Here is a 64,927-nt window from a genome sequence, read left to right on the forward strand (position 1 = left end):
ATGACCCTTAGGTTGGTGTCTTCCTGGTGCGTCCCGCTGAGCAAGGGGATGAGGAGGGCTGCAGGCTTGGCTCCTGGCTGAAAACCTCTGGGATGCCGGGAGTCTCGGCTCTTTTTCTGATGGAGGGGAAACCAGAAAGCAGCCGTGGCACCTCCGAGCTGGTGCTGACTTTTGCACGAGAGCCTGCTGCCTGGCCCGACGGCAAATTTCAGCTCCCTAGGAACTGGGAACAAGGAGCTCCCAGTCCCTGTTTCCGCTTAGGAAAAGTGTCCCGCTCGAAGGGCGAAGAGTGCGGACGCGATGCTGCTCTGGCTGAGCAATCCAGCTCGCAGGAGATGAGCAGGCTGGAAACAATTCAGGGAGAAAGAAACGGGGGATTAAGCAAATTCTGGAGGGTTTTCTGCCTTTAGTTTTGCTGATCGTAGATAGTAGCAGCCAGAGCATACTTGTTCCCATCCTCTGATCAGCTCCATTTTTGCAAGGGCAGCTGTAGGATTTGGCTGTAGATAAACCTACTCCTGGCAAATAGGCTCTAAGTCCAGATTAATTTCCAGCTCTGGATTCTCCCCAAGCAGGAATATTGAAAGAGGAGGGAGATTTTGTACCCAAGGCTGGACTATACACGTTTAAACACTCAAACCTTGAAAATTTATGGATGGGGTAGAAACTCTGCCATGTAAGTGGTTGGGAAGATCCTAAATTTCTATTTTGCATCTGTCTGTGACGCGGGACTCATGCTGTGCTGCCAAGCGAGCACTCGGCCACGGCCTCAGAGCTGGCCAAGAGCGATGGAGAGATGTAAATGAAAAACTAGTGGGTCTTCCTGAGAAAACTTTGAACTGGCATCCAAAAAATGAATGTGTTTTCTTCTAATTAGGAGTGTTCGTTATATCTTGTGGTGATCTACAAAACAAGCCACATGCCAGTTATTGTTGGTACAAGCACAACAATTCTGACTGTGGGAAAAAAATATTTCCAGGCATGTAGGACACAAAACGTACTAAAGGCATTTTAATGACACTTTAATTAATCTCTAGGCATAGGTTAAACAGAGAATATCTAAAAAGGTGTGTATGTGTGTGGGGGGTAATAATGAAAGTTAGGACTCAAATCAAAAGATGCTTTAGTACCTGCAAAAGCTATTAAATATAATTATATTCATTTAAAATATCCCCACGCACAAAAAATGGTAAACTGGAATGAAGGTTGCAAGCAAATCTCAGTAAATCAAGGCTTAAAAAAAAATGTATCAAAAGAATGTTGTGATTATCATACGAATAAAAACAAACCCGAATAAATTTAGAGTTAAGGTGAGACTTGACTTAAAAAAAGAAATCCAAAGAAGCTAGGTGTGGAAAATTACAGTGGAGGCAGCTAAACCACTTCAACTCGGAGATGCCGTGCAATAACCTAAAGAAAAAGCAAGTGTGGATTTAGAAACGCATTATCCTGACCTGGGACCACAGAAATGGAAATGCCTTTCTCAGATATCTGTTGGCTGATAGTTTATCGCAGCCAGTTGGGAGACTCTCATTTCCAGTTAGCTCACCAGACCACAGTCCTGTCTACATGTACGTCTGTGACAGAATGACTGGGGTCTCTGCAGAAATGCGTCTTTTGGTTCAAGAAGAAATGAACCTGATTTTACCCAAAATCACCACTTCCTGCCCAATTCTTGCAAGTGCTTTGCTGAGCTCGCCTTGTGTTGTATCCCGGTTGTGGTTGGGTGCGTCAAGGAGCCTCGGGGGGAGCCCATGTACAGGCATCTCCCCGTGCCTTTGGCTTGGAAGGACCTTGTTGAGGGATCCAGACTTCTGCATGTCTATTATATGGAGATCTTGGCAGCTGAGATCCACTTTTGGGATAAAAACTCAACGTAAGCTGGTGCCCCCGGTGACAGGTTCATGTAAGGGTGTCTGGAAAAGTACCTGGAGGATACCCAACGATGAAAGAGGCTCAAAGGTGTATTTTGCAAGCGGTGTCACTATTAAAGCAAGGATGAGCTGGTAGAGGGGTCCTCAAGATTAGAAAGCAGAAGAAAGTTTCTCTTCTTGTATTATCAGGTGACTTCTCCACAGATACTGACCCTCTTGGCCTCAGACAGCTCCGGCACCAGCCCAGTCTGCTTGGTGTCAAGGGGAACTGGGAGTTCAGAGGTGCCCGTTCCCATCTCAGCTTTGCCTCTGACGTGCTCTGTGACGTGGCACAAATCACTTCACCACCCCGCTTCGGTTTTGCTGTTTGTAGTGCCAGCAGAAAACAAATCAGTCCTTGTTCGCAGAAAGAGAGTGACGCTAGCCCGGCCCCATGATTTCTCCAAGAACATCTGATGGGAACTACCGCAGCTCTCGAGTCTTTAAGCCATTAAACTAATACCCACGCTGAGTAGTTACGTGTTTTTATTACCTTTTCCCAGCGACTGCTGGGGACATCCACCCGCCTTGCCCAAACGTGTGCAAGTGTAGGAATGGCGTGGCGGGACGCGTCGCACCGTGTTGGCAATATTTGACTAGATGTCTCAGGAGGTCCCCTTATGTCTTAAATTCCTATAAAGAGTCATCAGTTGCGTTCCCCAGCTGTGGAGTGTGTTGCCAGCACGGAAAGGGCAGGTTGCTATCTGCTAAGTCTTATCTCCAGCAGCATCCGTGCCCCTGGACACCAGAGGTGTGGAAGGTGTATCTCCAGAAGATGACAACAGGCAGAATGTCCTGCACAGAGGGGAAATGGGCAATGTCAGACAAGTAAAAGTGAGGGACCCATTTCGAGCAGCAGGACACTTCTGATTGAGATAAGGATAACTCAAAATGGAGATGAACAGCTAAACTGCTAAGTTGTTGCAGAAAACTGCAGCACCTTGGGGGAGGCAATGCCAAGAGCGGACTCAGCTCTGAAACTATTTTGCAATGTGTGCATCCAAGGCTGGATTCATACCAGAAATCCGAGTAATGCTGTTTGGTAAGTGTTAACTCCATGACCAGTGCATGCGATCCAGAAGGAAGAAAAACAAAGATGTGATGCAGCTCTGCAGCCATTTAAGCATGGCTTTGGTAAACAGAGCTGGTAGAATACTCAGCGGAGCCTCAGGCACGGGCTAAGGCACTGGCTTCTCCCTCCACCCACCTGCACACCGGATGACTTGTACAAAATTTCTCCTAGTGGGAGCCCCAGCAGTTAATCTGGTCCCCCAGTGTCTCCCCACCCTCCTTCCCTGACACCAAACCAGCATGCTCAGCTCTGCTTGTAAACACAACCGGACCATCAGCTGAGGCCAACTGAAAATGAGGAGTCGGGTGGGCATCCCAAGATCTGTAGCCTGTTAAAAGCCCAGGGAACGTTTTCCAGTGGAGCGTAGCTTTGCCAACATGGGCACTTGGGTGTGGGAAGAATGCTGGCAGGGCGATGAACTCATTAAGGTGGAGCTCTGTCACCACCTCCCGAAGGAATCTGAGATGAGTCCATCGTGCTGCCGTACCCTTGTGCAAGCAAGTGTAGGAAGGATCAGTCACTGGAGCTCCACGCTCCCCTTGCTCTACCCACCGAAGTCAACGTCACCAGGAGAAATAGGAGCCCTTTCCATGTAAGCGAACTGACCTGGCTGATATCAAGTGACTCATTAAGGGCTTACAAAACTCAAGTAGACCATAGCGTTGCTCTCTAGTAGTGGGAACTTCTTGGCTTGAAAGGAGGATTTGATACCTACCAAAAGCTCACCTTGGGCCTCACCAGCTTTAGCAATAGCAGATCTGCCCTTGGACTTCCTTGCAATAAGTGGCAAAGCGTGCCTGTTTGAGCCCTGCAGAACTGAGTTTTCCGGAGATTCTGGGCACAGAGATGAGCTGGATCTGCACTGGGCTAATGATGAACTCCAAAGCCTGCAGCACAGGCGATGAGGGGTGAATCCAGCTGTTCTTATGCCGGACAAATATATCTACTCAAACTGTGTGTTTTCTCAGTAGTTTACAACATTTCACCTTCTGCTCATCCTTTTCCCATCCAAGCCCCTCAAAAGAACGAAAACATCCCATGATGATTAGATTCATTAGAGACAAATTAATCTAATTTTCTATATTGGCAGAAGCCACGCTAAGAAAAATAGGTCCATGCCCTTAGGTACAGAAGAATCTGTGTTTGGACAGATGTGGAGAAGAGACTCAAAACTGCTGGAAAGGTGACTACCATGTATACAGAGAACAGCTGAAACTTTGCTGCCAGCAATATGGATCATGTAAGAAGTACCTGTTTCTCCTGCACTTTTTATTACCACAATAATAAAGAGGAAAAAGGCCCCACAAGGTCCTGAGCATTGGTTTCATGACGTAGCCGTGCTACCTAGTGTGTTGTGGGTGGAAGGCTGAATGCACTTCAGGCTTACTCCTTTCAAGGCGTATCTGCTTTAACAACTGCTAATCCAGAGGCTATACAAAAAGGACAAACCTCCCATCAGTTGCCTTCAGTGTGCTGCTCCCAAGTACGTTTCTGTTGTCCATGGCCCAGATACATGCTTGCTTGAAAGGGGAGGTATATATATTGTCTTCAAAATCACTAAATAGCCATCTTAAACACATCTGAATGGGAATCACTGTGGCTTGGGAGCACAGGGCAAAACTGGTCCATCCTTCCGGCCCCCATAGCTCATGTAGCCAAACCTTGCAGAGCACAGAAACATGAGATGTAGAGAATCAAATGGAGCAGGATTAGCTTCCAAAGGAGTTGGTAGGCAGGAGACGGTTTTCCCGACACTAAAGGACACAAGGGTTTTGCAAAATAAATCCCCTGTGGTCTGAGTAAAATGAGTAGAGTCTGAATAAAGGTTAAGCAGATGCACTGCGATGGTTGCTTGAGCTCATGGCTTTGCCCTATTTGCTGTGAAACCTCCAGCTAGACTTAAAAAACAACCCAGGCAGACATATGTGTGACACCTGAAGTTTAGGTTGAGTGAATTTGAAAGACATTTCTCCATTGCAAACTGTCCACCAAACCTTGGAGCCTCTCCAAGGGACTCTTTCACTGGTTCAGCTCAAGGCTTTGCACAGGTCATGGTTACATTCCCTAAACGTCATCTCATGTATTAGATAGCTACCTCTGGTGGGACCCTCAGCACAAAATTGCTGAATATACTTTGTGAAATTTTTTTTTGGCCAGGCCAAAGCAATCCTGCAAGCAAATAAACGCAGCAGTTAGCCAGTGGCATCTGGGAGGGTTGAAGGGGTGTGCTTCCTCCTGAGCCGCGGCACTGCAAATCCAGTGTTTTAGAAAGTGGGTGGCACTAAGAGTCGATGGTTGGGGCGCGTTATTAGACACTGAGGCCAAGGCCTGGATTTTGGACTTGACTGAGTGTCTGTCTTTGCAGAAAACATAGAGAACAGCAGCATCACTTCATTCTCAGCATCTTAATACATGCCAACTCCAAGCACTAAGTCAGGCATTTCACAGCCCACAAAACCCAGAGAAGGGAGCTATTGTATGAATTATGAGGGGTATATTTTGATGTCCCCGAAGTAATTCTAAGCAAGAAACGGTTTCTCAGATAAACCCCACCAGATATCCCTGGAAGAAAAAAAAGAACCAGTAGCAAAATAAGGTCTTGATACGAGCCCAGCCAAGCTCCTTCCACAGAAAGGCTCAAAATCAGCCTTTCTCAGCATCAGGGTTGGATTCATGTTGGAAAACTTCTTGGATGAGGGCCAACTAAAACCTGGAAAGCCAAGGGATCTGCCTGGTTCAGGAGTGTAGTAGATGGTTTCCAGCTCCCAACCTCAAGGAACGCACAAGTGCAGAAGTGCAGAGAAAGGCTCAGTCGAGGAGCAAGTTCAAGGACAGACCTGGCGCTGAGGGAGTTCCTAATAGTTCTGCAGTTTTATCCACCTCACGTGAAGGGTGTTATTCTAGTTATTTAACCCGTGGGAAGGTCTGGGCTGTCTTTACAAGCTTCACATCACCTGGGTCCAAGGCCGAAGCAGAGCAGCCAGAGCAGGAAACGTTATCCTCCTCCTGCGCATGGAAACTGGGGCACGCACCGGTACTGCGCCCAAACGCACCAGTAAAGCCACGACAGAGCTGAGAACTGTGTCTGACTTTCCCAATAACAAGACAACGTTTCTCCCTTTGAATATGTGCAACGGTTACCACGTGGACAACAAAACCTACGAGCAGATGTATAACCCTAAGATGACAGTTCTTACAGGATTTATTAGAAAAGTGCTGTAAATGACATCTCAATTAAAACTAAACAATTGCACATTATTCCTTGCCCCTATTTCCTAATTTGTTTCTGTAAAAGAAAAAAAAAAAAATTTTTTTAATTTGGATAGATGCCAAATTAAAAAAATCGACAGCAAATAGTGGCCAGTCCCACACCTGGGGAGGGATTAGCTTGAAGGAAGATGACCGAAGGTCTCCTGCAACGCAGCTAAGCAGCAGCGGCGCCGGAGGCCCTGGGTGACAACAGGGTGGCAGGACGGTGACACCCCATCACACTTGTCATTAGTCCCACAGTAAGCAAATGACAGGCACAGTAAGTTGTCAAAACCACACTGGCTTAGGGAGGAATTGACAGGCAAGACTTTCCAATTTATCAACCAAATTCCTCCTCGTGACAGGTCATGAAACCTAAATTTTTGTAAATGTGTTTTAAGTCTCTTTTTCACTCAATCCCCTCGTTTAGGCAATAAAACAATCTAATTATTTTCTGTTTGATTTTATAAATCTGTTTCAAAGTCCTTATGGGAACACCCACATTGAGAACACAACAGGGAGCTCTATACTCATTTGAAAGGTCTTTCTCCTTATCCTTTTAAAAATATGTGGAAGATATTCCACCTATCCTGGGTCTACTTGACATTTTGCTTCTTGAAAAATTGGCCTCCTTGGTCGAAGCTCGAGGCAGCAATATTTCACCAAATCTCAACTCTCAGCACCTGCTCAGTGCCCCCATATTTGAAGGCAAGTCCCTGTTTGTGGAAGGCACCCAACAGCCGCCGAGCTGCTGTGGTTCCAGCACTGGCCACCAGAAACTGAGTTAAGGGTCAGATCTCTGAGGAAAACAAGGGATGGAAAGAAAATTATGGGGCAGAGGGAACACAGTGGTCCCATGGCCCCCAGGTCTCCTCCTCTCTCTCTCCGGAGAGCATCACAGGATTTAAAGACCTGGTACAAAACATCACTCCTTGAGCATGAAGGGCTGCATCTTAGAAACACAGAATAGTTTGGGTTGGAAGGGCCCTTTCAAGGCCATCTAGTCCAACCCCCCTGCCATGAGCAGGGACATCTGCAACTCGAGCAGGTTGCTCAGAGCCCCAAAGTCCAACCTGACCTGGGATGTTCCCAGGGATGGGGCATCTCCCACCTCTCTGGGCAACCTGGGCCAGGGTTTCACCACCCTCATCATAAAAATTTCCTTCCTTGTACCTAGCCTGAATCTGCCTTCGCTTAGTTTAAAACCGTTACCCCTTGTCCTATCGCTACGGGCTCTATTAAAAAGTCTGTCTGCCCTTCACCCGGCGTCAACCCTGAACAGGCTGCAACAGCACCTTCGAGGGAAAGCCCACCAGGACCAGCTGCCACAGCTCACCTTTAAAAGCTTCTGCTCACGTCAGCCAGGTACGAGCTGTCTGCTGGCCTTAAAGCCCCCGTTACAGCCTCCCCTGCCCTACAGCACACGGGGGTTAAGAGCAGCTTTCTACTTTTTAGGTTACAGCGGATCTGAGAGTCCCCAGAAGAAAGGGAGAGTTTCCTAAGCAGCATGACTGACAAGACTGCAAAGAGGGAGTTTATTCAGAGCATTATCTGCTTCATTCCCTGGCGAAGGAAACTCATCTACTTTGGAGACTTAAAACTTCTAAAGAAAACTGCTATGATCTAAAGAGATTGGCCATAAAACTATTTGTATTGAAAACTTAGCCAGCGTGCCTTTAGTGAACTTCATTCATTAGCATTCTTCCTGGCAAGGTTTCCATATCTCAGTGTTCATTTTATACTTTAATTTGGTTAGTAGGTCTTTGTTTAATCGTCCTATTGAAAGGAGAACAAAGAAGGTTTAGGTGATACAGTGAAGCAAGACACTATATTGTATCTCTGGAAAGCCCAGACAAAGTCAGCAGGCTCTGATACTCTCCGATTCTTTTTTTTTTCTTTCTCTTCCAGGACATTTGGAATCACAAATCAGTTGCGGAGCATAAAGATCCTCACTGTACTTAGCTGCGGACACCTTCAGAAGAGAAACACCTTGTCAAGCAGAGAAATGATGCTTTGAGCACAACTTACAGCCCTGAAGGAAGATTATCTCAGGAAAAGCGCATCCCCATTACTCCAGGGATGGATGCTCTGCATTTATCTCTGTCCTCCAATAAAAACCAATAGTCATGATAGTTTCTTCCATTTCTGAGCTTTGTGCTTACCGTCTCGATATTAACGTCATGGTTTTTTCTGGGTGCAAAACTCGTTAAGAAGTTGCACTTTTGACTAATGACTAACACGCTTTGCAGCGAGCGCCCGGCACTGCCGTTTTCTCCAGCGTCCTGCAGGCAAAAGCTGCCCTGAAGGAGGATTTACAGGATAAAAAGGATAAAAAAACCCGCCTCGTTTCAGAATAAACGGAGCTGCTCCCCAGCCCCAACGTCGGCCGCACGAGAGGGCAGCTCCTGGGCTGGTGTAAACTGACACAGCTCCAACTGACTCCCAACTGACTCCAGATAATAATCTGGCCCCAGAATAAAGGCAGGATTCAACAAGCTGTTCTCACGGAATGGCTTTTACGCTCTGGAGTATTTGCTGTCCATACTGGCGGTGCGGCGTAACTCCCCTCTGTACGGTGCACCAGTAAAGGGGTGAAATCGGTCTTTCCTTTATCCCGCGGGCAGACAGCGAGTTGTCTTCTCACTGAAAACTCTTGAATTTTTGACTTTCTAAACTTTTAACCAGCTCTACACCAACTACCTGTGGAAATAGATATTTTCCAGAGGCAGTGCTCACAACTGACTTTGCTCTTTGATGAAGCTGATGCTCTTTGACCCTCCAAAGCAGGCAAACCGTTCAGAGACACCGATGCTCTACCATGACATCCAACGAGCAAACCAACTTGCAACCCGCCCGCCATGCCCTCTTCCCATGGGCAGCGGTGTCCAAAACCCAGATCATAAATGGATTCAGAGAAACACAAGTGCCCAAACCTAAAATCAAGCAGTGAACCAAGGGAGCAGCCCCAACTCTGGCAGAGTTTTTGGAGAAGAAACACAACCTGTGAAGTTACAGCAGCCAATACAAACATCTGGGGAAGCAGCTGGGCTTGCTCAGCGTTGGGTGGTACGAGGGGCTGTAAGGAAGGTCCATGCCACACGGCTACTTGGGGACCACTATTTTTGGAAGCCGATTATTCTTTTATGACACCGATTCCCGATACACCCCAGCGTAAGTGACAGGGGAGGCAGGCTTCACACGGCTACGGACCAAGGCTGGCTTCAAACCGATGACCCGGAGGTGAAGGGCCCCTTCTCCCATTACTAATCCCGTCAGCCACACAAGCCTCCTGAAAATGATGCTTTGGTTTTATTGCCACAGGGGTCATTTATAAAATCATAAAACCTAGGGTAGGAAACCAACCCGGTGGCAGCAACGCACAAGCACACACAGAAATCGCTGAACAGCCGTCGAAACGGCAAAGTTCAGCCCTCTCATGGCACCTTGAATAATTTAGTTGATTAAGTGTGAGAAGTTCTGATTAACGGAGGGGAGGAGGAAATGGATAAACAACTTACCAAAAGCTAGTTCTTTATTACTGCAACCAGGTATGACCAAAGACTGTGTATTTTGTATGTCTGCACATTACACGTGGAAAAAAACAAGAATCAGGTTTGCAACATCCAACAATTCAAAATAATAATAATAAAAAAAAAAATCAGACCCAGGAACTTTCTTGACTGGTAATTAGCAGGGATGGAACATAAATGAGGTGGCATTGAACAAAGAAGGTAACAGTGCACTTTTAATAAACCAATTTCATCCATATCTCCACTGATTTGCAATTTAACAGTTCTATCAGCAAAGCCTCATTTCCCTAACTAGACTGGTACTTTAAAAAACATGACTAATTCTTTCTCATTAATATCAATTTGGATGCATTTAAAAAAAAATCTCTTAACATCCGCGCAACAGGTTAAAGGGCCATATTCTCAAACATCAGATGTTTCTCACTGTATGGTTGAAAGTAGCAATATCTCCAAATTAACCGATGACGTCTAAAATCGCTTTGGAAACAAAAAGGTATAAATTCTTTTCCAGATTTATTTTTACATTTTATTTAGCTCTGAGACCCATTGCACTACAATATCTAATACTGACTTATTTTTTTTTCCCCCCTCTGCAATTTCCCTCATCATTTTCAATAGGGAACACGACGCGTATTCCCTTCATTGGTCTTGCCAAGGGGATACACAAAGCAGAGTAACGCATCTTCTGGCCTTGACGCCATTCTCTACCTCCTCCATCTAAACACGAGCCCGAGTGTTTTGGCAAACTCACTACCGCTTGTTAAAAAAAAAAGAAAAAAGAAAAAAAAGCTCAGTTCCAGCTACAGATTAACGCACTGTAGCTACCGTTAAAAGCGCGGAGCCCCTGGCCTAAGCTCTCAATTCAGAAGGCATTTAAGCACATGTAGAGCGAAGTGTGGGAACAGGCTCCTTGAAGGCAACAGGATTACTCACTTCTTAAGAAGTTACCACACATTTAAGTATCTGAATCGAGGCCTAATTATGGCGCTGGCCGCCTCCTCGTGCGCGCACCACTGGGGCAGAGCTCGCCAATCCCTTACAGCCGTACGGACAGGCGTCTGTGGCACAGGCTTTCAGTAGCTGCTAGGTTTGTATTCTCAGGCAAACGAAAATAAAAATCCTCAAGCCCTAAAAAATAATAATAATAACAACAAAAAGTACTTTATAAATATCAGGTATTTACACGTGTGAAAATCTTTTAATGGGAAGTGTTTTTACACACCAATGAAATGTACAAGCAATGAAAAGGTACACTGACAAAGACTAAAAAACAAAAACCAAAGTATAAAATATATTACAGGTCCACTGAAATAAATTCACACGGAAGAAAAAAATCGACACAATAGAAACTTTTTTTTAAAAAATAGAAGATATATCACAAAAGCTTGAACATGTTTATTTTATGTTAGTACTAAAAATCAAGGAAAAAAGCTTCATATATTCTCGTCACAAAAATATTTACCAGCCACTTTTTATTTCCACATTATGATTATCTGGCTCAGCAGGAGCTGAACTGTATCCAGACTACAGAAATCATTCCAGAAGGTCTCCTCAGTTTACAACTTACTGCAATTTACATTTTCTCCTCCTCTCAGCACCTTACTGCAAAGGTTCAAGAGGGATTAATAACAAATCGAGAAAGAATAGGACAGGTATCTGTATTTACAACATTCATCTTTGCTGCTGCCGAGCCGCGGGAGCGGTACCATGAACTACCGAAGTCTTCGTATCGCTCTGTGCAAATTTCCCTCGGTAGGTGAAAAGGCAGCCTCAGAATGTACCAAAATCCGACCCCCGGGCTCGGACGGTCCGCGAAACGCAACAGCCCGCGACGGAGAGCATCTCCTCGCCCCTGCTCCACTCCAGAGTCATAACCCGAACAGCCGGTGACGGAGGGTGAGAGCAGGCTGGATCCCCCCTGCGTCGGTGTCAGGGCAGAAGGTGCCGCGGCGACCGCACGACTTCAGTCCGCTGCCAAGTCTTCAGTGTGCCCTGTGCTTCCTCTTCTTGTGTTTTTTATCTTTCTTTTTGTTGGCACACTTGGAGCAGAACCATTGGATTTCTTCTGGGGGTGCAGTCGTAATCCCAACGCAAGGCCTGTGAAGGACAGGAAAATATCGTACCATCTCAGTGGAGTAATGTCACTTTTGTTTCTTACCCAAAGAAATGGAATTTTCCAGTGGGAGACAGAATCTGGCCTTCGAATTAATATAGTAATTATATTATCATTATCGTAATGAATATAATGATCGAACAGAAACCTAAAAAACCACTTGCTTTGAAACAAAAAACAATAAATCGAAAGGACACTCAGATAAGAAATGTTATTTCAATAGAAAATATGAGCGCACTTTCAGGTATAATAGGCTAAATATAAAATAATTTCAAATGCTTCTTTAACACATCCGCAAAAAATCTTATGATTTTATGTAGCTGTTTAAGAAAACACCTAAAAAGTAGTGATTAATTCTCTCCAACCCTTTTATAAGAGCTGACATTTATATTACTGTTCATACAATGCTTCGTAATTTGAAATGCCTATCTGTATACACTATGCTCATCATCCTGTAGTTCTCACAAAATTACCGGAATCAGCAATATTTTTCAAAAACAACTGTTATCACCAATGCCCATTAATTAAAAAGTAACTCTCCTTCACAGCTTAAAATCTGCTTCTTCAAATTCCAGAGAAACAGAGATAAAAATATCTTCCAGATTATTAAATTGGACAGAGTAAAGCCATTTAAATATCCCCGGCGTCGCGAACGATAAAAAAAAAAGAAAGGTTTTTAATAATACAGCCCTGATCTGCGAGGGAACGGCGGAACAGGATGGATGAGAGCAACTTACCAGTGATACCAATCGTCGCAGTCGTCACAACCTATCATTGGACTGCCATCATCTGGCTTGTTACAGCCAGGACAGATCCAGATCTGGTTACCCCACTCGTCTCGGATCTGGGCAGAGAAAAGGAAAGTTAGCTGGTTTTCAGGGCTAAGCAGGCAGCAAAGCTGACATTTAAACAAACAAACAAACAAACAAGGCAGCTTGCTTATCTGCAAAGCTATCCAGAGACCACCGTTGCTGTTTATGAATTCTCCGACTGTAAGTGCTCGGCGTTATGTTTTAATTGATTTCTCTATACTGTACTTGTTGACAAAGGCGTCCATTTTTCTGTACTGTCCTGTAAACCAGTAAAGCCAGTTGAACCACCCGACCTCAGCACAGGCACTCGCATACAGCAGCCAGGGCTTAAGGACACGGTTCCTTCTGTCTATACTGTCGTGACTTTTTAAATTCTACCCTGTTAATGGCAAGAACGAGCAACGGCAGCCTCCTGCGTAAGATAACAGTCTGATATGCATGTAAAATATACAGTGCCATGTGTATATGTTGCCGTATTACTTATTAGCCAAAGTCTTCAACTTCAACTGGCTGATAAGATCAGGATATAAAAAAAGTTGTTACTGAGTAACTTTCCATTCCCCTTATGACATTTATGTCACAGAACAATTTACTAAAGGGTAAACGAAACCAGAGAGGCAGATCATTTACAGTATTAGGCAGCTGCTTACTGGGTTTATCATATTCAGAGCTTTATGAAATTTTTTTTAATGTTTATATCCTGCTAGACCCATTATTTGTGTTTTTAAATTTCAAGTGGTTTCTTTAACCGTTCTTTGGTAAAAACATACATGCAAAACGTCAGGAAATCCATCCCAAGAAGCGCCATTAACAATACAAGATACAAAATCTCTGGGGTATTACCCTGATGTCATCATGCCTTTATGAAGATTTGCACATTATCACTGGATCTCAAAAACGTAAACGGCTTTGTTCTCAGCTTTTGTGCATTAGTGCATTTACACATATCTAAGGCAGTAACTTTTTGGTATCTGTATAGCTTACAAAAATGATATAAAAAAGTAGTAGGTGAAAAGCCCCTCAAATGCTCTTCGGGAAAAGTAAAAAAGCTACTACACGGTGGTCTGTACACCTTATACCACTTCCAAAAAAATCAGTTGGGAAATTCACACCACTCTATACTGACTCTTCTTAAAGCCCTCAATTTTTTTTATGACTTAAAACTAGAAAACACAAAGCCCAGGAACGTTAAGCAGGGAACAATCCCCTTCCCAACAGCGACACGGAGTAGGCAACGTCGCGCAATGAACTCGACTGTAAAGCTGATTGATTGCAATGACCATTCCTATCTACGCATCCAATCTCACATCCGCAAAGTCATTTTAAGTTGGTAGAGAAGCATCTGCTCCGCAGGTAAACCGCCTGCGCCTGGCTTAAAAGGTCCGTAGTCATTCCTGGGGGATAATCCTGCTGGGGAAGGAGGAGCTGCTCGCACCGTGCTGCTGCAGAGAAGCAACGCTGCGGGCTGTCGGGCTGACAGCTACAGCCCTTTACAACCAGCTTGAGCAACCTGGCTGTACCCGCACCATCCTCCGGCACCGGCACCCACCCCGTCCAGGGTGCTGCCCGGTTTTGGCACTGGTGCTGCCGGGTGTAGGCGGCACGGTCCGACGTTGCCCCAGGAGGAGGCAGATACCCTGACTTTCCCAAACTCACATTTTTCAGGGGGGACGTTTACCTGCAGAATACCTGCCTCGGGCTTTCAGGGGCTGGAGAGGGGCAGGGTGGTCTGTAATTACTGAAACCTCTGCCTGTTTGTTAAACAAGAACTTGGGCTGCTGAATGAGGATGTTAAAAATATTGTGTAACTTCTCATTCCTTAACGAGCCAAGGGTCGTGGAAGGAGGGACAGTATGTGATTGCCAAATGCTATTTTAGTACAAACCGCTGAGAGTTAATGATCAGAGCACACTTACTGAGATGCTATCCTACAGGAAGATCCCACATTGTATTTTTTTTTTTTTTTAAACTATAAAATCATCCTCCTGTCCTCCCCTGCAGAAGGGAGTTATGCACCTCTGTTGCACTGGCTTCAGCCTTATCTCCGGAAGAGCTTTCCTGTGCGATTTGGGGAAAGCCATTTCATCATTTGGTGTCCCTGATTCCCTTTGTACAAGGGGCTAATAGTTATTAATTATTCCCCTCTTTCTCAACCTCTCTCTCAGCTTTCTGACTTATAAATGTCTCATATCACAAGTCTCTCTGCCTGTGCACATAGTTGGATCCCAGTGCAGTAAAGCCCTGGTTTCAACGACAATGCTGTAAGAGAAAAAAATAACCTGGAGCCTACATGTCCTCTGAATTCTCCGTAAGGTGCTAAGAGTGTTACCACCAGAAGTACCTAAGAAAACCTCTAGGTTTTCATTCTTTAAACTAACATAATCTCTAAATTATTTGCTTTTAATACTTACTGTACTACATCCCATTTTCTTCAGTATGTTGGAAATGTTTCTCTCTCAGAGTGAATTTCCAAGCTTCTGGGCACTACTGTGATACGTCAGAGTGACACTGCACTTACACTTGTGATACAGAAGGTGAGGATGTGTGTCCTACACCCTAAAGATATGCACAGCCTATGTGTGGTCACTAGTGCTGTAACCCACTCAGGAGTGAAATGTAGCAGCTGTTTAAATAGAGACCAGTAACACGACACAACTGCTTAAGTCCAGCAGGGAAGAGCACCTTTTCCATTAGAAACGTCAGGGTAGATTTACACTAGGAATCGTTATAAAAACAGGAATAATAAAAAAAAAGAGAAAACTCATGCATACGTTGCAATGAAAGCACAGAAAACTCTGTAATAAAAGCAAGTCTCAGGTGTTTTAAATGGTGAGATTTTTAAACTGCTACCCACTACAGATAAGGTGTCATCAACCAAGCTGGAACTTAGCCAGGACAGGGAGGATAACACCACTGCTACCGTTGTTAATGCTGTCTGCTGCTCTTCAATGACCACAATTGGTCAGGACTTCCATTTTACACTGCATCTCAAGCAGAAATTTTCAGTAGCATGGCAATCCTAGTCCTGCCCAGGGGTATGTCCATGTTCTTTTAGAGAATGCAGTTCCTACATCATGTTGGATGGGAGACTTTTCTAAAGGAATGAAGAAGTCTTAATGCTACCAGAGAGAAGCCAAGTTCAGAGCATATGTCAAACAGACTAATGAACTGTAGACTGATTAACTGTCTACAGATAGATAATCTGTAGATAATTTTGATGTTAATTTGAGATACACAATGTTAATTTGAGATGCACAAACATCTGCAATTTTGTGTGTTGAGGAAAGCAGAAAAGAGAGTAGTAGACTCCACACATCTCAAATGAGGGCTAAGTCAAATTCTTGATGTGGTATGAGGGTTCTGTCCTTTACCTGACAGACAGCAAAATCTATGGTGAGTTTGACATTTGAGGTTTCAATTCAGCACTTAGGAAAGCTTCTGTAAAAAAATCCCCACCTCCAAAAATAAATGCTCTAGCTCAGTTAGCAGAAAATACCAAGTGAGATAGAACTGGACTTGTTAGAAGAAACTTAAACATTGAACTGGGAACACAGAAAAAATTCAGTCCAAGTAGTAGTGTTTTAATTATTGACCCCTCAAAACAAGTGCATGGAAGCAAGGGCTGGATAAAGAGTAGCTACCATCAGTTTGAGATGATGAGTTCACCCAGGAGCTCAACAATTCAAGAGATGAATGTCACTGGCACGGACAAAGCATGGCAGCATGTGTTACCTACCACGTAAGTACTGACGGTCTCGGTCACCACGCTCCTAACCGGAGCTTTGGAGCCTCCTGCTGCTGAGACAGCTGGAGAGGGTGGCGGGATCAGGACCGGTGAGACGGTAGCCTGTGGAGGAGGAGGAGGAGCTGGAGCTGGAGGAGGGGTGACATGAACGGGAGCTGGTACCGGTGACGGCACGGGTGGAGGTGTTTTGGGCCGGCTCACAGGAGTAGAAGGTTTGGCCTCTGGAGCTGGCACCACTTTGCTGATGACACTGTAGGAGCAAAAATGGGAATCGTTAGAGTTGATGGGAAAGAAAGCAATGATCGATCACCCACTAGATATAAAGAAAATATAGTGCTGCTAATTCACATCACCTTTGAGTAATCAAAGAGGCTGTTTCAACCCAACACAAGGACTGTTGTCACTGCTACACCCATCCATTGGATAGGGTAAAGCACAGAGCCATTACAAAGCAAACACCAGGACTGCCTGAACCACTCTATAGCTCACTGTCATATAAATATTCTCTGTGGCTTTACTAAACCTTGTTTCGTTAAGTTTTATTACATTAGCTCAATTTGTGGGAAATATTAGAAAGGAAAGTTAATCAGCTGTGAACAGCACTGATTTTAATCTTCAAACTGAGAGACGATATCATCCTCTTCAGATCCTACATTAGGGGGTTCTCCAAATATTTGCTAGTTTGGTATTTCTTTCCCCAAATGTTTATGAAATCAGCAGTGGATCTAGTCAGGACAAATAAATGACGCACACTATATACTCAGCAGTTAAAATATTACTACTTACTTGAGTAGCTGAAGTAGACAGGATGTAGCTCTAGTAAATATACAATATAGAATAATCTTGCCCAGGAAGGGGGATACATAGGGGACCCAACATTTATTAATGGATGTTGATACAGTGTTATAGATGTGCATGCAATTTAATGGACAACACAGAAAAAGCCCTTACTATAAGGCTCTAGATTGGAAACATAAAGAGAAGGAAAAGGATGTTTTAGAAAACAAAACAAAAAACCCTCAAACAAAACATAGGATAGGTCTATTTGTTTTACCACATTTTGGTAAATCATTTAACTAACTTATTTATATTTGAATGGTAACTGTGGGAGTGCAACTGATTTATGATGGGACTGTAGGAAGAAGGTGATTTAAAGAAAGGTTAGACATTCCAGAGAGGAGGATAACTTAAGAAAGCAAAAAATGGAGACATCAGTAGGAAAACCATGACGAAAATCAAATTCCAGCAACTCCTGAGAGCCAGGAAAGTCCAGCTCCACCGGGAATTTTACATTCAACTTTAGATTTTACTGCAACTCTCTTAGGACATTCAAAAGGCAGTATCACTACGATCGGAAACATTGTCTGCATTTCAAGTCAATAATCCAAGCAATCATTTGAGAAAGGCTTGGAATTATACAGTATTTAATGCTTGGCTGAGATAATAGTGTTTTTTTCCCAAGATATGCCACTTGCACTACTAAGTCAGAACTATGGCAAGTTACAGTAAGAGACTTAGTAAAAGGAAAGAGAACAATGGGTTTGGTATTCCTGCCTAACCTGCCAACTGTAGCATCACACCTACCTTCCGAGACCTACTATGAGTGACTAGAGGAAGAAAACCAACAGCAAGGAAGTTTAGAAACTTAGAGTGGAGCAGAGTGTGACAGGCGTTAGATGATTTTTCATCAGCAACACCGAAGGCATTCACACCACTTGATGTCCTAGTGATTGCTTCAGGTACGTAACCTGGGAGCTCAGGCTCTTTGTATGTGTCAGTAAGGTGCTAGACTGTGAGTCAAAGTACAGGACTCCTAATGTACGTCTGTGACTTGCAGAAGGAAGGAAATCCTATTATCAGGCCATCCTGGGAGCAACCTACACATCAAATCCAGTCTCCTTCTCCTGTTAGTGGGGCACATCCAAAACCTCACTCTTCTTTCCCACCAAGAAAGTTTTCTCTTTGGCTCTTGTGAATGTCCATGATGTGTTTCCGCTTCAGTGAAAGTCTTAGTGTGTGGCTCCCTGGGGTCCTGCCAGACTGGCCACCCCAACTCAGGTGTTTCTTCTGTGCCTTCCTTCCCGCACTGCTACCCCAGAGAGCCCTGGCTCCCAAGGCTGAACGCCTAAGACCATGGTTGGTGGCAATACTCCCATGGTTTGCAAAGTCACCCTCACGACTTGAGAGCCACCTCTCAATAAAAAAAATAATTTTAGCAAATAATAAAAGCGAGGAGAGGGACAAGAAAGCAAAATATTTGGCATGGCAGAAGTAATTTGGATGGTCTCAAACATCATTATCCCTTCTTTCCCCTCCTCCCTCTTCTACCCCCTGCAAGTAAACAAAGTCCTGCTATGAGTTCTTCAGGGAGTCAATCCTCCCCAAGTCTAGACTAGGAAATGTATTAGCTAATAGGATTTTAAACACAACTTTGCACACAGTGTAAACAGTTTTAAAGAAGTATTAGCTAATACAATTTGAATGAGTGACCATGCCCAGCTAACATATGAAATTAAATTCCACAGTTTCTTGGCCTAGATAAAGCCAGGTTCTCCTCCTGCACAGGGTCTTCGAAGTCATGCTGCTAACAGCTGCAGAAGCTACAAGCAACATCACATATGAAATCTTCCAAAACTACAAATATTCATTAGCGGGCGACACACACTCACCGATTGGCTGGTTTGCTTGAAGTGTGCAATTAGGACACAGTCAGTATATAGGGCAGCTTGTTTATCTTGATTTTAGAGCTCAGTTATCAAAACAGGAGATCGGCATTTCGGAGCACGCTTGGGCCTACCACTCCCTTGGGCTAATAAAGTTCAGAGGCTCCAGAGTGGAGAAATGAATGGCTTTGTGCTACACCATTAGAGGTGATGGAGTAATCTCAGCGAGGGTGGTTTAGCCTGTCCTCCTTCCTGAAGAAGGGGCTGCATATACGGCAATATGGAGGTGGGGAGAAATCAAAGGGAAATAGCAGTCCCACGACTAATAATTAATGTTACTTCAGACTTGGAAAGAAACCTGATATCAAAACACTATGTAAATGATGGCAAGATTTATGAGCTCTATTTTATGGATGGGAAAAGTGAGGCACAGAGCGCACTGCAAGCAGGCAGTACTCACCACAGCAAAGCTTCGATCCTCCTGGTACCTAAGTCCCTGCTAGGATTTAAACCCTACATTTGGACATCAGCACACATACATTCTTTCTCAAATGTGCTTTTCGTCTGCTTCCAAAAGCAGCGCTTGTATATTAGAAGTCTGTAAGTACAATACTAAATAAGACAAAATTTCACCTCCAGCCCCCCTCCAAAATCCAAAGTATCTAAAACTGAGGTTGGATTAGTATTTTTTGAAGTAATCAAACACAAATGAACATCAACCACCATCAACACTCTCAGAGCCCTGAGACAAGAATTGCAGGCTGCTTGCGTGGCAATATATACACATTCTACACTGAAAGATAAAAAGTTGGTTAAAGTTGTTTTTGAATCAAAATCGTTCCTTCAGAATGAAGGGGTGTTAGAAAACCCTTGGAACAGAAGTGGTAATAAGATAATAATCATAACTAAACCACTCCCTTTCAAAAAAACCCAGAAATAATGTAAACATTGTGTATCTGGTTGTGTCCAACCTAAATTCACTTTGGATTTCTTTTTAAATGCTAGCAGGAACTGTATTTCTTACAGAACCTCAGCATATTTATAATTGAACGCATGTATCCATACACCTTTTCATAATGGTAGAATGAATGAAATCCAATTTTCATCATTACTCTGGGGCAATCACCCCGTTCACAGCTACAGATCCAAACCCAAACAGGATGAAGTGTTGGCTTGCAGGCAAAGTGCAAATTCTACCAAGATTTTAAGTGTCACGATAGGTCAGTTGGTTTCTAACTGGCATGAGTTGTAACACGCTACATCCGGAGCAAAATGTGGCTCCAAGGTGTGAAATGGTTTCCTATCTTTGGAAGTAATTGATTTGATTTCATTCGGATCCTTGCGGCCGAAAGCCCCATTGACTGCTTCATATAAACACAGGGAAAAGACATTTGCACCGAAAGGAAACTGCTTTTCAAAAATAGGATATGAACCACAGGGCTGAATGACTGCTATGGGTGATGAGCTCCAAAAAAATGCTGTATCAGTACTTCCAAAGGTCTCGTAAAAAATCACAGCACACTCTCGGAGGTAGAGCCCCAAAGCAGCTGTTTCACATATGCTCTGCCCAAAAGAGAAATGACATTTGAAAAGTCCTAATTCTTTTAAAACCCAAGACTCATTTTTAAGCAAGGAGCAGGAGCTAAGGGGGTCTTTGTATGCAGGAAAATTATACCATCAGCTGCACCAACATAACTAAAACCAGTACCACTCACTCGGATTAGTACAAGTGATATTATTAACTATTAGTATTGATACTCCCTTATTGACATAAGTTCCTCGATGCTAGAAAGTTAAGTGGTGTAACTATTTTATTACTAAAAAATCTCACATCTGGAACTGAGATTGATGCACCAGAAAAAACCTAACTACTCTAAGAGCTATGGGTAAGGGTATCAAAAACACCCAGGGGAATGAGGAAGATTTCCATATGGTTTAGATTCTTCACAGATTAGAGGTGATTTTGAAAATTTTATCCCAACCCTGGAGGAGAATCAGTGTAATTTAAGCTCTGTAATGTAGGCTAATTCCCATATTACTTTTAGAAAGAGAAATTTAGTTTTTACCTCTTACACCCTACTGAATATTTTATTCTGTGCAAGCAACTCTTACTGGCAGATACAAGCTCCACAAATACACGCTATGACCAGATCACGTGTTTGCAGAGTGCCAAAATGCACCAAACCTCCAGCGGAACCCCTAGCAATTTTGCAAGTGAAAAAGAGTTCAGTACTTAAACTTTAAATTAAAAAAATATAAATATTTTCACGTGATAAATTGTCCGCAATGTGATATTCTTTTCTATCACGGAAAATGAACACTTGAACACTTATTCCAAGATGTCATCCATTTTTGTGGACACTGCCCGGTCTCATACACATGGTACAACTTCCACATAAGCATGTTGACCTTCAATGGTGCACGTGGAGCTCAACAGCCCATTCTCCATTTCATCACTATGGCAAAACCCCGCAAACATTCCTTCCTGGGCAAATGAGTCCAGTGATTTCGCAGGCATCGTGTCACTTAATCCCATTCACAAGTTTCTTGAGCTTCATCTTAAAACCGGTTAATCTTTTTGTCCCCACCATCACCCTGTTCCACAACCTCACTGCTCTGGTGACACAGCAACCTCTTCTAATTTCCAGCCTACACTCATAGCCAATTAATTCCCATTTGTTTTTATGCCAACTTGTTCTTTAGCTTAAATAGCTTTCTCCCTCCAAAATGTTTACTTGGCTGATGTATTTGTAGCCAGCAATCATATCCCCTCTCCACATGCTAGACTAAACACACAAAGTTGCTGTCCTCTCCTATGATAACACAGGCTGCCCTACGCTCCCCCTAACAGTGCTCCAAGCCCTCCTCTGCACCTGCTCTTCCCAACTCATCCTCCCTGAACACCACCTGCCTTCAAGAACGGAATAGAACATTTCAGATGAAGTATCACCAGGTTCTCATATGACGGCCCAGACACTTCCACTATCTCTGCTAAAATTACCTCTTGCAATGCACCTTACGGTCATACGTGGATCATGTTGACAACTCTGTCATTCTGTGATCAACTAATGATCCCTCACCCACTTAATGCATCTACTGTAGCGATACGCCTACTGATCAGCTTTTTACTTCTCGCTGAAGCTTCTATCGGTACACTTCAAATGCAAAGCCTTAACTGCAGTTTTTCATTTACTGAATTAAATACCATTTTTACCCAAGTCTTTCCAGACAATCATCAGATCCTTGTTTGTAATGACACGATCCTTCAGCCTTACTTCCAATAAAAAGCATCAGTGTTCTACCTCCTTCTGTGACAAAATTTTAAATGAAATTATGAAATCAAACCAGTCCTGAAATACATCCTTGAGCATATTCACTAGTAACCTCCTCTCTGGTTAAATAACTCTTACAAGTCTCAGTTGCTATCTTCCTTTGAGCTAGCTCCTTACTGCTGAGCAGTTCCTCTGCTAATCTCCTGTCTTTGCCAGCTTCACTATGAATGACCTGTGTGATAGTATTAAACGTTTTCCTGAAATCCAGCTTGGATTTGCCATCTGTTATTCACCCAGAAGAGAGCATTCCTTTCTCCCAATGGTAGGACAGATGTCAACTTTATTCCAGCTACGCCCATGTGAGTGTCTGAGCTCTTCTCCACCGCAGCTGAGACTCCCTTGGACGTGAAACGATCTGATCCTGCACCCAGTGACTGCTTCTCCAGTCCAGAAGTCGTCTCTCTGCAGTGGGAGGCAGAGGCAGCCGCTCTCAGCATCGGTGGTAGAAACAGATATTCAAGATGCACGGCAAAAAAATTAGCCACCACCAGCCACATCTCTTGCAGGGACTACCAACAGGACTAGGCTAATCTAGAAAATCAGTTGCTTTATCAAAAGATAAGATATCAAGCCTGTTGGTATGGTTTCCTTCCGTTTTGTGTTTTATTCCATTACTTCCAAGCCTTTAATCAGCCCTTCCTCCAAAATTTGTTTTGTAATTATGTGTACTGCTGTCACCAGGTGTCTAGATCACTTTTCCTTTCTCCCCTTCTTCAGCACTTCTATTTTTTCTATTATTTATTAGAAATAGATTTAACAAACATTGCATTTTTAAATAAAAGGAAATGTATTAAAAATTACTTGTCACTGAGTCTTGAAATTCACGACCCAATTCTTCTGGAACTTGGGAGAATGATTATCCCATTCCTTGATTTCAGTGTGTAAAGGTCCCTATATTTTGCTTCCCAGTTCATTATGGTAGTTACCACTGCTGTCAACCTGCTGCTGTTACCCACCTTGTCCCATTCCTCAGTAAAGGAGAGAATGAACCTAGGGTCAGACGGAAAGTATTCTTCCTGTTCTTGTCTCATACCTGTATTACCCTTCATCTTCTCCCTGTCTTCATTTCCCTGGTCCTCCTTTTTCCCTTCTTCTCCTGTTTGCTCAATATCCTTCACAACATTTAATTCAGCTTGACTTCTGCAAAGCCTGACAGTCTTTTGCCTTGAAGAGGTAACTTCTTTGCTAACGGTCCTTTTCTCCTAGAGGTAAGACGCTTATTCCCAACGTCATTTAGGAAGGAGTTATTCATACAATTCACTCTGTAGTCATTTTGCTACAAGTGCCCCCTTCCCACACGCAGAAAACACCACTTTTGAAGCCATTAGGTCTTCAGTCCAGCTGACGTTTCTAGGTAACTCCTTTGGTTTATGGACATTTGCTCTCTTGAAATGGAATTATAGGTTTTCTACTGTTTATTTTTCCATTACTTTAAGTGAAATAGAGTTCTGCCCTTGGCCTCTGCCCTCCGTATCTGTTACACCAGGGTACTTCTCCCAACAACCACAAACACCTTTCTGCCGATGACTCCTCAATCTCCCTCCCATTCTTTCTCACCATTCTTACATCTCCGGATGGTTCACTGCCAGTCTGACAAAACAAAACTGAGCTGGTAGCGTGGCGTCTTGGTATCTTTCATCTTCTTTTCTCTCTTATCATCAATAACAAGCTGCTCAGAGCTTCGATGTGAAAACCACCTGGCATTATCCCTTTCTGCTGAGCTCTCAACAGCAAAACCAGAAGCTGGTAAAACATGTTTATGCCCATGAGCTCTTTGCAAACCTTCTCTTACGTGTTCCTTGCAAACTGTCCTTTATTGTCGTTTGTTTTGGGAAATGTTACGGGGTGAATGATCTAAAAGCTTGCCCGTAAAACCTACATCTACCTTCTTTAATGGGAACTAGTGTAGAATATGAATTTTATGAACTACCGGAAAATTATGCCAGCATAGGTTTAGAAACTTCTAAAACTGTAATTTCCAGCTTGTTACTGAGACATGTTTTTGTAAGAACCAAGCAAACCAGCCAGTCCTGAACTTGGAGGCTCTGTACAGCTACAGATCAATTGCTCACAGGACAACTTCATGAAATTCAGGTAGGACCATCGTTTTCCTTTGTGTCTACGGATGGCTACTTCTCTACGGCCCTCTTGTCCACATCCAGCTCCCAGGAACTGTACTGTGAATCCCCTGGTCTACACAGTTCACTCACTTTGGTTTAAAAACTTCAGTAAAAGAGTGAATAAAAAGAAGTACCTCTCTCAAAGACAAGAACAAATCAGCACCTTTCTCTTCCAGTCATCTTCTATGGAAGCAGAGTATTTTTTAAACAAATACTCATCTGTCTTTCTAATCTTTCACACATATTTGATCGGTTTCTGTTGTGCTTTATAAGGGCAGCTGCTCATGCTCATTTACACAAGCAATTCTCTTATGTGTCTAAACCTGCCTGAAGTTTTTTTTTTTTTAATTGTGGTATACAGTATACAATTTCTTTACTCTTGAGCAATAAGCAGCAAAATCAAAGAATCTCACAGTAAGTTGTTTTGTGTTCTAATGACTCAAGCCTTTTTATGGATTCACTTTTGGAGTCATCACCCAATGTGGCCAGCAGCAAAATGAAAATAATTTGCCACAGCCTACCACCTACCATAAACAGGATGAATAATTAGTTGGGGTGGCTTCAGTAATTAAAAAAAAAAAAAGAAAACAGCTAAGGACTACATCTGAAGTTGGAAATCATGCTCAATGAAGAAAAAAAACTCTGCTAAATCACCTTTAGACATCTAAACAAAAATGATCATTTACACGTTTTGGTAAAAGGGATAGAGTATTCTTCAGGTTTGTTCCCCCCCGCCCCGTAAAAGCTGCAATCCTGCAGCACGGGAGAGGCTGGGGAACCTCCACCGAAGTGAATGAGACTTCTGAACGGATACAAGACCACACATGGGGATCTTACTGCAGGATCAGGGCCAATATGTTACACTCAAAAAGAACAATCGGGAAAGGGATATGAATCGTACCCAAGACAGTATCTTCATTAAAATATATTCAGCGTTTAAAAAGGCATTGAAAAGTCAGTCCTCCAGCTCTTAGCATTTAGAAGACTACAGAACAGAAAAATGCGGCTCTGTATAGACACACACAAACACACACGCACAAAGAGTTATGAAAGCTGTAAAGATCACTGGAATTCCTAAAGCACACCTCTGAAGCCTTGGAGAGGAGCAAGATGATTTGTCATTACTCTGCCTCCTCACTCAGGTGGTCTATTGATCATGTCAAAAATGATTTCACCATTACATGCTCTTTTCCGTCTTACAGCAAAAGTTGGACTGACGCAAAGAGCGTTAATTCTGTTAACGGACTGTTAGCATGGTCTTCTCTTCTAAGTGCTACACTGTAAAATAATTGGGATGCCCATTAGTCCTGCAATAAAGACACTTTCGCTGCCCGGATTCTATTGTTTAATTTTCCCAAACAGTGGTTTACCCTTCTACATTCTTCTCCCTGAAGTATCACTTTTTCCCTCCTATTTAATCCCACAATAAGTTCTCCTCCAGAGCTTTCTGTTGAATAAGCAACGTCTCGCAGGGTAACCAACACCGCCCACAGCTGTGTCCCACAATAGCCCCATGCTGCTTGCATTACGTCTTTCGGAGGATTTGGTCACGGTGCCTTAACTGCTCCAAACACTGCTCTTATTCATAAAAACGTGCAGAAGGAGGGGCTTCCAGCAGGATTCCTTTACCTGTTTCCCCACCACAAAACAGTGAAATAAATGGAACGGGTCACGAGCTACTTGGCCGGTAATGCAAACCTACGGCTTGACAAGTCAATAAAAAGCCAATGCTTTCCTCCCCAGCCACACGTAGGGAGCCAAGGCTAGAGGCAAACAATTTGGATATGCCTACACAGGGAGGTTAATGAACCCCATTATTCAGCTATTGTGGGCAAACACTATGAAGACAGTAATGTAAATTATCGAAGTCTGAGTAGCTCTCCACTAAATAGCACCCAAAGTTCAAAAGTTTCTTCACAAGGCCTGATATATCTGTATGAGAATAACCCTATTAAAAATTAAAGCTCCTTGAATATCCACCAAAGATGATATTGTAAAAATAAGATGCATTCTTGGAAAATACGTACGGCCGCATTCTAGACTAATTGAAGTTAATAGCAAAGTCCTGTCTTAGATATTTAGCTTTTTTTTTTCCCCAACTCCCAGGGATTTTGAGCAGTTTTCAGAAAAAATACATATTCTCATCACAGCAGCAACTACAGATCCTCAATGAGCTTAGGGGAACACCAACACAATCCTTGCCTAGTTTCTTGTCTTCACCCAGGTCAATAAAAAGCGTATAATGGATTTGCTAATACCTTTTTCTTCTCTCGTCCCTTGGTGCCATTGCCTTTTTAAAGTCTGATTGCGTATCTGTGTGTATAGTTTTCCCAAGAAAATTCAATCCCTGGAGAGTTTGTAGCTCAATGCTTAAGTAAATTAAGCTTGTTGCAGATAGAAGATCCATCATTTAGGCATCTGTTTTTTTGGAGAACATTACTCTGTAATACACTTGGTGGTACTCTGTATGCTGCAGGTTAGATAATAAAGTTTTACAGGATTTCAAATAGTATGACTAAAGAGCTGTTCTGCTGCAATTCTGTTGCCCAACTGTGGTTGTACTTAAAAGAATGAATTCTTGAACAAGTAGCAGTGATGACCCAAACCATGTAAATTTATGAAAAATAAACTCCTCTAACAGTCCAGCTGTGTTTCGGGTAGGGTTACAGCTTCAATGTGGAGATTTTCTCTAGCTGTATTTCCTTTCAGGCTTCCATTTTTTTCAGACACATGTTATTTTGCCAATTTATAAAAATATGTGCTACGAGCATCCTAATTTGGTTGAAGTTCTGAGATGGATGATCATAGAAACTCGGTGTAGTAAAACAGAAAGCAACAGGACAGCTTCCCCTGTGCTCTTAGTCCCAAAAGTATGCTTGTGGGTCACCAATATTACACAGAGAGGTCACATCTAATGGTCACAAAATGATTTGGTCTATATATATTATATATATGCCACTTGGCTTTGAGATTCCCTAGAAAGGATGTCAGCTAGCTATGCTGGTGGCTTTTGTCATGGGGATATCATGCAGTTGAGTGAGCCTCAAAGCGAACGTAAGTTAGGCCTTGGACCAATAACATCCTACCAAGCAATAAAAAGCGTTAGTGGAGTCAATTAAATATGTGGATAACAAAACTTCTTCTATCCCTTAATCCTTTTTCAGGATTTTATTTTACAATCCACAGGTTATTTAATATACATTTTTCATAGACACATACACATACATATCTGAGCATGCGTGCTATTTTTTTGGGAGAAAGTCACATATCTACTCACTTCCAAAATATGTAAGACAAAGGGCACCTTTACTAGAGCTGCAGGTCATGTTTACAAATTAAACACTGTTAAAATACCTGTCTTTCCCCTTCTCATGTCTGGTTTCCAGGTTCACTGCTGATGGCAGAGGAACTTGTACAATGCAGTACAAGTCTGGAGCAAAAGCCTGACATTTGAAGGTAAATTTGGAGACCTGATTTAAGAAAAAATATATATCCTGCTTCTAAGTCAGAGGAGCACTGAAACAGCAACCAGTGAGTGGTACTCTTCTTTGTGGTCTGGCATTAGTGTCAGAAACCATGTGTTTTTTCTTTAAATGTAGAATAAATTTATCTGAAGTATTAAAAATTACAGCACATACTTTTGCTGAAGTTTATGTCAACTGTGGTAGCAGCTGGAATGTCAACACCTCATCGATAGATGCCTTTAAAAAACTTACATGTAAGAAAGATGATTGTACTTAGGAAAGATAACTAGACAAAAAGAAACCATGATGCAATTGAATAAAAGTATTAAATTCTGCTCATCATTTGCAGTTGGTTTAAAATTTAAAAATCTATACTAGCTGTGGTTTTTTGCTTTGTTTTGTTTTTTTAAAAAAAGATAGCATCTCTAGTTCCTTCCTATACTAACTCAGTTAGCAATCTACCTTGATAACACTGGAATGGAAAAAAACCCCAGTGAAAAACCCTTCCAAGGTATCATTCAAATCATATCTAAAAAGGTGGTCATAAATATTTTAGAACCCAAGCAAACTAATAAGAGCTAGGCCCATTAAGGATAAGATCTTTTACAACAAATTAAATAAAACAATTTATTGAAGCCTGGACTTGAGATAAACTAGATTTACTAGCTGACCTTTTATTCATTTAAAGAACAAAATTAGCTCTAATTGCATTAGAATGGAATCCAGTAAATTTCTTCTAATGTGGCATCCATGCAAGTATTGCTGTAATTGTTTACAACGAAGATGGAAACGCTTTGATTATAATCTACTTTCTTCTCGTTTTACTGTGCAGTTAAAACACTTGCAAAAAACCCTAAAGTAGAACAGTTTTTCCAATATTGGTTTCTCCATCCTTCAGCAACAGTACACTTTCATGTCTGTTAACCTAGCATTATTAATAGCCATCGCTTTTGAACTGATGTGTGTTGTAAGAATATTTGCACGCCAGACAAGCTCGAACGCAGACATCACCTTGAATCTAGGAGCAATACGTGCTCGTATTCACAGAAACAAGAAAGAAGGAGCCCTCTCTGCCACTACCATCACTGCTTTGTGTGTTGGTCCAAGCAGAGGAGCCAAGAAGCAAAATGACAGAGACCAAACTGTCTGCTACGCTGCAAAAGCATTTTCCTCACCATTGCTGCATTATTTGAGTAAACCTGTGTTACTGTTGTCGTGCTGTTTATGGTGTGATGCAAATCTGCATTTCAAGCACCATCAGTCTGACACTTTTTCTTTAGACACCTGAAAGACTTCGTGGCCTCATCAAGATCTGTAAGTACTTCCATTAAAGACAGTGTTTTATATGAAGTTGCCCCAAAACAAACCAACCTCCAGCTGCATAGTTACTTAAGTACCTCCAAAAGCCTCCAAAACAGCTCTTCTTTCTGACAGAGGAAACTGCAAAATAACTCATTAGTCCATCTAGTTCTTACGCATCAAATTCTATGAATCCCCAAAAACTTTTCTCATCTCTTTCCATGGCGATTCACGGTATTCTTAAACAATCCCACGCTAATAAAGACACGAGACATGCTATCAGAAACACGTTTCTGTATGATAATTACCAGATATTCAGAACTTCATTACCAACACAGACGAAACTGAAGTTTAACTTTCCCTTAACATAACACGTCACAAAAGCTTTTGTTTCTGCCTGTTATGAGGTACTTAAAAGGCTGATGATGCTACTCTGGTCTTTTCAACTAATAACTTCAAATAGAGGGTCACAGAGACTTCTGGTATTACTTTAGATGTCCATGCCACACACACGGCTATGTAATCCTTTGCCTCAGAGCTACGCCAGTCCTTTTCATAATGATCACAACACATGAAAATTAAAATATGCCCTGAGTTCAGGCCGAATATTAATTGCTGAGGATGAAAGCAAAAGTATTATTTAGAGCAGGACAGCTCCGCTGCAAGCCCGGCCACATTAGACACCAATTGCACGCAACGCAGAACAGTTCCCAGAGCCACGTGGCGCAAACTGTATTTACTTGTGTAACGGCAAATTTCTTCCTGGATTTTGCCTTGGAAAACTATGACAAATCCTAAAAGCTATTACAAAGCTCTTAAGTTCTTGTTTGGCATCAGTCAGAAGGTGCAACTGGGTGATACAGTCATTGCAACGGGACAACTTTAGGGTGTTGGTATGGTGGGCAGTGAGGAGATATTTAAGGTAGAAAACGGAAACCAATAAACACATAGAAGTGGAATGACTCAACCTCATTTGGTTATGCAGCCTAAAGCAATCTCAAGGATGAGTGTCATGTGGAGAAGGTGAAGTTCCCCTCCTAGGCCCAGGACAGATGCTGCAGAGAACTGCAGCACAACCACTTTTTAGCATTTGCTACCAGCTGCCTCCAGAACTCCACCGCCCCTGAAGACCTCAGCCTTGGTGTTTAATTCTCCCCTAATTCATCTAGAAACTTTGAGCTATGTCAGCTTTGTGTAGCTCCCATGCTGGAGTCGGGGTGTAAACTCTAGGCTCTGCTGTGCTAAGGATCACAATATCTGAGGTCCTCAGATGGTGGTCAAGGTGCCACTGAAGATGCACAAACAAAACTGGAATAGAAGCAAGTTTCCCAAAAGGCCATAAAACAAGGTGTCAGTATCTCTGACCCACTACGGGCTGGCAGGGCTGATGATGACGTACCCATATGATTCGTAGCAAGCAGATGGAGTCTGACGCCCCTTCTCAAAATGTGTGTAGATATGAGAAAGACTGGGGTGAGATAAGGGCAACGAAGCTGGTGAGGGGTCTGGAGCACAAGTCTTATGAGGAGCGGCTGAGGGAACTGGGGTTGTTCAGTCTGGAGGAGGCTGAGGGGAGACCTTATTGCTCTCTACAACTACCTGAAAGGGGGTTGTGGTGAGGTGGGTGTTGGTCTCTTCTCCCAAGTAACTAGCGATAGGTATAGATTGGATATTAGGAGAAATTTCTTTATGGAGAGAGTGGTCAAGCATTGGCACAGGCTGCCGAGGCAGATGGTGGAGTCACTATCACTGGAAGTGTTCAAAAAACATGTAGACGTGGCACTTTGGGACATGGTTTAGTGGGCATGGTGGTGTTGGTTAATAGTTGGACTTGATGATCTTAAAGGTCGTTTCCAACTTAATAATTCTATGATTCTATAAGATGGGAAGCAAAGTCAATTCTTTGGTGCTAAAATATAGCTTCAGAACTTTAGCTGTGCACAGTCAAATCATGCACAGCAGGACAGACAACTGCTCAGAGAAAGCTGTAGCTTTCCCACAGTAATCTGAGGCACAGGAATTTTAGATCACACTCAAATATTGTGAAAGGAAGAACAGAAATGGTTGAAGAGCAGGAAAAAGCCCTGATATTTAGGGTGGGGGTGTCCCATAGAAACCAAGAAATGACTGAAGTCCCATAGCAACTTCAAACCAGTAAAACTCACAGTTACCTGCTGAGGAGGAGTAGGACAGCATAGAAAAACAGAATAATCAACAAAGATGCCATTTAACTTATAAAGTGAAAAATTAGCGATTAGGAGATTTAGTTCAGAATGGCTATAAAAGAGAAACAACTACATTAGTGAGATTTAATGTGATGAATGGAAAGGAAAAATCTGTTTGGTGCTCATGTTTACCATCAGACATGAAAGTATGCTCTATGCCATTAAAAACATGAAAAACCTGATTAAAAGCAACCCTTCACATACAACACAGGACCAGTCTAAAAAGCCCAGTGATGCATGGTTTCCCCAGCCTCTCCAACCACCTGTTTATGCTGTATGATCTCAGGATAAGGATCATCCTATTTATGTTCATACAGTACAAAGTAACTATTATTTGTACAACAGCACCCAATAATTAGGGAGCTAATGAACCAACATTTGAAATGCGTTAGGTACACTCATGAATAATCATCAACAGTTATAATAAAACAGATGCGTATAAAGGAATTTCAACTGTTATGTTTTAAAGCATAAAGCAACTCTTGGCTGAAAAGCATTATGAAACTTAGCTGTAGGTTACACTAGGGATAACCATCCATTAGGGAAACCTCACTACACGTCACCGGAGGCATCACACAAGTCTAGATGAAGTCTTGTAATCCATGCCCTAGAAAGGCACGGAGTGGGAAACACAGTAGGATGGATAGAAGATGATGGGTCCCACTTGGAAAGCAAAAGAAAAAGGGCAAAATGTCCAAAAAGCTTCTACCATTAAGTGTTCTGCTTTGTTTTTCATTAGAATGGTCAAAAGATGTCATAGCTGTATGAATATAATTTGCCACTAACTTTAAGCATTTCCCACTGAAAAGAAGAGCTACCACAACTGACAGAGGATGAACTGTGGTAAGCATACACTTGCAGATGGATTTATTTGTACTCACATCTTGTCTTGGCCTGCACCCACTCTTAATGTCAGCCGAGGAATAACCGGTGATGGAGCTGGAACAACCGGTTCCACCTTTATCTGTACAAGGGAACACAATCATCAATCAATGACTGCAAGCAAACTCCCAAAATATATTAATTACATGAAAGCACTGATGGACTTAACCAAATAGAGTATATCGGCTTAATGAGACAGACCTATGACAGACTGAGCACCGCTCTCTCGTGCTTCATGATGTAGCATGGATGGTCAGTTTGTTGGGGAGCTCCCAGCCATAGCAAATCATAAATATGAATTCTAGACTAAAAAGTCAACTTGAAATTTTGTTGCCTTTGTACCTGCTCACACACTTTGTTAATAAGTCTTCCCAATTTAGTATTTTTCTAGAGACACAAACCCCCCCAGTATGTTACAAAACAATGACATGAAATGCTTTGACCTTAGTACTCAAACTTGATGGGTGCCCACTGGTGTTTGAACTTTTTTCTGAGATTTAAATTCAGTTATTTCCCAGGTTCATCACATAAATGTACCATGACCCTCTTGAATCAAAATTAGACACAGAGGAAGCAAATAAACCCCAAGCACCAATGCTGAATGCTTTATGAAAGTGCTTATCCACACAGGTATAACAGAACCACTGCTTGTCAATGCAATTAGGCTGAGGTTTCTAATGGCTATTTTTCAAATGGCCTGGTTTCCAACCTCAGTATCTGGTGAAGCTTAGACAACTTGCATGTGTCCTTAAAACTCTTTGAACCAGTATCTGCCAAAATTTTGAGCATGTGTGTCATTGTATTTAATAAAATAACCACTGAGCTGAATCTCGTCTAAGAACCTTTAGACAAAAATAGTATCCATACACTAAATGGAAACCTAAGCAACTGTCAGTGGGAGAGATCTGTTTTAAAAAGCTTTCATAAAGAAAAGGAGGGCAAACAATTAATTCAAAGCACAGAAAGAAGTGCAGGAGACAGCAGGCCAGACTGGGGGGACTCAATTAGGACTTGAGGAATGGTAGTGACAAAGTCCCATGCCACAGACCTTGCTCAAAGAACCAGAGCTGCTCCTGAGGAGATGTCTACTCAAGAGAAAGAAGGGCTGCAGCCTGAGTAGTATTGCTGTTTTGACACAGTTACCCATGCTTTTCAACAAAGCTCTCTATGGATATGTATTAGCCTACTTCACAGGTCTCCTTCTACTCTTTTGTTTATATAGCACATTTTTTTTTATGTCATTCCCCTGGAGTGTTGCAAAAGGTTGTTTTCTCTGGAGCTCCTAATGCCTGGAACAATTTCACTGCCACTTTCCATAGGTAATCTCGTAACTGCTTTCCCGGCACCTTAACCTGTAGCATCGTCCACCGGATAGAGACATGGAACTGAATTCTGGGTACAGGAGGCCCAGGCACGTGCCTTAGATTATCTTACCTCTTTTTCTGTAGGTTTTCCTCCTTCTGTAGTGTCTATTTCAAATACAAAACTTCCTAGGACAAGTAGTGCTACTTAGCTTCCAGAACACAGCGCAGAAAGATCCTCATGTCATCCATCCTTTGTATTAAGGTCTTTTGTATTATTATTATTTGTATACCACCAAGATGTTCTAAACAATGGTGGTGTGGGCTCACGTGGCAGAAGAAAAGCACATACAATACTTCCTTATGCTCAGATACCAACACTGCAGTCTGCTGAGAGAGGAAAACTGGCCTCCACGACAATCCTAAATCTTCCCCTTTGATACAGGAGGAGAGGAAGCATCTTTCTACAATGTGGGTTTGTGTGTAGGGTTTGCATGACTGGAGCAGAGGGAAAATTAAGGAGCATTCACAGATATATCCTGGATATCCTCGTTTTCCTCGACACGGATGACAGGATTTTGGTTCACGAGTACGGGCAGTCTACTTTGGGGCAGCACTGGCAAGCCCTGCCCCGATGCGAGAATGGCTCCATTTCCCACGAAGCCGTTCCTCAACTACTTTAGTTTACAGCTCAGTGTATTAAGGTTAGCCGAAACTGGGTCAGCAGCTGCCTCCTGAGCTGCTCAGTCACTCCTACAGCACACCCCGTAATCTCCCTCCTAGAAGTGGGGTGTAAGTGTTTCAACTGTCTGCTTTTAATTTGGTACTGCCTGCCCCAGCTCACTGAATCCTTTTCTGGCTCCAGGGGCAGCACCCCAACACTGCGGAACCCAGAGCTGCAGGCAAGCCCTATGCAAAAGAAGCTCCTCTTCCTCGTCCCACCACCGAACACTTCCAGCGTGCAGCCTTCAGCTTCTGTTTTCTGCCATTTATGCAGAACATTGGTTGCTGTTCTGTGTCTTCCAGCAGCCTGGGGCAAAATTGCACTGAAAACTTGATAAAAAGCTTCAGTTCCCCAACCGGATGGGAAGCACAGTTAGGGAATACCTATAACAATACTCAAAAATGGAAACATTACCGTTGAATCGCTTTTTGTTTCAGTATAGCAGTATTAGAAATAGAAATCTGGTATTTTCTACTGGCCATCAAGAGCTGAACTGCAGTTAGCCCACAGACTCATCCTTCAGGTCGCGCTTACGCCGCCGAAGTGGATGCGCCGCGGAAGGTTCAGCCTCCGAGCCGTAACTTGATCATTTGCTCTTACAGCACAACTGCTGGCTAAATAAGTCATTGTGTGATCTAAAAGCTAAATTAAGGAAACATGTACTTTTAGGGGTTAAAATGAAAGAGCAGCATTCTGGAGTAATACTGGGAATTGGGGCCAGCAGAAGAGCATTTACAGTGGATTACTAAGCTTCCCAAATCACCAAAGAGGTAAAGTCCAGCAATATAAGACTCCTTTGTAGCTAACTAAAAATACATTGTCAGTGGATTTGTCCAGTTTTATGTATAAGCAATACTTCTTTCACCTGAACTAATACTAGTAGTCATATAAGCCCCTTATTGCCATGTGCTGCATTTTTTTTGCTAATCTTCAAGGATTTAGCTTCTTTGCCACATACCTCAGGGCACCAACTGATAAAGCTCTAACTCTCCATTTTTCCAGGACACCAGCAGTGCGGCCTTGCAAAAAATGAAAATCGCTCAAGAGATTTAAAGGGGAAATTTATTTTTAAAATCCTGACTTGCAGCAAAGAGGTGGATTTAAAAAAAGCTTATCTATCAAGAATCAGTTTAAATTTTAATTCTGTCTGGGGCCTCTTTCATGCATTCTAGCTTTAAAGTTTATCTCTTGACAGGGACTTTTTGCCAAGGTAATGGGCAGCTTTGTCAATTTAATTTGTCCAAGTTTTTATTACTGTTGAACTCCTTTTCCTAATATATATACGTTTAGTCTATACCGAAGCTTTACCAGTTTGTATTTGTTTGTGTATCTGTTATAGTGCTCTAAAGCAAAATAGATACAGAGATTTGCAGAAGAAATGCAAAATCGAATGTATGAAAAACAAGCAACTCATTTGCTTTATTCATATACACACATATTTAACTTAAAAAGAAATCTCTGCAGAAATTCTCAACGAAATACTGACAAAACATCTCAGGCATCAGGGGCAGACAGACAAAATGGGGAATCCGTGCAAGTGTTGCTGCAGTCTAAAACTGAACATTAACATGGACAACTGGACCATCACCCTGTCGATCACCGACTCATCCACGGCAGACAGATGTTAGTTCTCCAGGTCACCTGGATTCTGCACTGAAAAACCATCTGTCAACTTAAAAAATATGGGAAGTTTTAAAATCAGAAGTTTGTTTCAAGTCCAGAAGGTAGCACAACAGGGCACAGTGACAAAAAAGGAAAATGAGGAATGTCCCAACTCTGAGCTTGTACAAACTATTTCACTCAAAGCAGGATGTATCTTGGTAAAACCAGAACTGGTACAGTGCTTCCTAATGCTAAGGATAGAGATTTAGGAAATCCTGTATCCAAGGTTATCACATATGAAGACAATCTCTTCCTTTTCTTCTTTTTTCTTCTTTTCATATTAACAATTTAATGCGTATTATAAGGTGAAGTGGCAAAAAATTAGAGCAACCCCTGAATTAGGGGAGCTGTTTCTAATGGGATTTCAAATCTGATAACATGCAAATATGCTGGTTTCATTTCTTAAATATTAAATATATTCTCAAGATTAGGTGATATTGGAAAGAAGAAATTATCTTTGGCTGATGCAAATCAGTAAGAGTTACAGGAGTGGAAGGAACTCAACCCACTTGAAAACTAGCTCTCCTCTCCCTCAAGCATAAGAATCAAAACAAAAGGTGACATTTGAACATTTAGACCAGAATTTGAAAACAATTTTCTTACTTCAAACAAATGGGAGCAACAAAGGGGTAGTCTTGCTAAGAGAGGATTTAGCAGCTCTTCCAAACATTTGACATAACTGATGAACTTGTTTATTTGAAGGCAGTCCACTCCTCATTTCTGTCCACCTGGTAATTTACAGATTTCTACAAGCTTCGAAACAGTAGACTTTTAGAAACTACCTTTAAAGTTTATATGGAAGGTACACGGTTGCTGGCCCCACTAGTTGAAATCTACAGAACAAAATTTGTGCATTGCAACACTACATACATTTGTTGCGTGCATGCTGATGATGAGTCTGAAGCCCAGCTTTTCAAAGTGAAACGTAAGTTGAGGAAAAGCAGGAAAACAACCTCAAATTTCAAATGGACAAAACTGACCTTCCATTGTTTTGTCTTCCAAAGAGGTGGGACAATCCCTGAAACTCTTGGGGGCATGTCTTCCTTGGAGCTGTTATTTTTAAAAAAATACCAAACCTGTAATCACACATCTCCTCAAAGCTCTTAATGCTCAGGAGCAAATATAGGAATCCATGTGCATTTTTCAAGCAATTATGCCATTTCAACTCATCTAAGAAGCTTACCTTTTCATGTTTGTGTTTCTCTTTTTCTTTCTCTTTCTTTTCTCTTTCTTTCCTCTCCTTTTCCTTCTCCTTCCTTTCCTTTTCTTTGTCCTTCTCCCTTTCTTTCTTTTTCTTCTTCTCTTTTTTGTCTTTCTTCTTCTCTTTTGGTTTCTCTTTGTCCTCAAACAGTTTTTCAGGAAGCATTGGAGACAAGGAAGGTAACATGCTGGGAAGCCTCATGGCAGTTGGTGTGCTGAACAAGGGCAAAGACATTTCTTTGGGAGGTAACACAAGAGGTGCTGATGGAGCCTTTATCTTATCTTCCTTACCTTTATCTTTAAGTTTCTCTTTGTCTTTCTTATCCTTGTCTTTTTTACCTTTCTCTTTCTCTTTCTTTTTATCTTTATGTTTTTCTCTCTCTTTTTTGGTATTGCCATCTTTCAACTTTACTTTTGTGTCAGCATCCTCAAAGTCCTTTAGTTTGAATTTATAGGGGTCAAGATCATCATCTTTGAGTAGTTCCTTCCACTGGAATTTCGCTTCCTTGTTTCCTTCCTTGTCTCTATCCTTCTCCTTGTTCTTTTCCTTCTCCTTATTTTTCTCCTTGCTTTTCTCTTTATCTTTTTCCTTTTGTTTTTCTTTCTTCTTCATTTTTGTCTTCAGCTCCTTTTTCAATTTCTTTTTCACTTCTACCGATGAAGCCAACTTGGTTTTCTCCTCATAGACTTTGAGAAGAGGTTCTGGAGTTGGTGGTGAAGCAGAAGGAGAGGAGAAATAAGTGAAGTTGGTAGGTGGATTAGAAGGTGCCCCCATGTTTGCCTTTCGAATGACCTCATCAATTGAGTCATCCATTGTCCATGAAATGTCTGAACTTGAAGTTCCACCTGAGGGAGGTATTGGAGTTGCTCCTGCCTTATTTGCATTACTGGCAGAAACAGAAGGTTTAGGAGTTGTTGTCTCAGAAATAGAAAGTCTTTTAGGACTGGTAAAAATTTCCCCTTCTGATTCGGAACCAGAGGAAAACTCAAAGGGATCCGGTTCTCGTTCTGCACATGCACGAGCAATCACAGCATCGATTGAATCATCAATGGTCTTGTCCATTACTGGTACTTTCTTAGTCTGGTTTTCAATATTTGGCTTGGTGGCAGGCTCAGGTGGTGTCTGCCCTTGTTTTACTTGAATGTTTTCCTTTCCTATCTTGTCGCTTAATGCAGCCAGAGGGGTTCTACTTGGTGTTTCAGGCTTGACAGGTGGTTGGGGAACATGAGCAGGAACCTTTGGACTTTTAGGACTTTTTGGGCTCTTGGCACGAGCTGGTGACTTTTTTTCTTTGGATCCAGTTTTTGGTGAACGTATGGGACTTCCAGATACCACTGGTGAGGGTGTAGTTTTAGGTGATTTTGTCTTCTGTCCTGGAGAACTTGTTTTGGACTTTGTTTTGGGTACAAACGGCTTTGCCTCTAAAGTTTTGGGGGTTGGCACTTGCGATTTTGCAATGGGAGCCAACATTGGTGGTTCTGGTGAAGGAGGGGCTAAGTCTGTACTGTCCTGAACATGAACTGGAGAAAGCATTGGTGGTACTTTTTGAGTATTTATTGAGCTAAGAGGCTCACGTGGTTCCAAAGCTCCGTCCAAGGTGTCCCCTTTGGAAACAGATAGTTTTGGTCGTTTCACGGGTGGAAATTCCTCAGCATCAGGACTTTCTAATGGTCTCTTGCTCAAGTAGTTCTCATCATTAATCGCCTCATCCTCTTCCATATCTCCCTCTTCTTCCAGTGGCACCTGCATGGCCTCCGCAGATGTACCTCCATCGGTAGGCACCTGTTCCTCTTCTTCTTCTGTAACAAAGAACATTTTAAAAAAGCATTAGGATAATTAGAAATGTGTTTCCATTGTTCACAGAAACAAACAAGCATCAGAGCAAATGTTCACATGCATCTCAGCCCATAAGAGATAACTGGCCACCTAACAGCTTCTTACTGGTCTACTTGGAAGGAAAGTGTGGCACCTCCTCTGTCTCGTATCAGTCACCATCACAACTGGCAGGTGCCCTCATCGTGTTGTAATGTCAAACCCATGAGCAAAGGGTATGAGGGTAGAGCTCACCAATGATGGTAGACCTTGTGGAGCAGATCCAAAGTGTCAGTTCTACCTAAAAACATTCTGATTATTTCTTACTGCAGTTGTGGGGATTACAATGACATGAGCCTGCTTCATTCGTTTTAAATGAAGGGAGAGAGGTTGAAGCATTTTTTGCTGTAATAAAGTGGACTGCAAAGCATACATCAAAGTAAAATTCACTGGAATTAGCTGTCTTGCTTATGTATCACACAATTTTGACTGCAGATTAGCTACTTGGAAAATGTCTTCCTAAACCTGTTTTTTCCTGAAGCAGCACAGTCTGAAGGTTAAAGCAGAGGACTAAGCCCCATTCAACCTACCAGGTTCTGTTCTGATACCATCTTAAGAGCTTGCTGCACACGGACATTAGCTGCTATGTTTATATGGGAATACCCCAGCATTGCGTGTGTGCGTGCTGGTTTGGATCAGGAGCGCGCCTTTGAAATGCATCTTCCCATCATCCCCACTTACTGTTGTTTTGTTTGCAGTATGGAGCAATCCTGGAGTGCATATGCTGGCTTCCTGCTACAGTGAGACCAAACTGAGAGATGTGTTGCCAGAGGCAAACACCTAACACGCTCCAGTTGCAACTGGGCATTCGGGCTATGAGACCAAAAATCCAGCTTTTGAAAAGAAAATAAAGCCTGAAACATGCACAGTGTGAATATCGGGCACCAACTGCTTCAAACCAGCATGCACATCACCTGTGTGATTGCTCTGGTTTTTTGTTTAACAGCAATTACTATTTTTCCGTACATATATGACCATCTTCAGTCCTACATGTGTGATGTGATGGTGCAAAGAAAGGAGAAAATTCACTTGAGATTTCCCAGCAAAAAACATGGCAGGTTTGAGAAGAAGAGAACCTCTGATCTCCTCAACCATAGCCAAGCACTTTATCCTTTTGGATACACTTCCTCGCTTTCAAAATGGAATTATCCAAGCAGGAAAAACGATTCTTAGTCTGGAATAAGAACGTTCACACCGGCGTTAACCTGACACATTTATCCTGGCTGTAATTACGTCATTACACCTATGCCGGTTAACATTCCAGCGTAGGCAACCTCACTTCGTTTTTCCTTATGTCTCTGTTTACCCACCTGCAAAAACACATGACATTTTGCCCAGCAGGGTTTCTGTGGAAAGATATCAAGTGCCCTAAGATTCTCGCATCAAATAGGTGGTAAAAAACCATTTATTATGACAGTGGATAAATCCCAACTTCTTAATGAGCAAACACCGACAAACTTACACAGTTCCACTAACACCATTTAAAGCTTTGCAAGACAGCATCTTTCTGAAATATCTCTTTTCGAGGCATTTATTTTCAGGTTTTCTGTGCTGCTGTTTCTCTACTGTAATGTGTCAATGCTCTGATTTAGGAGAGTTGAGTCAAGAGCCCTGGGCTGCAGCACAAATCTTGCCAGCATCACAAATTAAGTAAAATGAGCTAGCAACTCTGGCTTTTGCCAGGGCCCGGAGGATTTACAGCAGCCAGCCCAGAGAGGAGACTTTGCCTGAGGATAAAGTCTTAGCCTTCCGTGAAAAACAGAAATGTTAGGGAGTTAGGTTTTGCCTGGCTGGGCACTGACATTAAGTTTTTTAAACTGCAAAGTTAGAGTATAACTGGGAAATCACTGTGGACCGAGCCTGCACCTGCTGTGGGGGGAAAAAAAAAATCTGCTTCCAGATCATGGAAGTAATTTCAATCTCTGTTTAAGCTGTTGCAGAAATCAGCTGCCTTCATCTGCTCAAAACTGTTTTGGGGATGAAGAATTAGCATTCATCAGATGTCATACAGCACCAGTTGCTACTGAGCAATTCCCTCCCAAACCCATTCAACCTAGTTCACCACTAGGAGTTTGTTTTCATTTAACATTTTGAAGAGCGATAAAATTTAAAACAAACACCATACTTTAAAATCGGGATTTAGAGAAGTCTTCTGCCTCGTCTACAAGATGAAAAGTGTAGCCAAATTCAAACATCAGGAAAGACAGGGTTTGACCACGCAGGCTTTAGAGATAGCAACATAAACCATTTCAATATAAAAAACACAGGAATAAAAAGAGTTAATAAAGTGGAAGAGAAACTACTGCAGTGAATAGTTAAAAAAAAAAAAAATTACTAGAAAAATCAGAACATTTATTTGCTAAAGATTTCTGCCCGGTGTCCACTTAAAGAGCCATTCCGTTACACTGCGTCTCACGGAAGTGCACTGCAATATTTCATATTTTTGTAACTCCTTCTCATCCCAAGGTGCTTCTCATGTTTTACCTACTCGGGATTGCAGAAAACCAGCAGCTGCTGGATCAAAGGCAAAAAAACAATTTCAGAGGAGGTTTGGAGAACAGGGACTGGAGTTTTGTACAATAAAAAAAGAGCAATGCTTATTTTTTTTTAATAAGGCCAAGTAAAGTTTGCAGCAGGCCCACGAAGTTTCTGTGATCTTGTGTGGCGATGCCAGGGAAGGGCAGAAAAGGTTAAAGTGCAGTTTGTAGAGGTGAGACTAGAAATCGGGGTGTCTTGGCTCCAGCTTTCATGCACATTCCTGCAAGCCACAAAGACAACTTAGTAAGGAAGCAGAAGCATTACCATCCCTTTTATATGGACTTGGATTCCCCAAAACATCTGGAATAAATTGCCTGGGTCAGTCCTGAACAATCCAGGGACTAAGGAAGTTCACGAGCACTTAACTACTGACACACATTCACCACTTTTCAGACATGCTCAGATGACAATCTGGAATCCTATCGTGGTCAAATGAAACCCAAATTTCTCTTGGAACAAGGCCACGGTCTGATCCTCAGCGAGGACTGGTCTTCTGCCAGGCAGCGGCTTTCAAACCTGAGCCACCGCAGCTGCGACCGTGGCAGAAAACAATAAAGCACTTTTTCGGGGGGGTTTAAATTAAAGAAAGTGAAATCTCTGTCTTACGTACAAGAGCTACAGGCTCTTTTTCCTCCAGGAGGATTCACACAGGAGCAGGAACCAAATACGGGAAAACAACAGCTTTTAAGCGCAATCTACGTGACTTGGCAATGAGCATTTAAAACCACGCAGCCACTTTTTCACCTTTGTCCATCTCATTCGCCACCCGGCACTTCTCGACACGCAATCCTTTGTGCACAGCATTGCTTTTTAACTCTCTTTTACTGCCATCTCTCCCTATCTCCGGCCACCTTATTAATGATCCGACTCTTGAGTTAGCATCTACAGGTCAAATGGATATCACCTCGGCCATCTGCCCTAATAACTCTCTCCCGTAATGAAAGGAGACTAGAGCTGTTTGGGAGGTTTCTCAAGATAACAGGTACAATTTTTTTTTTTGGTTGTTGTTAGAGAAGTCAGTGCTGGATCAATATTAATGCTCACATTACTAAGCTATAGAGAACAATTGTTTATTATGTCAACCGGCCCCACGTGCAGAGCCCGGGTTCAGCCGATGCGCAGGTTACGGGAGGGACGGGTTCAGCCGTCGCAGCGCAGCCCCGAAGGTGAACTTGTCCAGCGCCGAAATAAAACACGCTGACAGCTGTTAGCACGCTGCTTCTGAAAAAAACCTTTGGTAAGAAAGCATTTCTTACTGCAGCAGATTAGGAGGTGTAACATCGCCCGTGTCTACGTAACGAGGCAAGTTCCTCACTTTCATGGAAGGGTGATTTTGAAGTTAAGGGAGGAAGGAGCCCACTCCTCTCTTGACACGGCTCTGCAGCGCGATCTCAGGCAGGTCACACTACGTACCGTTGTCTTCCCATCTGACGAGCGATGGTAATTTCATCTCACAGAGGCGCTGTAAAAGCTGAACTTGATAAATACGTAGCTCCTTGGGATCTCTGGACAGAAAGCATTAAAATCCCAAATGCAAGCCGTGGGGATCTGTCACCACTTCAAATGCTGGAAAATTTCTTCAGCTGAACAGTTCAGGCAAGAAACAAAAGCTCCTGCACCTTTTTAACAAAAACCCACTAAAGAAGCACAAAATTTCTTTCTTTGTACGTCACAGTCCTATAGCACAGCAGTGACTCCAAAACCAAAGGCTTATTGAATATACCTTCTTAATTTGGCCACGGTTTGGTTTCAGGACAGCAATACTCAACACTTCAGTAATGAACTTCCAAGTTCACGATGATCGAGGGACTATTTGTCCCTAAAACTGACACAGGGATACAAAGGAACAGAAATTTTGTCTGTATTGCAGTAAGAGGTGCAATCACCCATACCACGCTATCATGCTCTCCTGGCTGCACACATTCCTCTTTCAACAACAGGTCAGATGGGACTGAAGGCAGGAAAAAATAGATGCAAAACTCTTTCAGTTGAAGAGAAACACAGCTATGTATAGACATTCTTCAAGCAAGAAAACCTATGACACGCATATGTATATAAAAATAGATATATAAAATTTAAGTTGTCGTCATCTTGGTCACTACCAGACTTTTTACTTGGTAGCTTTAGAGATAGCAACATAAGCACTTACAGCTAGATGATGTCCCAAGGAACATGGCACAGCTTGGGACAGGTAAGACCTCTGCTCAGCTCTTGACTCTGCCAAAAACTTTCTGTTGGCTGGTATTTAATTTAAGCAAAGTTCCAGTCTCTCTTCTGGAAACTAGATTCATATTTCCTTGTGTCACAGGGTGGTGGTAGGATAAAACCATCTGGCTAAGACCTGGAGATCTAAAAATAAACCAGTATTTCTTAGGTACAAGATGAAGCAGAGTCAGACATGGTGGCCTCAAGATAGACATCACTTGCTGAAGAAAGCATAACATGATGTTAGTAATAGCAGCCTTTTACCTCCAATGCAAAGGCTAACATATTACTTGCACAACGCTCCGGCAGGTAACGGATCCTGTGGTAGCCAACTCTTATTATAATAATGCAAGATTTTGGCATTTAGTATTTGATATTAACTTTAGTATCAGTTCTTAGCGCAAACCCACTAAGGATACAATTCTGAATGAGCAGATGTTTCCATGCAACTCAGACATGCTTATTTTCAACAATTAAATTTCTTCCATAACCCTCTTCTTTTTAAACAGAATCTGAACATTTTATTTTCTAACAGAATGCAAAATGGCCAAATAAAGATCTGTCACTAGATCATGTATTTCTTTCACACACGGTTCTGCTCATATCAGGTCTCTGGGCTGCTTTGCACTGCATGGCACCAAGTACCTAAGCATGAAAATTGAAAGCATCAGAGTTGTTAAGGAAAATTAGGGCTCATGAAAGGAAATACTGTGGCAGTACCTGCATTGAAATCTTCAACCCATTTTTCTTTCCAGGCATATGCTTGGAAGGTTTTATACACAAGCCAGCTCAGCCTCTCAAATGCAAGAAAGGAAGTGGTCATTCTACAGCATATGAAACTTTTTAGTGAAAAAGAAAACTCCAAAATTTTTCTGCAGACTTCCAAAATCATTTTCCTATTGTCTAGATATAGCATGAGATTAAGCCAAAGATATCTTTTGGGAAATTTTAAGTCACCAAGTCAAAAGCTTAACATCCCTATCCTATCCTAATAAGTCGGGGCTTTTGACTTCTGTTAAAAGTGAAAAGTTTTTTTGTTATGCCATGATAGGTTTTATCTCTTTAACTTGTAATAACAATGGCTTTTTCCCAAAACAAACAGAAAGTGTGCTTGTAGTCCATAAAGGAAATTAATGGAAGAGCGACAAAATTCAATCCTGATATCCTACGGGCCAATATCCTGATACCGTAATGCAAAACGAACACACTAAGATACCTGCAATACATTTTGAGCTTAAAATGCCAGATTTTATACAGATATATGTGTGTGTCTATATATGTTATATTTATATATTATTTATATATAATATTTCTCTGCCATATGAACACAACCGATCACTGATGTGACTTGTTTACCAAACAGACGATACACCAACAGATTTCTCTTTTACTGCATAAAGGGGATCAACCAACCTATTCCCAAACCCCGACATTTTCCAGCTGACACTTTCTATGGGAAGAGAGCTGGTAAGGCAGCACCACCGAGGAGCTCATCTTCCACGTGTCTCAAATTTTTCCACTGACACTGCCAGCGAGTTCACTCCAGTGCCTTCTTGGTATGCTCTAAAACGCAGAAACCACAAATACATTAAAAAAAAAAAAAAAAAGAAAAAGAAGATCTTTCAGGTGTGGGTAGTGATTTTGCATACATAACCGAAACACTGTAAAGAGGATGTTAAAGGTGCCTGAAGTTAAGCATTCAGACTCGTTAGTCACACTGGAAAATTTTGGCCCAAATGGCTGGGTGGTGCCTTCAACCATCAGTATTAGCTAGGATTGAACCTGGAGGTGTTCCACAGGGCTGAGAGACTTGACGTATACATTTATCACTCCAAAAGTAGTTATAAACCTGTCCAAGAAGCTACAAGTGGTCAACAAAACCCCCCTCCATCCCTAACGACAAAATACATCCATCCATCTCGAAATATGGATGATCGCAATAATCTGGTTCAGGACTCACAAATTTCCAGACCAATTCAGTTACCTCTCCACCTTCTTGAACAACTGCTTCACACTCTTGATTAGGCATTTCTTGGTATGAAATCAACAGAGATACACTTTTGAAAACCAGCATGACGGTAAGATATCAATAGTTTGCCAGAAACAAACCACAACTACTAAAGCTGTAGTTCTACATCATAGCACTGCTTTAAAAAGAAACAGTTCCATCCTTCTTTTTTTGGTCCTGGTTCAAGCATTTGTGCAGGAGAATGGGGAACTGGTTGAGGCTAAAATAAGAAAGATTATCTGTTAGTTAGAACTCAGATCACCAATCTGGTCTGTCATGATACTAATCACACTTTTGGGCTAGAACAAGCCAAAAGTCCTGCACCTCCTTTCTCGTATCATCACCTTGCCCATTCTCCATACTGAAGGGACTTAATGGGCTAACTCAGGTGGAAATATATCTGGTGGTGGAAGGGAAAAAAAAAAAAGACAAAGTATTTTTCTGTCCAGTTGCCAAAGTAAAAAGCCCACCTCAGTATCATGCAAGCCTAAGGATGTGGGAAAGATGAGGAGAGAGGTGCAGAGCATCCTTCTTCGGGCATCAGATCTTGGCTTAAGGTGTAATGTGCAACTTCAGCTTCTAGTGCTGCTTTAGGATACTAGATGCAATGAGAATAAGACTTTTAAATACTTACTAGTGGCGGTGCCCATTGTAATACTTTTTAGAATATGCAATCTTTATGAAGCCAAACTACCCAGGATTCTTAAAATGACACACCCAGCTTCCTGCGGAAGACAGAAAAACATCGTTGGCAGATTCTTATCAGCGACACTCACAAGCTCTCTCTGACCTGACAAAATACCAGTCCTGCATTTGCACTGCATATAGCAACCAAAAATGTGTTTCTGCCTAAATTACAAAGAGGGATTTTTGCTTTGACTTTTTCATAGTGGCTCAACAGTTTTTGTAGATCACACACACATACACAAAGAGATGGATGTGCCTGGCAATGCTACGCTCATGTGTCTGGAGCTGTTATGCAGACTTTGGACGGAGCGTAAAAACAACCACAGAAAGTATCTTTAGGAAGTGATCGAGCGAGAAGATGCATGAGAACCAGCCAGCTCCCTCTCAGCAGGGCAGCCTTGGTTCAGTCACTTTGGTGTTGCTCTGAATTACCTGTGATTTGAGTCTCTCCCCTGAAATCTGGAGAACGAAGTGTGACATGAAAACCGCCGCTGTTCAGTCAAGACATACAGCTGAAGACAGAAGACCTCCATAACAAAATCTGGACAAATCTGCATGCTTTTTTTAATACTTTTTACTCCCTGTGGGGTGTGTGATCCTTAACAGAATCAAGAACTTGCCCTGAAGTATGTGTGCAGGTGTAGAAGTTTTCTCTTTAAAGGAACATTTTGACTTCTAAAAAATGAAATTATTAGCAAAGACAAGGTAATTAGGCAATGACAATTCATAGAGTACATCCAATCAATAACAGAGTACATTAGCAAGACTGACAGAGGTGTGAAGCCGATGCGTTATAAATGGCTCTATACTGACCTGTAAAAATGCAGCGTTTCCCTAACATTCGGCACAATAAAAACCTAAAATGCTATATAAGCAAGCCAACCTGAAATGACACCTAGTATTATAAATGGCCTAATCTATATGTTAATACTGTTGTATCACATAACTGCAGCAAGACTAAGATAACAATATGACTTTGGGGTTTCTATGGCTACATCCTGGGCTAACGTGCCTGAAAGGGCTTGCTGCTGACACCACACAAGCTTTCTGAGTGCTTCTCTTTGGTTATTTATGATATGATTTATGATAACGACAACATCTCCTATTTTCTCCCCTCGTCAGATACAATAAATTGCCATCGTTAATCACCGTTCTTGCTTCAGCTATGATTACAATAGTATAATAGGGCCTAGCTATGGTAATACTGTGCATTAAGGTGGTTTTTCCCCCCCTTTAAAGAAATATGCACAAGTAGATCTTTGTAGCTGATGTCAGTACCTGTAGTATTTTAACAATCTTCCTGGAAGTATTTCTGGATGAGAATTTCTGTTACAACCAAAGTTCGGTGCTGCTCCTCTTGGAAAGATCGAATTTATGATCTAAAGACTCAAAATCCATATTGTATTATCTGTATCTAACAATTCTCAAATGTAATACGAGGGGTTTATACGTATTTTTCGTGACAAAAGGAAAGCAGATGGTCAGTCTTTTCACTTTGCACCTCCATATCTAATCTTCCTGGCTGAGCTTTCCAAACCAGCTTTTCAAGTATCACAAATCTTACTAAAAACACTGAACCTATATAAACATTTGGAAGGATTTTACAGTCCCTTTCCTTTTATATATTATGGTCTTGCGTAAGAAAAATATACTGTTCTACCTTCAGTAAAATCCTGTGCTAAAAACCCCCAGACTTTTACAAATATTTTAGGAAGTAATTATTTATACTTCCTAACAGAGGAACAAACTAGGCATTTATTACATTGCACTAACTGTACTTCTGCCATACTAATTATTTTTATAAACACACCTAGCATTGCAGAATTTGTCTGAGCCCTTCACAGATTTGCAACCTGGATACGCATTCAGGTACTTGGATTCGGAAGTGAGAAAATACAGTGATTATTTAATATCTCATTTTGCAGCAGAGCTAAAGAACCCCAAAAAGGGTAAGGCGTAATTGTCCCATAGACATCACATATTTCTTTCACCATCTATTACCTCGGGCCTCACCCGTTCTTCCCAAAAGTTCAAAATTTAAATACAAAAAGCTTTACTTTCTGTGTAACGCACCCATGAGAGCAGAACTGTGGTTTAGGGCACAGGTGCTAGAATTTAAGAGTCGCATTTCTTGTCCTCAGGAGTCTTGGAGACGGCAAGTAAGAGACAGACGTGATGGCACGATGGGGTATTTTAGATTGTATTAATAAGCAGGTTTCTATTTATATTGCTGCTATAAATATAAACACGCCCTTCAGCCCAGCGATCATTAGTGACCTGACTCGTTACTGGTTTTGTGGCAAAGGTAGAAGAGATGGGAGGGGAGACGGTGGCAATATTGATCCGAGCAGGGAAGACGTTTGACGTGTAAGCGGTAGCATGCAAGAAAGGGGAGCGTGAAGACAGTGGTCTGCTATGGAATGACTGGCTCATCTCCAAGTTCCGAGGAGAAACACGGGCACCACCGTGCTAGGTGGGCACAAAATCCAGGCGGAGAGAGAACAGCTCTGCCAGAGGAGGTCTGCGATCAGCTACAACTACCTGCACCCGCCCGTGACTTGCCTTCCTCCCTCAAAAGCAAAACTGAGCTATTTTGGGTATTAATCTGTTATACGCTTGCTCACATGATGGAGCTCCTGCAAAAATGCATTAACAGAAGGAAGCTTTGGCTCAAGACAACTTAAAAGACCATCATCACTCTTGCTATGCAGGACAAAGATGTAACTTTGCCATCGTAAAAAGGCTGTGAGTGTTTATATCACCTTCAAATAACTTTTTAGTTCAACAACTCATTTGGCCATTAATTGCCTTTCCGTTCCTCTTTCTATTGCGTGTTATTTGCAATTGCAAGGGCACGTTCGAAACCAAATGATAAGCTGTTCAGGGCAAAACCCATATCTGTATTTTTCAAAGTGCTTTGGTTACTTCTGGGCTCTATAAAAAAACCCAAACAACGGAGCATGTATTTAGGGACTCTTCCATCCATTTGATTGTCTTCATTGGATAAGAAAGGGAAATGAAGCACTTTCCCAGCAATAAAAAAAAAAATTATATCAAAATGAGGAAAGACTGGGGGAGGGAGAAATTTACTTTCAATATATGAATTGAGATGTATAAAAATGTCAACCAGGTCCTGTGCTTTAGAATATAATGAGAAAAGTATGTCTACACTGTTACACTGTTACCACTGATCTGTGGTATCTACCCAGAGTGGCACAGATGAACATAAGCCACTGAAATTTAACAACAACAACAACAACAACAACAACAACAACAACAACAACAACAACAACAACAACAACAACAACAAATAAAAAAGCCCTGCCATTGACTGGAAACTCCTACTAATGCAAACAGAGTTACTACATCTTCAAAGTAAAAAAAGTCATATATTCACCCTCTCTCTTACTATATGTAGGCACACCATACTCAGAAGTGTTTACCAAATATTCCAGCTGTTGGGAATGGGTATATCAGCTCATTTCGTTAAGGATACCAGCAGCAATTAAGGAATGCTTTTGCCATCGAGAGCAATGGAGTTATTTAAATAGTTGCTAACTCAGAAATACAAACGCAGTTCCAGTTTATGACTTTGAACAGCATCTGAAGTCTTCACGAATACGTGTTGACAACACACACCCTAGGACTTGACTACTCTGAATTGGTAGTGGTGTGTCTTGGTACATACATGAAAACCCACATTTGCTGGGAAGAATTCTGAGATATAATACGAATCCCATAACAAATATAATCTTGATCTAGCAGAGAAGGAAATCACTGGTGATAAGGCTTTAATAAAGCTTGACAAGCCTCAAAATTAAATTTGCTGGGAAGGGTTCACCCCCGAAACAGATACTTTCAAGCTGTCTTCACAAAAGAAGCCAAGGAAAGACTGAAAGAGAGCAAAATATTTACTTTAAGAGTTTTTTTTCTTACAGCTACAAATCCAATTAGTGACTCTCTTTGTCTTTCAGCCTCTCTGCCTTTGGTCTGCACGGGCGCACACGTGCGTCCCGGCTCTCCCCGTAACCCTGCCCACAAGAACGGATTGGGGCAGCGCGCTCCCCCGGACACCCCGGCAGCAGCGCTCCTGCGGCGGCGCGCACCAGCCACCTGAACCAGACGGGACAGCCCAACGCTCAGGTGGCTTCAAACCGCTGCGCTCAGCACCCCGGGCAAAAAAGTGCTATGAGAGCATGGGGTGACCATGCTGAGTAATAATTCCACAGGCAGCTTCCCGTTCCGGCAAGGAGCCCAACTCAGGAGGCCGTAGGAAAATTTAAAGCACATCCAATTTAAAACCTCTGCTTTTTTTCCGGCAACTTTGTAATTTTTCAGGGACGGCTGCTAAAATCTATTGCTTTTTTCCGTAGTACCTCATGGATCACAGCAACATCTTCAAATAAATCTCACTTCCAAGGGAGCTCAGAGGCGAAAAACAGAGCGAAGGAGTCTGGTAGATGCTCTTACCACACAAGAGCTTTTTGGGGGACAACTGGAAGGACCTCGTGGTCTTTTGCAAAGCCACAGCCATGAAACAATCCTACTCTTCCGCAGTTGCTGCGAGCCCTCGTAGGACAATTAAGCTATGCAAAAAGCAGTGTAAAAAAACAGACGAAAAGGAATAGGAGATTCAGAGATATCAGAGTCCTGCAGGTTCACCAGGGGAGCTAGGGTGACCATCGCAGAGAAGTGAAATGATTTGTGATACACTCCTCTGGGTATCACTCGCGATGGATGCGATGGATGCAGCAGAGGATGTTTTTGTGGAAACATGAGGCAAGTTTCAAAATATTGTCTCTTTTTAGAAACATTCCAAGCCATTTTTTAAATAAAAAAATGACAGCTCCGTCAACAACCCCAAAACCACCGTCGCGTGATGTCGCACTTCACACTCAACTCATTCTGACGTACGCAGCAGCCTTCATCTTGATGCAAGGTCTGCCCCAGTGCTCCCGATGACCTTGGCAAAATTCTTAAAACAAAACAAAAACAAACCCAAAAAACACACACAAAAAAACCTCCAGGACCTCAGGCTCTAAAGCCATTTTAGAATTAGCTTTGAATAATTGTCCCACAATAGGAGTTTTCTTGATTAATTGCTTAAGATAAGGCCTCCTTTTCCTTGCTGGCCTCCAGTGACTCCCTCTACTTCCCATAATCACTTTTGTCTCAGTCTCCTGTTCGCTGGGAACTGCTAAAGGAAAAATCAGAGATACACCAACTCCATTACCTGAGGATTAGCCACGAGATAACCCTATGTATTCCATTACTGACCATTATTTGAGTAATTATTCAATCAAGTTTAGGCCATGTGAAAGATGCGCTAATTGTTTTGCAAAGCTTGCCCAAGCTGTATATCTAAGGGATGCAACTTGTGTCCTTTAACAAAACAAAAATGATGTGCTGATTGCAAAGGAAAATGAGAATTGGTTTTATATCGAACAGTGCTCTAAAAAACCCCCAAAAACTAATTAGGCTTAACTAGAAGTTAAGGATCTATTTTCATCAAATTTCCGCACAAACTGGATTGTACACATACTTGATCACAGAAATTTTGCAGGACACTGCTCTTCCATCTGAATTATTTTAAAAAATGGTACTTGGCCGTCAGTTTTCTAGCAGTTTATGCTTTCTAGAGATAAGCATCCTGAATATAGGGAAAGCAGGGATAGCGGAGAAAAAAGAGCCAGTAACCAGCAGGCTTAATTTAAACAAGAAACTTGTGCACACACATCAGTACTACACTCAGAGGGCTTGATATCCTGATTTAAACTGAATTAATGTCTTTTAGCTAAGTAATATTTTTCTTGGACACACGGGAGAAATGAAAAAACCCTGTGAAAACAAATTTAGTAAAGGAATTGGCTTCAGTAGGCAGCTTTACGTAACATCAACTTTCCACTCAGACATAAAAAAAAAAAATCTTTCATTTAGAGTTGTCAGATTCCCATATAATTTTCCTGTTTCATGGACCTGACACTGGTGCACTACCAGGTGACTCCCTGCTGAGAGGAAACTGAAATTCCCAGGGACACCAGCCGATTACAAAGACTCCCAAAGAAGCCACAACCTAAAGACAATTTCTTCATCTTGAGATACAAAACCTCCCTTAGCTATCAAATGCAACAAAAGCATTTACAGCTGATGCAAAATTAATCTGTAATGATTTATTTGACCACCTTCTTCTTCCTGCCACACTTTCTAAACCTCTGTTCTTAAAACTGCCACCATCAAACAAAATCTACAGCCTTTATTTTTAAAAGCCCATCAACCTTCCAGCTCCAGCAGAGCTCATGTAATACCTTGTATAAGCTACTTTCTAGACATAGTTTCCTCGTAATTATAAGTGCCATTCTGGAAGATGGATATAAGTAGCCCTTGCTAGCATCTGGAGGGGTAATTGGAGGTAAATCGGAGGGGTAAAATTTGGCACTTTTTAACCTAGGTTGCTTGACTGCCTTCCAGTTCTTGGCTAATGCAGATGAAGCTTCCACATGGCTTCCATAAACTCAGACCTTTACACCTCTGTCTTCATGAGTTTCGAGGAGCGGAGGGGAGATTTATCTATGGGAGAGAGCACAAACGGTTGGTATTCTCGGGATTCAGGCAGAACGAAGCGTGCTCAGCCGTGGCGAAGGAGCTCCTTCCAAGTTAGGATTAAAGCCAGTGGTAGGGAAGCTTGGGTTTTAGTGGATAAATTGTTGCGGAGTACGCTCAGCCAAACACCTTTGCTGATGAACAGGACTTGAAATTCGGTGGGGAGGGGATTATCTTCCTACCATGGCATGTAATTTTGAGGAACACCCCCCTATTAATCTAGTTACGTGCCAAATAGCAAGCAGCAGTTTGACCCAAATCCTATTAGCAACAACAATCTGTCGTTACCTCCTCTCCCCAAAATGAAATATGCTCTGGGATGCGCTACAGAGAAATAAACTGAAATGCAGGAGGTTTTCTCCATTAATTTCTCCCACCTCCCAATTCAAATTGTAAATTCACGGGGCAGGGACCTGAATTATGTTTGTAAAGCACTACCTTCACCTACACTGCTGCATGACTAAATCATGAACATAAACAATACTGAAGATTTTCTTTCCCATTTCTTTGTTTCTTCTTTTTGTTCTTGTTCTCTCTTTCCTCTCATCGTTGTATTTTCCTCCTTTGGTTTGGTCTTCATTGCCCGTCCCTTCCAAAACCCAGAAAATATTAGTTTTTCTGTATTACAGTTTTTCTGCCTTTTCCTGCCCCTCACTCTGAGCTTTCTCTTTGGCTACCATTTAGCAGAAAGATAAAAACTAGAAGAGGGGAGAACATATTTGAAGGAGCCTGGTGGCTAAAGGCAAGACTGAAGCACAGGGTAAAGGACAAAAATCCAGGAAGCCCATGAAACACTGGGAGATGAGATAAAGAGGAGTTACGCTAAATAAGTATTTCAGGGGCAAAATGATGAAGATGGGACAAGTAAGGATGTGGACACATGGTCAAAGTGACTGTGGAACAAGACAGAATGTGAACGGGGAGCAATCACTTACTAGTTTGGTCTCTCCATCTTGTAGTGCTAAATCCCACAAGTTTTGATCCTCGAACACTCGTTTAGGGAGAGTCTCATCACTCCTGAGTTCTTCCATCTCACACCTGCCAGTGCAGATACTGTGGCTTCATTTCTTATGCATATCCAGAAAAACAAAAAATGCCTGAGGATACTCTTAGATAAGAAGCTGTTCAGCTGTGACGTATCTCAGCAGTTATTAAAAAGTAATTACACCTCATATTCTCGTGAAGCATTCATTACTTTCAGAAGGGATTTAGATATCTAACTTTTAGATATGTAACTTTTGCAGATCCTGTTTTATTATTCATACGTTATAGCAGAAACCAGGAATAGCTGAAGAATCCCAGTTTGGTCACTAAGTTACAGATTATCTCGCTTCCAACGGTGCATTCAGTGCCAAACCAGGAGAATATATCTGTCTAGCACAACACAGCCAAGATGAATTAGCTTACAATCTCTTGTTTTTTTCTGGTTTCTAATATAATGCTCAAGAGGATGAAGCTGCTTGCAATGATCAGCAGCTTGGGACACGGGGTACCGACACGGTCTAACACAGACTGCCTTAGAGTGTGGTTGCACGTCACCCTTGCTTCAAGCACAGCCATGCTCTGACATTCATCCCACAGCACCCCGCAGCCGTGCAGCCACGCGGCAGAGCAGTTCAGTGCGCTGAAGGAAAAGCCAAATTGTCCTCTCCCTCCTCCCTGAAAAAACCCCAATTTTTAGCCTAATCAACTTGTTTAACCAACTCAAAGGAAAGGGGAAGAAATGAAGAAACGACCAGCCAGAGATGAGAGCACGCGTGCTCCTCTTGGCAGCATCCCACAGCTACAGCAGATAAACCTTCCGCCCAGCATGGAGCAGCCTATGTCCGACATGGGGGTATCAATCCTCTGACTTAGAAGAACGGCACACGATGAAAACACAATCTTCAAAGTCAGTATATCACAGTATATGTACACAATTTCTGCGCTAACTTTGCTTATTGTATTTTTAGTAGACTTCGGAGCCCTTTCAGGTGAGATGGGACTTCTTTCATCTTCTCTTAAGGCTAGATACGGGCGCTTGTGTACCGATTCAGCCTCTTGTTGCAGATGGAGGAAGCTCAGGAGAAGACTTACTCAGATCTCTTACTTTGCAGTAGGACAGAGGATTCTTCTTCCATCTGGGGCAGGAGATTTATTTATTCTTCCTGAATGGCATCTTTGACTCAGTAGAGATTACTCCTCAGTTTACCTTCTAAATTTTGTTTTGTTTCCCTCTCTTTACACCATATTATTCCCTAGCAAAGTGGGAGAAGGAAAACCCTTTCCTCTGTCCCTCCCACCAAGAACAGTCACTGCTCTGCATTGACAGACAGCAGAAGAATTTCAGGTAATGTCTAGAAATCGCTCTCAAAGATTGAAATATCACTGAGATGTACAAAAAGAACCCGCCACAATTTCTTTTGCAGGGATCTAAAGAGCCTTTAACAAAGAATTTCAGATCCACAGATATTTGAGTTTGTTTCAAGTGCTTGATAAAACCCTTGCAGACACCAAATTCTTGTTTTATTTCTGAGCTTCTCCCCCCTTCTCCACCATTTCTGGGCTAGAGAAACAAACACAAAACATTGGTGTAGTCTGTGTACACCCAGGAACTCATTAAGTTCAATCAAAATGACCTCCAGAACTGTGGGATGAAGTAACAAGAAAAACAAAGCATTAGGAATTTTAATACAATAACTACTTGCTTCCTTTTGCCATAAATTTTTTAAGGGTCTCTAAGATACATCTGCTACCGTGGGATAAATATCTCATGCTCTGGCTATTAAGGTTTCCTGCAAAAACCCAAAACTCACTGAGCTATCTGCACAGAAAGTTGTTTAAAAAAATCTAGGTGCCTTACAGGGAGAAAGAAGTCTAACCATAAAATCTCTGAGCACGAACAAGGACACCTTCTTAATCCTTTAAGAAAGAAAGGTGTTGTCAGGACCTGCATCTACACCTTCTGCAAATCAGAAAAGAAAAAAAAGTCAGTTATGGTCAAAAGTATAAGGAACTGGCAGGCGAAAAGACAGGTAACAATTCTAGTCAGGACAACAGAGAAACTGCAAATACATTATTTCCGTTTTCAATATGCTACACCACTGCAAGAGAATATTACCCTTGACATATGCCAGATATGCTGAACGACAGAGTGGTAAAAAATATCATTTATCATAAGCAATATGATTAATAAGCTCTGTGACTGCTCAAGAATAGCAGGTATTTAGAGACACAAGATACCTGATTCAGAATAAAACTCTAAATTCATTCTTGCCCAGGAATAATATTTTTGCCAAGCCACTGTTTTGGGAATTTTCTATTACCAAGACCAGATATTTCAGGACAACCTGCTCATGGCACAGCCACATATTTTCACAGGTTCTTCATCCACAGATGGCAAAGAATTTGCACAGACAAACAGAATCAGGGGTCTCACCTTACAGAGGAAAAGACAAACAGGGCTCAGGAAGCACAAACTATTTACATATGGCCACTGTCATGCAGAATACATGTGGCAGAGCTGAAAATTAGAAGTACTGGATGAGTCTGGAAATCTAACACTGAACCTACCAGCTCATCTTTTGCTTAAGAGAAGGTGTAATCTGGCTAATCAGATATTTTTAATATAGTCGGAAGGAGAAAGAGTCCATGTCTCACTCCTTGGATTAGGGCAGATGTCTTAAAAAAAAAAAAAAAAAAGGAAATGGTGTTTGTTCATCTGCAGTATGATCCTGCATCTCTCCTTAGGAGAGGCAAGCTCCTCCTGCCACTGAAACCGTTAGTAGTTTCTTCTGACAGAAAGAGTAGTTTAATTCCTTGGAATTCATTAGCTGCTTTGGTCACTGGGCTATGACCGATTTGGGAATGCCCATCACTTTGTGGCTGATGCCTCATTCGGAAAAAGTATGGTTTTTAATTTTAAAATAAATCACAAAAGGACCATGAGATTGTAACATCCACTTCTTGTACCACATCCTTCTCCCGGCCCCTGCCCCCCACAGCGTGGATTAGGATGGGGAAAGGGATGAATTATCTCTGGAGAACTATAAAAGATAGAATTGATTTTTGGTAAGAACTCCAAGTTCGTTCTTAATACCACCTTATCTTTGTGAGTAATACAGAAATGTTCCTCCGTTGAATGAGCGCCTATCTTCGAAGCTATCCTTGCCAATGTTATCTCTACAGAAAAGCAGCTTTGAAGGATAGAAAATAATGTATGTTCCCCATTGGTTGAGACAGAGTTGTGTCAAAACTTCTAATACAGAGTTCAGGTTTGACACTAGCTATTTCCATAACTTAGGGGAATTCAACAAGTTCGCTGCTGTGACGCTAGCATGAGGCCAAGATAAGATTTGCCCAACTCGCATAATGAAATTTAATAACCGTGATGCACTTCAGAGCACCTGCACAAAGCTAATGATTTGACATTGCCCAAATTCACAGTCTTGCACGTTAATATTTTTATTACAGCATGAATTTGTGAAGTTTCTTTAAAGCTCAAAAGAAATTTTAAAAATCCATCATCTTCAAGTATTTGTTGAAGAAAGGCAGCAAAGTCTAGGTTTATAAGGCGAAGCAACCTCCTATTAGACTAGTAAGAACAGATAGAAAAAACACGTTGTTTTGGATGCACAAGCTATTCGTCAGGACAGAGGCTTGTGTGCTTGAAAGTGTGTTTTTTTTGTTTTTTTCCTGACCACAACAGGAGGTCAAAGAGGATATATTACTGCCTCCCACAAACTGTCTGATCCTGGCTGCAACATTATCAACACAAATACTGGATTGTCCCAACCTTAATAATTTAGGGTAGTCCCCCCCCTACCCACCTTCTGAGCATTTAGGTCAAATGTCGATTTTCTGAGAAAGAGAAGCCTTTGATTCTGAAATTCCTGTTTCTAAGACAGGCTCATTTAAATGTGCGTGAATCTCTGAATGTCATCTTCCTGCCAGTCCAGGGTTATGCTTATGTATAATACTTTCCTCTTTATTTTTAGCCCTTGACAACTGGCAAGGAGAATACACACAGAAAGCATCTTGCAGCTCCTCTAAAAACAATCCTCTGCTGCAGCCGAACAGTCTCTCCCAAGAAAAAGAACTTCTTTTTGGTCATCTGCCGAAGCCAGTAATTCTGTTCTTCAGACTCCCAGGATTTCTGCTATCTGATGGAATATTTAAGCGGAGACTTCATTCCCCCGGCGGAGCGCCGACGGCTCAGCCACTCCACTCCGGTGTTCAATGAGCTCTTGTGTTCTATTACAGAAGAAATGCGATTTTCTGCCCAGCTGGAAAATGATACTTCTTCCTAGTGCAGAGATTTGTACCCCACTCTAACCCGTCTAAATAGGTCACAGTCACATTTTCACAACACTACCAATACATCCCTTCAGAAAATGCAAAAGCTTATTGCACCCAGGGCAAAGACTATCTAACGTGGAATACTCCAGACGCTCTCCTTTGCGAGGAAAAATAAATAAATCAAACTAAAGAACATGTTACATCTCTCTATAAAACCTCCTCCTCCGATCCAGCGGGGTGGAATAGCCCTCCCGTATCCCCTCTCTCATCAACTTTCCTATTTCAAGCAGATTTGAAGGCCCCGCTCTGCCAGTGACCAGCTCAGCGGTGCTTGACAAGACACAGCCTTACTCCCACCGTCCATCAAATGAGGATTATTGATATTTTTCCCGGAGTGCTTTCAGCTTCCCAAGTGTACCAGGAAGCCTTATTTATTCATTTGCCTGCCCCAAACGAAACAGGCTCTGTCAGTCTTACCGGGCAGGATGCTATAGCTTTACTGTTCTACATGGTGTCAGTCTGCCAAAAACATGGACATGTCCAAAAATATTAGGAGTTTGAGGTCTAGTAAGATGTCTTGAGGAAACAAGAAGTGTGATATGCTGTTAGATTTTTTCTTCAGGTGTCTTCTGTGCATGCTTTTCTTACGCTGCTTCCCCAGTCAAACACAGTAATTAAGTACCGATTAATGTGCCCTTCAAAAGCACACGCTGTTCCCAGTTACCCTGGTGTAAATCTGGATTACGCTTAAAAAAGCCAGAAGAGTTAAACCCTGCATGTGAGCAGACTGAAACTTCCAGTGTCAAAATACACTCGAGGTAAAATGAATCAAAACCTGGAGAAAGGGGATGCTCAGAATTGATTTTTCCAACAAGGCATTTCCAGGCACGCCAAACACGATCTCCACTTCAAACATAAAATAGTCATTGTGCTGATTTGTTACAGTACGGCTTGCTAACGTATTTGATTCCACATTATCTGAAACTCCCACTTATCTGAGGTCTCATCTTCTTAATGGAAGGGAATGTACAAAAGCGGAGCACTCACTCTAACACACAATGTATTATCTATACAAATTGGTACTCATTCAACAGACAAACTTAAAAACCAAATTATGGTTGACTATCAATTTGATACTCTGCAGTAGAAAACACCGCATAAAGTCTGACAGCTTATAAAACCTTTTAACGACATTTCTTGGCATTATAAAATACTGGATCTTGACTACGTGCTAGAACTCGGTAGAATGCTCCCATGAGAAGAAAACTTTTGCTAGCTGGTTGTTGCACCTGAGACCTTACCAAATACTAAACAAATATCGTACTGTGGGCTAAGATATCAATATTACAGAAATGTTTCTTGGCATAATACCCCACTGCTGTGTCAAAAGCGAAGATTCCTGATGAAGGAACATGCTGGGTATCTCAAAGGAGATGGTTTGGAAACAAATTCCACAGGCAACCCCGCACCTACGACACTGAGCCAGCAGCCAACTTTCATCTTTGCTTTGCCACGGCTACCTCTAAACTAAGTTGCCTGCAAAATAAATTCAGAGCCTTGCCTCAGTTTCCCCAATTTCAGAGGCTGCAGAATCTGCTTGAGAACGGTGAATTAAAACTCAAACATGGAAACATAATTCACCAAACACACATATGTGTACACATGCAGAAATGCAAATTGCTTTTTCATTCCAACAGACTTCCTGCATTTAACAAAGTCAGATGTAGAGGTATTACTATTTAGATATTTCTACAGGGTAGTAAATAACACTTTCTAAAGCACATGGGTTTTTGCCTTCAGCATAGATATTTTTGAATGCGGGGCCATATTCTCAACAGCGTTTCAGTAATCCAGGAATAACAATCCCAATAACTTTCAGCAGAAATACTATTTTATATTTCTTAGGTACTCAGAAGAACCTACCTTAATTTGCCAACTCCTTTAATTAAACTTATTGGAAGTTCTAACTCGCAATCAAAATTCTGTAATAAAAATGGTAAACTCCACATCTCATTCTACAGCTTTTCATCAGGATATAAGCCAGATCCTCGTCGTACAGTATCAGACATGCTATTAACAACACAGCACACTGTACAGTTTACTAAATAAAAATTCAAGTCCACAGTACAGTGACAGATATTTGGATGCTACTGGGCAGTTCATGTTATAAACAGAGGCATTTCTCTTGAAAGTTCAATAAGGTTGAAAGCCAAAACAGTGATATGGCATCAGGGATTTATCATCTAATAATAAAAGAGTGTTTGTTCCTCTGGATCTGCTCCTAACAAGTGGAGTCTCATGCTGAAAGAGCAGGTTCAGTAGGCATGCAGCTTTTCAATTGCACTCCTTATTGTATGCTTTATATTAAAGAAAGCAATTTAACTTTTGAGGACAAGAAAATTATCTTGAAACTGAAGTCCTGCCTAAGCTCAAGGCCAAGCTAGAAAAGAACATATAAAATTATTAAAAGGTCTTCAATTATTACTGTAGCTGGAACACTCACAACAGCTATAATTCAGGGTGCCTACACATTTTAATTATAACCCCCACGTTATAGCTTTCCCTATCATACTAAAATTTATCAGTTCTGGCTTGTCATAACCTTTAAAAAAAAAAAAGTTTAGCCATATTACTCACTCCTGCTCAAATCATGGGGAAGTAGAACAAATCCAAAAGTAACTGCGGCTCTGCTGCTCCACGGGTGACAGAGCAGAGGTGGAAACCACTCGAGTAACCTCTCTTAATAGTGAGGTTTTTGGTGAAAAAAACCTTTTGGAGTTTTTTGGCAAAAACTAGGTATGGTATCGTTGAATCCCCTCATGTAAATTCAATAAAGTATAAAATAATGCAAGCGAGAATTTACATGGCTGCCAAAGCAATGTGAAGCAAAGGGACATCATCCTCCAAGAAGCTGCGTTGTACCATGCACATATGTGAATTATTTGGCCCTACTTTCACAAGTATAAATGAGGTTTCCTGCTTAAACATGTCAGGGCTTTTAGGTTTTTACCTTACTCCTTATCAAGCAAAAGTCAACAAAACTGGACTCTGCAGAAATTATCTAGGACAGCATCTCCTGGACTTTAATTTTCTACTCATGGACTCTCCTACAGTAGTAAACCCCGCTTCCCCCGTGTGTGCAAGCTTCGATGCAAGGCACAACTCTGGTCACGTGCAGAACAGACCAATCTGCTAGTGTGCAGCCAAAATTAATCCTACATTTTTTTTTTCTTTTAAATATCCAACAAATTTCACATAAAAACATCCCGAGACAGTGACAGGGATGCCTGTTAACTCTTGAAAGAGTGGAAGTGCTTATATCTTTGACAGTGCAGATGGGCCCAGCTGATGACCTGCTGCTTCTGTGTGTCCTGCCAGAACAGAAAAACCAATCTGCTGCCCACTCTTCTACAGCAGCATGTCTGGGGAATACCTGGAAAAATCAGAGCAGGCTGAAGGACTTGCCCTGGCCAAAGCATCTTGCTCCTGTTGTTTTCTTCTCCCAGGTCTGCTCAGAAATGGGCAGGCTGCAAAGGCACAGTCAGCTTTAAACTGGGAAGCACTGGATTAACTGAGTGTATACAGATCGCTTGTACTAGGCTTCAGCACTAGGTTAATTTACATGACATACACCGATTAAAACTTTGCTGTTCTTCTAAAATGCTCCTCTGGATTCTGCAATAGTCAATGTAAAGTATAATATTACAAGTGAATAGAAGTAAAGCAGAAAAGAATCTCATATACACACAATGACGAGTACCTACAAAACTATACACCAATGACTATATTAGATATTAGGTGCCTGGATGTAACTATCAAGCAGAAAGTAGTTTTGTAGATCCAGATTTGCTGAATCAACCTCCAGAAAAGCACTGCTCTGAGTGCACAACATCATGCTGCACCCTTCCTGTTTACAGAGTTCTGAAAAGTCAAATATTAATGATATCGTGCACTGGAGAAATAAGTTGTGATTGTAACACACTCAGGCAATGACATGTTAAGATTCTATGTCCAACCTCACCACTGGTATTTCCTGACTTTTTTGAGCTTAACAAGTATAACCTCATACGTCTCAGCATTTAAAAGAATGATGTAACATAATAGTAGCTTTGAATTTATGATTGTTGTTATTAAAGAAGCATCTTGGAGACCCCAGCTAACAACAGAACTCCATTGAGGTAGATGCTGTCCAGACTTAACCTGGAAAGCCCTCAGTCAGAACAGTTTACAAATCAAATACGGAAGACATATCTAAGATGAAGGAAAGGAAATATTACTGTAATAATACTGATTTATGGAGGAAGTGACCTTCCTAAGGTCACGAAGCAAGGCTGACCCCGATCTTCTGAATCCCAGTCCACTGCACTAATTGCAAACCTGTTCTTCATCTTCCTCCCGAGACGAGGAATTGGCACAGCAAGGCTGATGCTGCACCAGGAGAGCTCAGGGCTCCAGTCGGCCAAGACAACAGAACAATTTTACAGCTGCAGACAACAATGATAATTTTAAGGACGGGAAGAAAAAATCTTTAGTTGCCTTCTCCCTTTGCCATTTTGCCTCACATTTTTTTTTTGGTTTGGAAAATATAGCTCCAACAATCTGTGCAGGCTCTCAAAAGGACTTTCTAAATGGTGTACAGTATCTTCCTTGGTGTCCTAAAAAGTTTTATTCTCACACAATACTCAAAACCCACAGGTGTACTGTCCCTTCTACACCCTCTGTGTCCAGAAAATGTAGCATATACCGTTGTCCTACCACCCAGAAGCAAGTTCTCTATACATAATATTCTATTTATTTGCACAATATACTGGTATTAAGTGCATTTTTAAAGTATTACATCACACTAAGCTGTGAAAACACCCATTTCACAGGTGAACAAACTGAGATTAAATGATACAAGACTGCTGGATCAGCTGAAGGCTCGACATAAATTCAAAGAGCTCTTGAAGTAAGATTCCTTATTCACAGTAATGAACTTGCAGGATGTGCAGAGAAACCTGTTAAAAACATATTTAACAGGATCCACAATACAGAAAACACTCACTGCAAAGATAAGTGGTCCAAGACTTTCAGCTTACACTGGCAGAAGGCGATGAAGCTGAAGAACATGAAACGGGTCACCTTGAGGCTAGCGCAGAAGTAGCCACCCCTCCAGGGGCTCTTTAACTCTCCTGGATGCTGACAGAGCATTTGTATTTAAAATATGCAATACCAAAGTATTTTAGGTCACTCCGAAGGACTTCAGGTACAGGTTTAGTTACCAGTTCACTGGGAGGTTCTATATATTTAAGCTGTTAATGTAAATCATCATTCTGATGATTAAACCATAAGCATTGCAAAGCCCTTTCAGCAGAGTGTGAAAACACACTGATCTTGGAAGCCAACAGGCATCCTTATTAGTTTATTTTTGTCTCCACCTCCTCGAAAGAAAGCAAAAAACTCCCGTTCTGGGTTAGCACAGGATCAATTAAGAGCCTCTTTTAACTGAGTGGAAGCCAAGCTTTCCTTCAGAGCTATACGGGCTCTGTATTCACTGATCAGAGGAATTTCTCCCTTGCGTGACTCTTCGGGAAAGTTTCCTTCCATGTACACGGGAGCTGGAGAGACTCAGACATCAAACCTTAATTGCTGGGCTGAGTTTTTCTTTAATTTTTAGGTACTTTTAAACTTTTCATTTAAAACACTAAAAACAAATAAGAGGCCAAGTCTTCAAACACAGTCCATGTTAAATGAGCATTTTATAGGGTTACAACTAAGGAAACAAGTGCATTTGTAGGAGAAAAGCAACTTGAGCTTCTGCTAGAAGGGAGAGGGGTGGGTGGGCAGGGAAGGAAATACAAAGAAAGTTTCGGGCAATTTTTGCATGACCTGCATATTTTGACTTCTGATTTTTCTGCCTATCAAACAGTAACACGCACAGACTCAACAAGTAAAGCTCATTAGGGACTGAAATCACCACAGGAAAAAGCTGCTGAAACACAGGCTTGTTATCCTCTGCTGGAGCAGCCTGACTAGAAGATGCTGGCGTGGGGGAGAAGAAGGACCACCGTGGTGAGGAACCCGGAGCAAGTAATGCCAGTAACTCTTGAACTGCAGCTGGTTTGCAAGCCATGCACTTCCCTGACACAGGAAAGCACCAGGACATCCTTCCTGTTACCTGGACTAAACCTCATTTTATCCAGGGCTATTACAGAACAGAACAAGATAAACCAAAATAATAAATGCAAGTCACGCACATCGTCCACCCCGTAAAATCCACGAAAAGAAGTTTTGCTCTTCCCTTCTCTCCCGCCCCTCTCCCTGCAGCCTGGCGCCAGGCTCAGCCCAGGGAACAAAACCCACGTCCTCACGACGGGTATTTTCCGACGCGAAGCCGTTGACGACACGCAGCCATGAATACCTTCTCCTCTTACTGTAGGGAGCGAAGGGCGGT

At 41.9% G+C, this 64,927-nt stretch overlaps 1 protein-coding gene across 1 annotated transcript; it reads right to left on the bottom strand.

The window, feature by feature from the left end:
• Positions 1-11,137: 11,137 nt before the first annotated feature.
• Positions 11,138-39,122, bottom strand: TAF3 (TAF3 RNA polymerase II, TATA box binding protein (TBP)-associated factor, 140kDa). The gene is made up of 5 exons (XM_010296045.1): positions 37,290-39,122; positions 32,419-32,501; positions 16,426-16,684; positions 12,615-12,721; positions 11,138-11,861 (listed from the first exon to the last, which is right to left on the bottom strand). The coding sequence occupies exons 1-5, from the start codon at positions 39,120-39,122 to the stop codon at positions 11,747-11,749; spliced, it is 2,397 nt and encodes a 798-aa protein (XP_010294347.1). The 3' UTR covers positions 11,138-11,746.
• Positions 39,123-64,927: the final 25,805 nt, after the last annotated feature.

Source organism: Phaethon lepturus, unplaced genomic scaffold, assembly GCF_000687285.1.
Source record: "Phaethon lepturus isolate BGI_N335 unplaced genomic scaffold, ASM68728v1 scaffold43601, whole genome shotgun sequence".
NCBI lineage: Eukaryota > Metazoa > Chordata > Aves > Phaethontiformes > Phaethontidae > Phaethon > Phaethon lepturus.

Excerpts from the sequence above, each read along its gene's own strand:
- TAF3 (XM_010296045.1), bottom strand. The coding sequence starts at position 39,122 with ATGTTCTTTGTTACAGAAGAAGAAGAGGAACAGGTGCCTACCGATGGA. Across the intron at positions 16,685-32,418 it reads GGTGCAGGCCAAGACAAGAT|TGTCATCAGCAAAGTGGTGC; the intron begins GTGAGTACAAAT and ends TTGCTCCTACAG. Across the intron at positions 11,862-12,614 it reads TGCGACGATTGGTATCACTG|GCCTTGCGTTGGGATTACGA; the intron begins GTAAGTTGCTCT and ends TGTCCTTCACAG.